This window comes from Ricinus communis, chromosome 8, assembly GCF_019578655.1.
Source record: "Ricinus communis isolate WT05 ecotype wild-type chromosome 8, ASM1957865v1, whole genome shotgun sequence".
Taxonomy (NCBI): domain Eukaryota; kingdom Viridiplantae; phylum Streptophyta; class Magnoliopsida; order Malpighiales; family Euphorbiaceae; genus Ricinus; species Ricinus communis.
Genome location: NC_063263.1, coordinates 27134620 through 27206708, shown reverse-complemented (window position 1 = coordinate 27206708; position 72089 = coordinate 27134620). Strand labels below are relative to the sequence as shown.

The window sequence follows — 72089 nt, the reverse complement described above, 5'->3', positions numbered from 1 at the left end:
TCTTCTTCTTTGATGTCTAATGCACCCAAAACGGCCATGTTGGTGCCCGTGTTGGGAACACGGCCAGTGTTGAAACGAACACGGCCATGTTCAGCTTCCTGATGCTCGTACTTAGCTTGTTCCGGCTGCTTTGACGTCCAATTATGCTCCAATTCTTCCGTTTATCATTCTTCGACTTCTTTTGAACCTAATGCACATAAACATACGCATAGGGTGAGTGTTGGGACCAATTCACATCCAACTGTCCATAAATTCAATCTTAAAAACCCCATTTAGATGTGTGTGTTTTACGCACATCAATATCTAAAAACTATATGAGAGAGTAGGATTATAAGGTTAACGCACAACCACCCCACAGTTGAAGAACACATTGTCCTCAATGTAAAATGTTATGGATACCCCGCATGGAATGCTCAGCTAAGAGAACAAAGGCAATACAATCCAAGTGCATGACATGTATGAGAAATAAAGTAAATAAATGCAGAAAAATAAAAAGATCTAGGGGACTGCCCTGATCATCCATCGAGGCTGATGTAGTGGAAATTCAATGCCTCCTCGGTAGAATATGAAAACAATAAAATGAAGAAATAATCGAACTGACAATAATGATTAAATAAAATATGAAAACTTAAAACCAATAAAATGTTTCAAAATGAATGGGTAAAATATTAAAAGTGAAAGATAGAATTTGGGGTGCCTCCCAAATGTGCTTCTTTTTTATGTGATGAGTCTTCTTAGCTGGACTAATGGTGAAAAGCAAACGGGCGTGATCGACGACCATCCATCCTTCTTTCAAGCAAATGGCTTCAAGTATCCGCTTAGAAGGATAATCATCAATTTCCTCTTCTTGACTGCCAAGCAAGATGCCAGTATGATGGGCAAAACTCGCTCCTCGTATAATTGCACGTAGTCATGATTCTCTAGGGGCTCTTCCAATTTGAAAGCTGAAGTTTCACCAATTGGAAGGATTGACGGTTGGGCAATTTCTTCAGGAATTTCAATGTGTGCGAGTCAACGGGCGAGTAAACTCATAAGGCGTAAGGAAGCTGACTGGCGGGATCCCCTCGTGGGTTGCACCGCCGATTGACCTTGATCTTTTGAGAAGGGTTCAAGTGAGAGCATGCTTGTCGGGACCCGAAAGATGGTGAACTATGCCTGAGCGGGGCGAAGCTAGAGGAAACTGTGGTGGAGGCCCGCAGCAATACTGACGTGCAAATCATTCGTCTGACTTGGGTATAGGGGCGAAAGACTAGTCAAACCATCTAGTAGCTGGTTCCTTCTGAAGTTTCCCTCAGGATAGCTGGAGGTCGGGATGAGTTCTATCGGGTAAAGCCAATGATTAGAGGCGTCGAGGGCACACTATTCTCAAACTTTAAATAGGTAGGATGGCATGGCTGCTTGATTGAGCTGGGCCACGGAATCGAGAGCTCCAAGTGGGTCATTTTTGGTAAGCAGAACTAGCGATGTGGGATGAACTGGAAGACGGGTTACGGTGCCCAACTGCACGCTAACCTAGAACCCACAAAGGGTGTTGGTCGATTAAGATAGCAGGACGGTGGTCATGGAAGTCGAAATCCGCTAAGGAGTGTGTAACAACGCACATGCCGAATCAACTAGCCCCGAAAATGGATGGCGCTTAAGTGCGCGACCTATGCCCGGCCGTCGGGGCAAGAGCCAGGCCCCGATGAGTAGGAGGGCGCGACGGTCAGAAACCTGTATGCAAGCCCGAGCGGCCGCAAATCTTGGTGGTAGTAGCAAATATTCAAATGAGAACTTTGAAGGCCGAAGAGGGGAAAGGGTCCATGTGAACAACACTTGCACATGTGTTAGTCGATCCTAAGAGACGAGGAAGCCCGTCCGACAGGGCGTCCGCGCACGAGCTTTGAAAGGGAATCGAGTTAAAATTCCCAAATCGGGACATGGCGGCTGACGGCAATGTTAGGGAGTCCGGAGATGTCAGCGGGGGCCTTAGGAAGAGTTATCTTTTCTGTTTAACAGCCCGCCCATACTGGAAACGACTCAGTTAGAGGTAGGGTCTAGTGGTTGGAAGAGCACTGCACGTCGCGTGGTGTCCGGTGCCCTGTCGTACTCATAACCGCATCAGGTCTCCAAGGTGAACAACCTCTGGTCAATGGAACAATGTAGGCAAGGGAAGTCAGCAAAATAGATCTGTAACCTCGGGAAAAGGATTAGCTCGAGGGTACGGTCCCGGTCCCGATCCCCAAACCCGCTTGTCGTCTGTTTCAGATCGCCGAGCCGCCTCGCAATGAGGGCGAGTCATCGCTGTCGGGGGATGATCGGGAACGGCCCCTTCGGGGGCCTTCCCCGGGGGTCAAACAGTCGACTCAAAACTGGTACAGACAAGGGGAATCCGACTATTTAATTAAAATAAAGCATTGCGATGGTCCCTGCGGATGCTCACATAATGTGATTTTTGCCAGTGCTTTGAATGTCAAAGTGAAGAAATTCAACCAAGCGCGAGTAAACGGCGGGAGTAACTATAACTCTCTTAAGGTAGCCAAATGCCTCGTTGATGTGCGTAAAATACACACATCTAAACGAGGTTTCTAAGAATGATTTTATGGACATTTGGATGTGAATTGGTCCCAACACTCACCCTATGCGTCTGTTTATGTGCATTAGGTCCAAAAGAAGTCAAAGAATGATAAAGGGAAGAATTGGAGCATAATTGGACGTCAAAGCTGCTGAAACAAGCTAAGTATGCGCATGAGGAAGCTGAACATGGCCGTGTTGATTTTAACACTATCCGTGTTCCCAACACGGTCACCAACACGGCCGTGTTCGGTACATCAAACATCAAAGAAAAGGAAGTTCTTAAGGAGCATGACCATAGAGAGTAACACGGGCATAAACACCAGCCCGTGTTGGGAACACGGGCATCAACACGGCCGTGTTGGCCACAATAGGAGGAATTAATTAAAAGAAAGAAGAGAGGAAATAAGGAGGAGAGCGAGGGAGAACGTCCCAAACCCTAATATTTCTCTCTCTAAGGTTTTTTGAGCTGGAACCAAGGGAAAAGAAGACTTGGATCAAGGTTTCAATCGGATTTCCTTCAAAGATTGAAGATTGGGCAAGGTTCGTTGATAGGTTTTCAAATCGAGCAAGATGAACAAGAATCGATTCAATTCGAGCAAGAGGAATTGGGGCTGTTTACTCTCATCCAAGGGTGTAATCGGGTTTCTCTACCTTTACTCATTGTTGTAATTGAATTCTTGTGGATTTTGATAATGAAGATGATTAGCTAGATTGATTAAATCCTTTGGGATTTCTTTACTATGTTGGCTTAGTATTACATTGTTGGATTGTTTGGGTTAGTTTTGTATTCTTCTTGCTTTCAGTATTAATAAGATAATGCATTATTCATGAGACGTTGTGAATTGTGTGTTTAGATTGCTTTGTGTGATTGAGAAGTCCATTTGGCAATTGGAATTTTGAATAGCAAGAACTGGTTAGAGGCGGATTAAAGCTTAATGCTAATTTAAGAATCAATTGTTAAGAAGAGATTCCAACTTTAGGTTGTTAGGTTTAGGAATTCGGTTAAGAATTCATCCACGGGTAGCATAATTAGACTCACGAATCCTTTATCTTTTGTTTGATTGCCAATTAATTTAGGTTCCCTTTGGGTTTGCTTTCCTGTCTTGGTTATTTTATTTATCAATTACTCCTGCATCTCCTTTAGAACTTAGCTTATAGCTATTAGTTAGTTTAGAAAGTATACATCACTCATTTTAGGTTAATATAACAAAGAATAAAGGAGTAACTCTGGGCTTTCACTTTCCCAAGGAATACGACCTTGATACTCGTCATTAGTGCTAGACTGCATCGATAGGTACACTGCCTTAGATTGTAGCTAATACAAGTAGCACACATCACTCATCATCTAATTAGTGACGCAAATGAATGGATTAACGAGATTCCCATTGTCCCTGTCTACTATCCAGCGAAACCACAGCCAAGGGAACGAGCTTGGCAGAATCAGCAGCGAAAGAAGACACTGTTGAGCTTGACTCTAGTCTGACTTTTGTAAAATGACTTGAGAGGTGTAGGATAAGTAGGAGCCTTAACCAGCAACGGTGAAATACCACTACTTTTAACGTTATTTTACTTATTCCGTGAATCGGAGGCGGGGCTACGCCCCTCTTTTTGGACCCAAGGTCGCTTCGGCGGCCGATCCGGGCGGAAGACATTGTCAGGTGGGGAGTTTGGCTGGGGCGGCACATCTGTTAAAAGATAATGCAGGTGTCCTAAAATGAGCTCAACGAGAACATAAATCTCGTGTGGAAAAAAAGGGTAAAAGCTGGTTTGATTCTGATTTCTAGTACGAATAGAAACCATGAAAGCGTGGCCTATCAATCCTTTAGACCATCGGAACTTGAAGCTAGAGGTGTCAGAAAAGTTACCATAGGGATAACTGGCTTGTGGCAGCCAAGCGTTCATAGCGACGTTGCTTTTTGATCCTTCGATGTCGGCTCTTCCTATCATTGTGAAGCAGAATTCACTAAGTGTTGGGATTGTTCACCTACCAATAGGGAACGTGAGCTGGGTTTAGACCATCGTAAGACAGGTTAGTTTTACCCTACTGATGATTATGTCGCAATGGTAATTCAACCTAGTACGAGAGGAACTGTTGATTCGCACAATTGGTCATCGCGCTTGGTTGAAAAGCCAATGGCGCGAAGCTACAGTGCGCAGGACTATGACTGAACGCCTCTAAGTCAGAATCTGGGCCAGAAGCGACGCATTGTCCGCCGCTCGTTTGCCGACCAGCAATAGGGGCACTCCGGCCCCCAAAGGCATGTGTCGTTCGCTAAGCTCTCGCGGCGAATAAGCCGTGGGGGCCGCCTTGAACTACAATTTCCACTAGGCAGTAGACTGAATCCTTTGCAGATGACTTAAATACGCGATAGGGTATTGTAAGTGGCAGAGTGGCCTTGCTGCCACGATCCCCTGAGATTCAGCCCTTCGTCACTCCAATTCGTCCCTCCCCTCCTCCCCACACGCAAAATCAAAACCAATTTATTCTTAAAAAAATGGCCCTGAGGTTCCACGGTCCAAGGTCCAAGAATTCCCCAAGCCCCAAGTCCCAAAATCCTAAGTAATTCCACAAACTCAGCAGACTGGAGAAAACATCTAAGTTCTATTCTAGCCAGTGCAGCATGCAAGTCCCCCACACTATGCAGCACGGGGGCCAAGTCCTAAGTTCTATTCTAGCCAATGCTGCATGCAAGTCCCCCACACTATGGATGCTTAAAAGTTCAATTAATTATTTCAAAGTTGTTGAGTAAATTAGATAGAAATATTTTGGGAGTCCAAGCCAGATTTCTGATCCTTCTCTATTTCTGTTTTGTCATACCAAAATTATTTATTTAGAGTTTTTCTTTATTGAGTTAAAGAGAAAATAGGTTGGTATCACTTAGAATGGGATGGGATGGAAGCGATGATTATTTCCCCGGATGATCGACGCTGAACAAAATGAGCATTTTCGTTTCTCTTTTTCTTTATTAAAAGAGAATTTAAGCCAGGAAACTGATCCATCTCTCATTCTAATTAAATTGTGTTTAATTCATTTGTATTTGCTATCAGTGGATTTATCATTGGTTTTTGATAAATTAATGGATTAACTAGTTCCTCTTCGAAACTTTCCTTCGCTCGCATTGCGTCGTTGAAAAATCCTGACGTGCCCGTGCTGTGTTGCCGAAAAATCCTGACGGGCCCGTAGGCGAGGAATCCTTGCATGCCGCCGGTGAGTAGCATTGCACCCCGCCACCACCATCAAGTAGCCACCAAGATCTACGAGCCGTTGGCATAAAATCCTCGCCTGCCAGCCCCCCATTGCCGAGGCTGCGCGCCCATCGGGCCCGTTGGCGAGAATCCTCACAGGCCAAGCAGCCACTACTAGTGAGCCAGCGCGCCCGTCGGGCCATTTGGCGAGCAATCCTCGCATGCCAGCCCCCCATTGTCGAGGCAACGCGCCCATCAGCGTTGGCGAATCCCCAGCCGTACCACCGCCGTGATCCAGGCCTAGCCGATTGGCGAGGAATCCTCACAGGCGCGGGTCCATTGGCAGTGCATCCTTGCTGCCTAGCGCGCGCGTTGGCCAACATCCTCGCAGCCTAGCGCGCACGTTGGCAGGGCATCCTCCCAGGCGTGGGCTCGTTGGCAGCGCATGGGCACCAACACGGCTGTGTTGGGTGCATCAAACATCAAAGAAAAGAAGTTTTTAGGGAGCACGACCATAGAGAGTAACACGGGTATAAACACCAGACACGGGTATCAACACGGCCGTGTTGGCGGCGATAGGAGGAATTAATTAAAAGAAAGAAGAGAGGAAAGAAAGAGAAGAGGGGGGACAACGTCCCAAACCCTAATATTTCTCTCTTTAAGGGTTTTCTTAGCTAGAACCCATGGAAAAGGAGACTTGGATAAAGGTTTCAATCGGATTCCCTTCAAAGATTGAAGATTGGGCGAGGTTCGTTGATTGGTTTTCAAATCGAGTAGAGGAACAAGAATCGATTCAATTCGAGCAAGAGGAATTGGGGTTGTTTACTCTCATCCAAGGGTGTAATCGGGTTTCTCTACCTCTACTCATTATTGTAATTGAATTCTTGTAGGTTTCGATAATGAACATGATTAGCTAGATTGATTAAATCCAGTGGGATTTCTTTACTATGTTGGCTTAATATTATATTGTTGGACTGTTTGAGTTAGTTTTATATTCTTATTGCTTTCATTATTAATAAGATAATGCATTATTCATGAGACATTATGAATTGTGTGTTTAGATTGCTTTGTGTGATTGAGAAGTCCATTTGGCAATTGGAATTTTGAATTGCAAGAACTGGTTAATAATCACTTAGAGAAAAGGATAATTAACTAGCCAGATTAAGAATTAACAAAGCTTAATAGAGGCGGATTAAAGCTTAATGCTAATTTAAGAATCAATCGTTAGGAAGAGATTCCAACTTTAGATTATTAGGTTTAGGAATTTGGTTATCTCGAGAGAGAAACCGAATTCGGTTAAGAATTCATCCATGGGTAGCATAATTAGACTCACCAACTAGTTTAGGTTCCCTTTGGGTTTGCTTTCTTCTCTTGGTTATTTCATTTATCAATTACTCTTGCATCTCCCTTAGAACTTAACTTGTAGCTATTAGTTAGTTTAGAAATTATTCATCACTCATTTTAGTTTAATATAATAAAGAACAAATGAGTAGCTCTAGGCTTTCACTTTTCCGAGGAATATGACCTTGATACTCGCCATTAGTGCTAGACTGCATCGATAGGTACACTGCCTTAGATTGTAGCTGCATAGATAGCAACCATCAAGTTTTTGACGCCGTTGCGGGGAACCGTTTGAAAACTAGTGTGAAATTTGCTATTTGTTAATTTAGCCATTTTTTATTGTTATTTTATGGTTTTTATTTTTATTTATTTATTTATTTTATTTTATTTTATTTGTACATATTCATTTAGTTTAAGTTTATGATTCAGGTATTGAATGAATAAATTCAAAATCTTTGTATGATGCATTGGAGAATGGGATTAAGAACCAAGAGAGTGCTAAAAATTGGGACACCCTTGCATCCTTAGAAGCTCGAGTGGAATTGTTTTGCAAGGCTACCGATCAACTCTCCACTCCTATCCTTTCATCTCAAGTTTTTTGTGAATTTTGTTGTGGTTTACATTTGAGTAATGATTGTCCATTGTGCAGTGATTTTACTCAATGTTCTTATAACTGTGAACAGGTGAATTATACAGGAAGTTGGCCAAATGACTCGTATGGAAGCACCTATAATCAAGAGTGGAGCACTCATTCACCTTTTGGATGGAGCTTAGATGGCTAAGAACCACCAGGATCTCAGTAACCATATCAGCAGCCTAATCTTGCACCTTCAACTCAAGATGAAGAGTTAGTGTTAGAGGAGCTAATGATGAGGTTCTTTACAAGTGTTGAGGATAAATTCCAACAAACAGAGAGGGTACTTGAAGGTCAACTAGCCTCGATTGAGAACATAGAGCATCAAATAGGCTTGATCTTCAAGTTACCAGCTGAAGAGCAATTTGGAACTCCATCAAACGCTACTGAATCCGAGGAACATTTGAGCACCGTCACTTTGCGTTCAAGTGAGAATTTTTCTGGTTTATCTATTATGTTTGACGATTATGCTTATGTGCAGGATGACTCCTTGAACATGGAGATAGAACCAGAAAAGGAAGAGCCGAACATGATTCCTCTGAAAGACTATCAACAGGAATGTACAGTTGATGATGCTAAGTTGCAATTACAGGAATTTTTGGTAGATTTTCCACAAGTCCCTTCGATGATGGAAGATGAGCACGAGTTATCCAATGAAGAAGTTTTGGAGGAGCTCGAGTTTCTTCTAGCAAGTGAACCAAGCCAAGGACTAGAGAAAACCATCGACGTTCCTCAAGAAATTGCCCAAACGTCGATCCTTCTAATTAGTAAAACTCTAGCTTTCAAATTAGAAGAGCCCCTAGAGCATCATGACTACGTTCAATTATACGAGGAGCGAGTTTTGCCCATCATACTGGCAGCTTGCTTGATAGTCGGGAAGAGGAAATTGACGATTATCTCTCTAAGCGGATACTTGAAGCCATTTGCTTGGAAGAAGGATGGATGGACATCAATCCCTGTTGTTTGCTTTTCACCATGAGTCCAGCTAAGAAGACTCATCACATAAAAAAGAAGCGCTTTTGGAAGGCACCCCAAATTCTATTTTTCAATTTGAATACTCTACCCTTTCATTGTGAACTTAGTTGATTAGATTTTACAGTTTGTTTTTGTTAAGTTTTATTTATGTTAGGTGTATGAGTTGAGGACTTATTGGTTGTGCAGGTGAGAAAGAGTGAGAAAGTGTTAAAAATCGCAAGTTTTGCATTTTTTGGAGCTCAACACGGGTGTGTTCAAGACCGTGTTCATTAACACGGACCGTGTTCCATTGGCGCAATATCAAATTAAAGATAAACACGTTCACAGAAGCCAACACGGGCATTTATGCCCGACCGTGTCCCTAACATGTCCCCGTGTTCCCTAAACATGGCGTGTTCTCAGAAGTTGGTAAGTCAGCATGTTCAAATTCACTTAACACGGCCGATATCCGACTGTTCGAACACTACCACAGGAACACGTGTTCCATACACTGCCTATATATACCACTTCATTTCAAAAGCGCCAAAAATTTTGCTCTCCCTTTAGTTTTAGTAATTCTCTCCTCCCTTACTCTCTCACTTCTTTATTCTCATCTTGAAGGCTTTGGATATTGTGTTTGTCAAGTAAGTACCCTCCAACTTCATTTTCCATTTTTCTTAATATTAGTTCGAATTTGGTTTTCTGAGCTGAAACCAAGGGAAAAGGAGACTTGGATCAAGGTTTCAAGCGGATTCCCTTCAAAGATTGAAGATTGGGTGAGGTTTGTTGATTTGTTTTCAATCCAGTAAGAGGAACAAGAATCGATTCAATTGGAGGAAAAGGATTTGGGCCTGTTTACTCTCATCCAAGGGTGTAATAAGGTTTTCTCTACCTATACTCATTGTTGTAATTGAATTCTTGTGTATTTTGATAATGAACATGATTAGCTAGATTGATTAAATCCATTGGGATTTCTTTACTATGTTGGCTTAGTATTATTTTGTTGGATTGTTTGGGTTAGTTTTGTATTCTTCTTGCTTGCAGTATTAATAAGATAATGCATTGTCCATGTGAACAATTTGTTGTACCATGAATACTCCTATTGTATGCAAACTCAACATGTGGCAAACATTCTTCCCAATTCTTCAAATTTCTTTGAATTATTGCCCTCAATAGTTGTGAGAGAGTCCTATTAACCACCTCCGTTTGTCCATCCGTTTGTGGATGACAAGTTGTTGAGAATAGAAGCTTTGTTCCCATCTTGCTCCAAAGTGTCTTCCAAAAGTGGCTAAGGAACTTGACATCTCTATCACTGACAATTGTCCTTGGAACCCCATGCAATCTTACAATTTCTTTGAAGAACAACCCCGCAATATGACTTGCATCATCTGTCTTGTGGCATGGAATGAAATGTGCCATTTTGCTAAACCTATCAACAACAACAAAAATAGAATCTTTCCCTCCCCTTGACCTAGGTAATCCTAGAACAAAGTCCATAGAAATGTCTACCCAAGGTTCATTAGGTATGGGAAGTGGAGTATACAACCCATGAGGCATCACTTTAGATTTAGCTTGTTTACAAGTGATGCATCTCTCACATATTTTTTGAACATCTCTTTTCATTTGTGGCCAAAAGAAATGATTTTCTAAAACATCTAAAGTTTTTCTCACACCAAAGTGCCCCATCAAACCCCCACCATGTGCCTCCCTCACAAGCAACTCTCTTAAAGAAGATTGAGGCACGCATAACTTATTTTCTTTAAAAGAAAACCATCATGTCTATAGAACTTGTCAAACCCCCCTCTCTCACATGCCCCATATACATTAGCAAAATCATGGTCTGAATTATATAATTCCTTAATGAACTAAAAACCCAATAATTTTGCATCAAGTGTAGAAATTAGAGCATACCTTCTAGATAGAGCATCTAAGAACAACATTCTCTTTACCTTGTTTGTACTTGATGATGTATGGAAAGGATTCAATAAATTCCACCCATTTAGCATGCCTACGACTTAGCTTCCCTTGTCCTTTCGAGATATTTCAAAGACTCATGGTCGGTGTGTATAATGAATTCCTTATACCAAAGATAGTGCTGCCATGTCTCTAAAACTCTTACCAAAGCATAAAACTCTTTGTCATAAGTTGGGTAGTTTAGACTTGCTCCACTTAGCTTCTCACTAAAGAACGCAATTGGTCTTCCTTCTTGCATCAAGACTCCACCAATACCTATTTCACTTGCATCACACTCAACCTCAAAGGTTTTAGCAAAGTCGTGCAAAGCAAGTAAAGGTGCTGAACTAAGTTTTTCTTTTAGCAAGTTAAAAGCATCATCTTGTTCTTTTCCCACTTGAAACCCACATTCTTTTTAATGCATTCAGTTAAAGGTGCGAATTGTAGAGAAATCCTTAATGAATCTCCTATAAAAGCTAGCAAGACCATGAAAACTCCTAACATCATGCACACTAGTAGGTTTTGTCCACTCTCTAATTACTTTTACTTTTCTTGATCAACATGAATTCCCTTGTCATTAACAATATATCCAAGAAAAGTAATTTCATTAGTGCGAAGTGCATTTCTTAAGATTAGCATATAATGTCTCTTGCCTTAACACATCAAAAACCGGGCTTTACATTACATGCTCATCTAAAGATTTGCTATACACAAGAATATCATCAAAATAAACCACTACAAACTTTCCAAATGAAAGCGCTTAAAACATGATTCATCAATCGCATAAAAGTACTTGGAGCATTAGTTAAACCAAACGGCATGACTAACCACTCATATAATCCATGTTTTGTTTTGAAAGCGGTTTTCCATTCATCACCCTCACGCATTCTTATTTGATGATATCCAGATTTTAAATCCACTTTAGAAAACACACAAGCACCGTGCAATTCATCCAACATGTCATCTAGCCTAGGTATAGGATGGCGATACTTTACCGTTATTTTGTTGACGGCACGACAATCAACACACACCTCCATGAACCATCTTTCTTAGGCACTAAAATTACAGGAACCGCACAAGGACTCATACTTTCTCTTACGTACCCCTTATCCATAAGCTCACTCACTTGCTTTTGGATTTCTTTTGTCTCCTCGGGGTTGCATCTATATGCTGGCCTATTAGGTATGCTTGCACCCGGAATGAAATCAATTTGATGTTCAATTCCTCGAATTGGTGGTAATCCTTTAGGCACATCTTCGGGAAAAAGCTCTTCATATTCCTGCAAAAGCTCAAGAACAACACAAGGCAAATCCTTATTAAGATCATTAGAAATCATCAAAACTTCCTTGTACATGAGTACAAGTAAGGGCTGCCTCAAGGTTAGTGTTCTCCTCACATCACTTGGCTTTGCATACACATTCATCTTTCTTTCACTCTCATCTCCCTTGTTTTCTCTCACCTTGTGTTTCCCATTACACTCACTTTTACCACTTACCTCACCTTTTTCTTTTTCACTATTTCTTGCTCCCTCCCCTGATATTCCCCATATGAAGATTCAAGCTCTTCATATTGTTGTTTAATTCTCACTTGATCATCAAAAATGGCCTTGGGAGGTAATGGTCCAAGATTGAACTTTTGTCCATCAATAGTCAAGGAATATCGATTCTTGAACCCATCATAAATCACACGCCTATCATATTGCCAAGGTCTTCCCAATAAAACATATCCGGCATACATGGGAACTACATCACAAAGCACCTCATCCTTATATCTCCCAATGGAAAAAGAAATTAGCACTTGCTTATTTACCTTCACAACACCACTATCATTCAACCATTGCAACTTGTAAGGCCTTGGGTGTTTGGTAGTTGGTAATTTCAATTTCTCCACAAGCAAAGTACTAGCAACATTAGTACAACTTCCACTATCAACAATCATGTTACACAACTTATTAGCAATTAAACAATGAGTATGAAACAAATTCTCATGCTGCTCTCGATGTTCATCGTGTTTACATTGCAAACTAAGTGTGCGTTGTACTACAAACACATCCCCTTTAGCATACTCAACATCACTAACATCCTCTGATATGGACATGGCCAAGCTTAAAGATGGACTTGATGGAGAGGACAACAAGAAAACCAAAGATAAAGCTAAGGATCCATTGAGCATGCTACAAGGCCCAATTACAAGGTCAAGGTCCAAGAAGCTACAAGAAGCCTTAATTGGCTATATGCAAGATCGGGCTAGTCAAGGAAGCCCAATTGGTCATGCTAGGATAGGCCCAAGTAAAGACACATCTGAATGGGCTTTATTTAATGTTTTGCAAGTCCAAATACATGAAGACTAATGTGGGCTAATATTTGGGTCAAATCTCTTCTTTAAGTTCGAACAATGTTATTGCCTATTTTTCTTATGTGGCGGTAGGGTTAATAGTTTTACTAGGGTTTATTATGTTAGGTGGCTATAAAAACGCCCCCTTAAGTTGTGTTTTGGGAAAGAATTCGAATTTTGATAAAATTATAGTAGTTGTTTCCTTTGCATATTTGCTTGAATTCTTGAATTCTTGTTGAATGCATAAACCACTTATCAAGGAATTGATCTATCCTTGTGGCGTGTTAAGGTTTAGGGTTTAAAGAACTTAGTTTTCTTTAGGTTCCGATCTTGATCAACCATACCTTGCAATCCCGATTTAAGCGGTTCTTGGGTTTTGAAACTCAATTTGTTCTTGGGTTTCTAAGATAGTAATTCACGGGTTCATAATCATTAGGGTTCGTGGTTCTAATCCTTGGAGGTTCTTAACATTTGCATCGTGAGCTTTGGCTCTTAAATCAAAGTTATTTATCCTTTTTCTTTGAGTTATTGTTTGTTTTCCTTGAGTTCTTGATATTGTTCTTGAAGTATTCTTGGTATTCTTGAGATCTACATTGTTTAGTTCTTGATTCTTGTAGTTTTTGATTCCGATTCAAAAAAAAAAAACAAAACAAGAAAAGAAAAATATCGGATCCGAATTAGCAAAAAAAAAAAACAAAAGAAAGGAATAGATCCGATTGGTTTGATTGTCTTTGTTAGTGGAAGAAACGTATTTGGTATTGAAATCATTGTTCTTGGGGTGATTACATAGATATTAGGGTTGTTAAAAGGTTTAGGGAGATTTTCACAATCCTACATAAATTCCAAAGGTTTGGGAAGATTCAAAGGGACATTAAATTCCAATGACTGAGCCCTATACATACCATCTTATTTGAATTGATTCAGCTCTAAATTCGTTTTTGTCCTTCATTTATTCTCCTCTTTGTGTGTCTTTTGAGTTTGGGCAGATTTGACACATTTAAAGCATAAAGAGGTAACCTTCTTTCTTGATCAACCTTCTTTGTGATTTTTGCTTCCTAAACTGGTTCCTTCTTTTCCTATTTCAAGTCGAATCGTATCTTTCTTGTTTCTTACATCTAGATTGTTTCTTCATATGTCATTTGCATCCGTTTGACGTTTTCGCTTGTTTGCGATCCTAATTTTATTGAAAGCGTGACTAATTGTTTAATTTTCTTGACTTTTGCGTTTTTGCCTCAACTAAGCTTTTTAGATCATAATTCTTGGTGCATTACAAGCATAGTGAAATAACTTGATGTGTGGTTATTGATTCACATAAGAATCCTTGAAAACAAGCCGAGTGGTGTGAGTTTTCGGCCTTGTGTGATCATTCTTGATTGTGCGAAACACGAGTGACCATCCCCATTAATTGAGAGTAAACACGTGAGGGAGTGTTGGTGAGGTCCTTAATTTCCTTCGATTTATTTTTTTTCTTTATTGCATACTAACTCTTATTGCGGCATGTCAAGTGGTTCTAGTGGAGGTAATAATATGCCAACTACCTAGAGTACCCATAGCACAAATGCATGAAAATGAGAGGGTGCAACGAAGCATAAGAAATATGAATGAGCAAATGGAGAGGTTGCAACTTGACATGGCAGCCCAACGAAGGGAAATGGCAACCAATCAACAAGCCATTATGGACCAAATTAATGCACTTGCCCGAGGTCTGGGAAATAGGCTTGATGAAGGAGGGAATGTGCAAGGTAATCATGGGCAGCCAATTGGGGTGAATGAGGATGACTTTGATGAGCAGCCAATTGGGGTGAATGAGGATGACTTTGATGAGGGTTTTGAGGAGTATGATAATGCAGCCTATGGTGGGGTTGGTAGAGGCCTGGGTAGAGGAGCTAGGAGATACCAAAATCTTGGTAGAGGTAGAGGACACTTTGGTGGTGAGTTTGGTGGTTATGGGAACTATGATGATGTTGATAGGAACTTAGGTAGTATCAAACTTAGTATTCCTACCTTCTTAGGAAAAACTGATCCGGAGGCATATTTGGAGTGGGAAAAGCGAGTTGACCTTATCTTTGATTGCCATAACTTTTCAGAGGAGAAAAAGGTGAAATTGGTGGTTACCCAATTTAGTGACTATGCTATAGTTTGGTGGGATCAGTTGGTGGTTAGTAGGAGGAGGAACATGGAAGAGCCTATTGGTAGTTGGATTGCACTCAAAACTATCATGAGAAGGCGTTTTGTACCCAGACATTACCATAGGGAGTTACATCAAAGACTCCAATCTTTGAGGCAAGGTACAAGGAGTGTTGAGGATTTTTATAAGGAGATGGAAATGCTCATGACTAGGGCTGATTTGGATGAGGATAGAGAAGCTACCATGGCACGATTCATTGGTGGGCTTAATAAGGAGATTGCTGATAGGGTAGAGTTGCAACATTATGTGGAGCTTGAGGAGTTAGTTCACCTTGCAATTAAGGTGGAAAAGCAACTAAAACCTAGAGGGACAGCAAGGTTTGAATATAAGGGCACTTCGAGTGGGAGGCCACATTAGTCTAATTCTTGGAAAGGAGGTAAGAAAGTGATGATAAGGTTATTCCCAATGACAACAAAGGGAAAAGCATTTCAGGCAATAAAGACACATCTAAACCCGAAATTAACAAAGAAAAGAATAGAGACATCAAGTGTTTCAAATGCTTGGGGCGTGGCCATATTGCTTCACAATGTCCAAACAAGCGGGCAATGGTGGCTAGAGACCATGGGGAGATTGAAACAGCAAGTGAAGAGAGTGATAATGATGATGAGATATCACAATTGGAAGACGGCAGCGATGATTGCATTGAGGGTCCTATGGGAGGTGAGCTCTTGGTGGCTAGGCGCGCACTAAGTGTTCAAATGAAGGAAGAGGATACCTTGGAGCAGCAAAGAGACAACATTTTCCACACAAGATGCCATGTACAAGGTAAGACTTGTCTTGTTATTATTGATGGTGGTAGTTGTACAAATGTTGCTAGCACTTTAATGGTTGAAAAATTGGGTCTAAATCTAATTCCACATCCTAGACCTTATAAATTGTTATGGTTAAATAATTGTGGTGAGATCAAAGTGAATAAGCAAGTTGTTGTACCTTTCACAATTGGTAGATATTCGGATGAGGCGCTATGTGATGTAGTGCCAATGCATGCTCGGCCATATCTTGTTAGGTAGGCCATGGGAATTTGATACGAGGGCCTTCCATGATGGCTTTCTAAATAGGTACTCATTTGTGAAGGATGGGAGAAAAGTTACTTTGACACCTCTTTCTCCTAAGGAAGTGTATGATGACCAATGTAAGTTGGAAAGAGAGAGGCGTGAGGCTGAAAATAACAAAAGGAACATGAAAACCCAAAGGGTGAGATTCAAACCTAAAGAGAAAACAAAGGCAAAGGGTAGTTTTTGGCTAGGGAAAGTGAAGTTAGGCATGCATTTCATTCAAGTCGGATGTTATTTGTTGTTACTTATAAAGATGTATATTTGAACACTACCGAACTTGATCTTTCCTTGCCGAGTGTGTTTGCTAATCTTTTGCAGGAATTTGCCGATGTCTTTCCAGGAAATGCCAAGTGGATTACCTCCTCAAAGAGGGATAGAACATCAAATAGACTTCATACCCGGGGCTTCCATACCAAATAGACCAGCCTATAGAAGTAATCCAGAGGAGACAAAGGAGCTTCAAAGGCAAGTGGAAGAACTGATGTCAAAGGGGTATGTGCGTGAGAGCTTAAGTCCTTGTGCGGTTCCAGTGATTTTGGTTCCAAAGAAGGATGGCACATGGAGAATGTGTGGACCGCCGCAATCAATAAAATAACGGTGAAAGTATCGCCATCCCATTCCTAGGTTAGATGATATGCTTGATGAGTTGCATGGTGCATGTTTGTTTACTAAGATTGATTTGCGTTCTGGTTATTATCAAATTTGCATGAAAACTGGTGATGAGTGGAAAACGGCTTTTAAGACTAAGTATGGTCTATATGAGTGGTTAGTTATGCCGTTTGGGCTTACAAATGCACCTAGTACTTTTATGAGGTTGATGAACCATGTCTTGCATGAGTGTCTTGGTGATCATGTCATGCATGTGCGTAGGGTTCTAGACATTCTTAGGGTAGAAAAATTGTATGCCAATTTGAAAAAGTGTGCTTTTTGCATGGATAAAGTTAATTTCCTTGGTTTTGTTATTAGTTCAAAGGGGCTCGAGGTTGATGTGGAGAAAGTGAAAGCAATTAGGGAGTGGCCAACACCTAAAAATATTAGCCAAGTTAGGAGTTTTCATGGCTTGGCTAGTTTCTATAGGAGGTTCATTAAGGACTTTAGTAGTATAGCTCGCACCTTTGAATGAAATTGTCAAGAAAAATGTTGGGTTTACTTGGGGTGATGCACAAGAACATGCTTTTAATATGCTTAAAGATAAGTTGTGTCGCTCCTTTGTTGGTTTTACCTAACTTTGACAAAACCTTTGAGATTGAGTGTGATGCTAGTGGCATTGGGATTGGGGCTGTTTTGATGCAAGAAGGCGGACCTATATGCTATTTTAGTGAAAAACTAAATGGAGCAGCCCTTCGGTACCCAACCTATGACAAAGAACTCTATGCTTTGGTTCGGGCCTTGCAAACATGGCAACACTATTTATGGCCCAAAGAATTTGTCATCCACACGGATCATGAGAGTTTGAAGCATCTCAAGGGGCAAGACAAACCGAACTCAAGACATGCTAAGTGGATGGAGTTCATTGAGACATTCCCATATGTGATCAAATATAAGAAAGGTAAGGAGAATGTGGTTGCTTTGATGCACTATCTCGAAGGTATGCTTTACTTACTACTCTTGATTCTAAATTGCCGGGCTTCCGAGTTCATAAAAGAGTTGTATGTGAGTGATAATGATTTCAGCGGCATGTTTACAACTTGTGCTAATGGGGCTGTTTCTGCTGATTTTTATGTGTTTGAGGGATTTCTTTCAAGAAAAATCGCCTTTGTATTCCTAATTGTTCTTTAAGTGGGTCACATTGGTTAGGGAAGCACATGGGGGCGGTTTAATGGGTCATTTTGGGGTGCAAAAGACTTATGATATTCTGATTGAGCATTTTTATTGGCCATGCATGAAACGTGATGTGCATAGAATTTGTGGTCAATGCATTGTGTGTTTGAAAGCTAAGTCCAAACTGCAACCCCATGGGTTATATACACCTTTACCTATTCTTGATGTTCCTTGGATGATTTGTCTATGGACTTTGTGCTTGGTTTGCCGAGATCTAGGAAAGGTAGAGATAGTATATTTGTTGTTGTGGATAGGTTTAGTAAAATGGCTCACTTTATCCCTTGCCATAAAAGTGATGATGTCATCCATATTGCTGATTTGTTTCTTAGAGAAGTTGTGCGTTTGCATGGAGTACCTAAGACCATTGTTAGTGATAGAGATGTTAAATTTCTAAGTCACTTTTGGCGTGTGCTATGGGGTAAGTTAGGAACTAAATTGCTTTATTCTACTACTTGCCATCCACAGACAGGATGGACAAACCGAAGTTGTGAATAGGACTTTGATTCAATTGCTTCGTGCTTTGATTTCTAGGAATTTAAAATCTTGGGAGGATTTGTTGCCATATGTTGAATTTGCATATAATAGAGCTGTTCATAGCACTACACACACTTCACCATTTGAAATTGTATATGGTTTTAATCCTTTAACTCCTATTGATTTGATTCCTTTGCCTCTTAACAAGCTTGTTAGTGTTGAAGGTTCTTCTAAGGCGGATTTGGTTAAAAAGCTACACAAACAAGTTAAAGAGAGAATTGAGAAGCAAAATGCAAAAGTGGTCAGAGAGGGTTAATAAAGGACGAATTCCAATGGTATTCCAACCCTGGAGATTGGGTTTGGGTGCATTTCGCAAAGAAAGGTTCCCAAATCAAAGAAAGTCTAAACTAAGTCCGAGGGGTGATGGTCCATTTCAAGTCCTTGAGAGGATCAATGACAATGCCTACAAGATTGATTTGAAAGGTGAGTATAATGTGAGTGGTACATTTAATGTAGCTGATTTGAGTCCTTTTGATGTAGGTGATGAACTTGATTCGAGGACGAATCATCCTAAAGAAGGAGGGAATGATATAAACATGGCCAAGCTTAAAGATGGACTTGATGGAGAGGACAACAAGAAAACCAAAGATAAAGCTAAGGATCCATTGAGCATGCTACAAGGCCCAATTACAAGGTCAAGGTCCAAGAAGCTACAAGAAGCCTTAATTGGCTATATGCAAGATCGGGCTAGTCAAGGAAGCCCAATTGGTCATGCTAGGATAGGCCCAAGTAAAGACACATCTGAATGGGCTTTATTTAATGTTTTGCAAGTCCAAATACATGAAGACTAATGTGGGCTAATATTTGAATAAATCTCTTCTTTAAGTTCGAACAATGTTATTGCCTATTTTTCTTATGTGGCAGCTAGGGTTAATAGTTTTACTAGGGTTTATTATGTTAGGTGGCTATAAAAACGCCCCTTAAGTTGTGTTTTGGGAAAGAATTCGAATTTTGATAAAATTATAGTAGTTGTTTCCTTTGCATATTTGCTTGAATTCTTGAATTCTTGTTGAATGCATAAACCACTTATCAAGGAATTGATCTATCCTTGTGGCGTGTTAAGGGTTAGGGTTTAAAGAACTTAGTTTTCTTTAGGTTCTGATCTTGATCAACCATACCTTGCAATCTGATTTAAGCGGTTCTTGGGTTTTGAAACTCAATTTGTTCTTGGGTTTCTAAGATAGTAATTCACGGGTTCATAATCATTAGGGTTCGTGGTTCTAATCCTTGGAGGTTCTTAACATCCTCTAAAGTTGGCATGTCATCATTCTCATCATCATTTTCATTTTCACTTTCAGATTCAACAATTCCATCTCTAACAATCATGGTCCTCTTATTAGGGCAATCACGTGCATAATGACCATGTCCAAGACACTTAAAACACTTCAAGCTTCTAGATTGATTAGCTTGATTCTCAACTTTGTTTTTGCTGCCTATTTCATTTTTATTCTTATTCTCATCCACTTTAGGCTTAGCAAATTTATCATCCTTTTTACTCCAATTCGATTTCCAATTAGAAGAACTAGAACTCGAATTAAGTTTAGAATCAAACTTACTTGCACCTTTTCGCTTGAGTTGCCTTTCAATTTTCATGGCCACATTCACCATGTCCTCAAGCTCCACATAATGTTGCAACTCCACAAGATTAGCAATATTCTTGTTTAGACCATTCAAGAATCTTGCCATGGTAGCCTCTCTATCCTCCTCCATATTTGCTTTAATCATAGCCATTTCCATTTCTTTGTGGTACTCCTCCACACTCATGGTTCCTTGCCTTAGAGTTTGCAATCGTTTATGCAAATCTCTATAGTAATAGTTAGGAATGAACCTCTTCCTCATGATGCGTTTCATCTCCATCCATGACCCTACGGGTCTTTCTCCATTTCGTCTCCTTTCCCTACACAATTGATGCCACCAAACACTAGCGTAATCACAAAACTCAACGGCAGCAAGTTTTACGTTTTTCTCCTCCGAATAGTTATGGCATTCGAAGATCATCTCCACCTTTTGCTCCCATTCCAAGTAGACATCAGGATCATTCTTTCCTTGAAAGGAAGGAATTTTCATTTTGATGCTGCCTAGGTTGCGATCTACACCATCTTGCCTTAATCTCCTATTGTGTCTCCTAGGATGGTCATCTCCACCAAAAGTGGTTGCTTGGTCATCCTCCAAATCATCATCGGCATCATAATCCTCTTGTTCAAAGGCTAGTTGCCTTTCTCTTCTAGGCTCGTTTTGAATTCTTGTAATAGTTTCACCTTGCCTTCTCACACTTTCAACAACATCATCCATTCGCCTATACATTCTTTCAAACTCTTTTTGCATTGCTTGCAAAGTTTGCTCAATGGATGCTCCAACACTACTTGAAACTTGTTCTTTTGACATTGTGCGAAAAACTTGAAAAACAAGTTAGTATAGCCTCACAAAAAAAACTCGCTCGCGTGTGTCTCTCAATTAAAATGTCACACCGCTCGTGTTTCACTCAAAGTTTTGGCTTTTCTCGATGCTAGTCTCACCACTATTGCCTTTTACCTCTCTTGCTTTTGCTTTAGGTTCTTAGATGAACTAATCACCTAAACAAACCAAATCAGATTATGGCAATTCAATGGAGTGAAAAGAAGAAAAAAAAAGGTTGGTCTAGATTAAGTTGTTAGGTCAGGCCAAATTTAAAGTCGCTAGACACAAGAAAGCAATAAAATAAAATAATAGAATATGATTTCTATGCCGCCCAAACTTTCTCTTTTTTTTTGATCTTGTGATTCTTTTTTTTTTTAATGATAATAACACAATTGAAAAGAAATTATGAACAACACAATTTTTTTTTTAGCAAAGGACAACGAAGTTTTACTTTATGCGCACAAAGGTGTAAACTTTGAAAAGAATGAGTACTTAGAAGGAAAATATTGAAACAAGAAGAATTTGGCACAAAAAAAATAAAGAAGATGAGAAACTTTAATAACACACAAAACACAAAGATAAGCAAACCTCAACTTGAAGCAAGCTCTGATACCAAATGATAGGAAATCATCATCTTAGCAACCACACACCCCAATAACTAATGAGTTATGATACATATGGAATGCAAGAAAACACCCTCCAATCAAGATGATTCCAAAACCCAATGATCTCCTCAAGTGAAGTTAGGAAAAAAAAACTAGTGGGGTATATTCAAGAGGGGTATATTTATAAATATTAAAAAATAACCCCGTAAGAAGAGGCATATTTGTGAGTGTGAGAAAACAATCCCGGAAGTGGTATATTTCTATATATAAAAAAATAACTCTATAAAAATGGTATATTTGTAAAAAATTAGAAAACAACCCTATAAGAGTGGTATTGTGAGCATTAGAAAACATCCCCGGTAAAGGGGTACCTTTATAAAAATGAGAAAATAACCCCGTAAGAGGGGTATCTTTGTGAGTGTGAGAAAACAACCCCGTAGAAAGGATATAGTTGTGAGTGTGAGAAAACAACCCCATAAAAGGTGTATATTTGTCAATGTAAGAAAACAATCGTGTAAGTGAGGTGTATTTGTGAGTATGAGAAAACAACCCCGTAAGACAGTTATATGTTTGAATATGAGAAAACAACCCCCTAAAAAAATGGATATTTTTTAATATGAGAAGACAAGCCTATAATAGAGGTAAATTTATAAATATTAGATAACAAATCTATAGAGCGGTATATTTAAGAGTATGAGATAACAACACCATAACATGGGTATATTTGTCAATATACGAAAAGAAGCCCGTAAGAGAGGTATTTTTATGAGTATCATAAAACAAACCCACTAAGAGGAGTAAATTTGTAAATATTAGAAAACAACCCCACAAGAGGGGTATATTTATGGGTATAAGAAAATAACCCTATAGAAGGCGTATATTTGTCTAAATGAGAAAACAACCCCGTATAATGGCTATATTTTGTGAATATGAGAAAACAACCCTGTAAGATAGGTATATTTATGAGTATGAGAAAACAACCCGTAATTGGAGTATATTTATGAATACGAGAAAACAATCCCGTAAAAGAGGTTTATTTGTGAGTATAAGAAAATAACCTCATAAAAGGTGTATTTTTATGAATATGAGTGAACAACTCCGTAAAAAGGGTATGAATATGTGAAAATAACCCCGTAAGAGGTATCTTTATGAGTATCATAAAACAACCCACTAAGAGGAGTAAATTTGTAAATATTAGAAAACAACCCCACAAGAGGGATATATTTGTCAGTATAAGAAAATAACCCTGTAGAAGGTGTATATTTGTCTAATTGAGAAAACAACCCTGTAAGATAGGTATATTTATGAGTATAAGAAAACAACCCCGTACTTGGAGTATATTTATGAATACGAGAAAACAACCCTGTAAGAGAGGTTTATTTGTGAGTACAAGAAAATAACCCCGTAAAATGTGTATTTCTATGAATATGAGTGAAAAACCCTGTAAAAATGGTATATTTATGAATATGTGAAAACAACCCCGTAAGAGAGGTATCTTTATGAGTATCATAAAACAACCCACTAAGAGGAGTAAATTTGTAAATATTAGAAAATAACTGATATGGAATCAGTCCAACAAGAGGTCCATCACACAGCTCAAGTGCAAGATAATGATGCTACGGTCCATGCCTTGCTAGTGCATGAAAATGCTAAGCAAAGATCAGAACATTTCATGGGATTCTCATCAAAACAAACCTTTATCACTTGCCTTAATTGGATGGTTGAATAAAAGCTTGAGAAGGGGAATATTTGCTGCTCATTATGTTCAGTTTTTGTTGTTCATAAAGGTGGACGTTTTGGAGTTATTCCTTACTCTATTCACGCTCATTATGTTCAGTTTTCTTTGTTCATAAAGGTGGACGTTTTGGAGTTATTCTTTGTTTAATTTGCTGTTAGAATTTCAGTTTTAAGTGTGTAATAAAACCTTTGTAATCAGCCTTTAATAGTCAGTTACAAAGATTTTCTTTATTTAGCACTTTTATTTCATTGCTTAATTAGGGATGTTACAAGGGAATGTGAATCCTTGTAATGGGTCGCTTTTAGGAGGAAGTTGAAGAGTTTATCTATGTCATGTAACTCTTCTAGTGGTTGAGTATAAATAGAACTCATGGCCAAGTGTTATAGGCATTGAGAGTTGAAAACAAATCTGATTTCTTTGTGAAATTATTCTAAGTGTTTTACTTTGTGTTTACACGCCCTTTTGCTCTTACTACTTAGTGTTCGAGAGTAGAAGTTTGAGAGTGCTTTACTTAGTGTCGTGTTTTTTATTTGTTCCCTACCATTCAAAGTACTCAAACTCATTCCAAAAACGATCCTATTCCTTTCCACATCAATTGGTATCGGAGCTTAGGCTTTGGAGAGTGTGAGTTTGCAAAAAAAAAATGATTACGCTACGAAAACAGTCTCAAGGTTTTGATTCAGATCTCCCTTGTTCCTGAAGATTTTTGAGTGTTTCTTGAGTTTAAATTGCTTTCTCTTTGAGAGTTTTGTGATTGTAAAGTTACAAAATTTTTGAAGTCCGTTTGATATTTTTTTTGGTTGATTAAAATTGCACGCTATTGTAATGGAAACAAATCAGTCTAATTCGAAATGTTGGTCGCTATCATGAAGCAACTTCGTGAGCTACAAGGAGACTTGAGGAAACATGAAGCTAGGATGGATGCCATTCATGAACTATCCTTAAAGATGGGAGAACGTGTTGGAGACTTGGAGAACACAAAGAAGCTCCGGTGGGAATCCTACCTATCGAAATTTTCAAGAAGAAGATAGGAGTTTCAAATTGGAACTTCCTGAATTTGATGGCTCAAGTGATCCGGAAAACTTCTTAGATTGGGTTCGAAGAATGGAAAGTGTCTTTGATTATAAAGACTTTGATGATAGGAGGAGGTGTAAGATGGTCGTCCTTAGATTAACAAAGCTTCTTCGGGCTTTGGTATGACAATCTAAAAGCTAAGAGACGAAGAGAAGAGAAAGAAAAGATCGAGTCATGGGAGAAACTCAAGAAGAAAATGGAGAGGCGTTGGGTACCACGTGAGTATGAGCAAGATCAATATGTCAAGCTAACTCGACTAACTCAAGGCGATCTCGGTGTTGATGAGTATGTTCGTGAATTTGAGAGGCTAGGCTTGATGTGTGACTTGCAAGAGAAGGAGCCCTCAAGATTGCTCGTTTCACTAAAGGGTCATCCAAACCCATCTCTCACAAGGTAGATCTTATGAGCTTTTCTACTTTTGATGAAGTTGTGATGAGCTAGGAAGGTGGAAGCACAAGTGAAACAGGAGAAGCCTAAGGCGAACACAAGTGGCGTCAAGACTCCATATAAACCATACATACCTTTTAGGAAGAGTGAGTCTTCTTCTAGCTCTTCTAAACAACTTTCTTCTACTAATCCTTCAAAGTTTCAAAGTGGAAAATCTAGTTTTAAGCAAGAAGGATTCAAAAGGACTTATTACAAGTGCCAAGAACGTGGGCATATTGCTAGTGAATGCCCAAAAGGAATATTCTCACAATTCACCCGAGTGAGGAGGATTCTTACGGTATGAATCCGAAAGTAACAATGAAGATGTTGAGGAGTATGATGCGAGGAGAATGACAACCCTCTTTGTGGAGTTGTTAGGAGAGTCTTACATTCCGAACCTCTCAAAGACATGCAAGAACGAGAGAACCTTTTCCATACAAGGTGCAAGGTTCTTGATAAGACATGTGATGTGATTGTTGATGGAGGATCATGCACGGATGTGGCATCCACAGAACTTGTCAAGTGGCTTAAGCTTCCTCTTGAAATCATGCTAAGCCTTACAAATTGAATTGGTTGAATAATGAAACTGGTTTGAAGGTCAAGAAACAAGCTTTAGTTTCATTTACAATTGGCAATTATCATGATGAACGTTGGTGTGATGTATTGCCTATGAGTGCATGTCATATTTTGCTTGGTAGACCATGGCAATTTGATAGAAATGCTGTACATGATGGTGTTTCTAATATATATACGGTTACTACCACGGGTGGAAAAAAGATTAGATTGTTGCCTTTGCCTCCTAAGGTTGAACCTATGGTGGAAAGGAGACCTAATTTTCTGATTTCGAGGAAAGAGTTCGAAAAAGAGTGTACCCTAAGTACGGGGTAGTTTTCTAATATTTATAACTAAACCACTCTTACGGGATTGTTTTCTCATATTAACAAATATAACACTTTTGTACGAGATTGTCTTTTCATACTGATAAATGTACTCCTCTTACAGGGTTGTTTACCCATATTCATAAATATGCCCTTTTTACGGATTGCTTTCTCATATTCACAATTATACCCTGGTACGGGGTTATTTTCTCATATTCATAAATGTATCCTTTTGATAGGGTTTTTATCTAAAACTCACAATTATATGCCTCTTACAGTGTTATTTTCTGGTATCTACAAATATACCCCTCTTACGTGGTTGTTTTCTCATATTAAAAAATATATCCCTTTACGGGTTTGTTTTCTAATACTCACAAATATAGCCTCATACAGGGTTATTTTCTAATATTTACAACTATACGACTTATGGGGTTGTTTTCTTATATTAAGAAATATAGCCCTTTACGTGATTATTTTCTCTTACTAATAAATATTACGGGGTTGTTTTCTCATATATGTAAATATATCCCTTTAAGGGGTTGCTTTCTATAATACTCATAAATATACCCCTCTTACGTGGTTATTTTTTCATATTAAAAATATATCCCTTTATGGTGTTATTTTCTAATATTCACAAATATACCCGTCTTATGGGATTGTTTTCTTAGACTCATAAATATTCCACTTTTACGATGTTCTTTTCTCGTAGTCATAAATATACCCTTATACGAGGTTGTTTTCTAATATTTACAACTATACCACTCTTACGGGATTGTATTCTTATATTACCAAATAGACTCTTTTTACGAGATTATTTTCTTATACTGATAAATATACCCCTCTTACGGGGTTATTTTCTCATATTCATAAATGAACCCTTTTGATAGGGTTTTTATCTCGGACTCACAATTATACGCCTCTTACAGTGTTGTTTTCTCATATTAAAAAATATACCCCTTAACGGGGTTATTTTCTGATATTCACAAATATACCCGTCTTACGGGGTTGTTTTCTTATACTAATAAATATTTCACTTTTACGATGTTCTTTTCTCATAGTCACAAATACACCCCTCGTACGGGGTTGTTTTGTAATATTTACAACTATACCACTCTTACAGGATTGTTTTCTTATATTAATAAATATACCCCTTTTACGGGGTTGTTCTATAATACTCACAAATATACTCCTCTTACGAGGTTGTTTTTTCATACTAAAAAATATACCCCTTTTACAAGGTTGTTTTATAATACTTACAAATATACTTCTCTTACGGGTTTGTTTTCTCATACTCATAAATATACCCTTTTTACGAGGTTGTTTTCTCATACTCACATATGTACTCTTCATAAGGGGTTTCTTTTCTAATATGTACAACTATATGACTCTTATGGTATTGTTTTTTCATATTTACAAATATACGCCTTTTACGGGATCGTTTTCTCATACTGGTAAATATACCCCTCTTACGGGGTTGTGTTAAGAACCTCCAAGGATTAGAACCACGAACCCTAATGATTATGAACCCGTGAATTACTCTATCTTAGAAACCCAAGAACAAATTAAGTTTCAAAACCCAAGACATGAAGATCATATATGATTTATGTTGAATTCAAGCCCAAACGTAAGGCCCAAGTCCAAGGTTGAATATTCAAAGTCAGAATCCAAGTCAAAATAGGAGTTTTCTTTTAACAAGTCCAAGTCAAAATAGGAGTTTGCTACTCTTTTACTTTAAGATTTGTTTGTTTAGGAGTCTTGGCTGCATATCCTAGTCATTCTAGGATTAGGATAATTTAAACTCTATAAATAGGGCTATGTAATTCTGCAAAAGCATATATATATCTTTGGTTGAATAGAAAACCTTGTTTTTGCTTATGGAGTTTCTTTAAATGTTCTTGAGATTAAAACTTATTGTTTAGGTTTTGATTTCACTTCTACCTTAATTTAATTCTATTAACTTGTTAGTTTCTAGGATTAATTAAGTTCATCCCATTAAAGCTATTGATCTTATTTCTTTATAAATAAGGGTGATAGTTTCGCAAATATCTTTTGGCAAACCTTATAAGTATCGATCTTGGCGTGTATCCTTCTCTTCCTTAGAAGGTTTACATCAGGATTGTTTTATAATATCTATGAATATACCCTTCTTATGGGATTCCTTTCTCATATTCATAAATATATCCCTCATATGAGGTTGTTTTCTCATATTGATAAAGATACCATTTTTACGTGGTTGTTTTCTCATACTTACAAATATACCCCTCTTACAGGGTTGTTTTCTAACTTTTACAAATATATCACTGATACGGTGTTATTTCTCATATTAAAAAACATACCCCTTTTACAGGATTGTCTTATACTCATAAATATACCCCTCTAGCGGGATTGTTTTCTCATACTCACAAATATACACCACTTACGATATTGTTTTCTCATACTCATAAATATACCCCTTTTACAAAGTTGCTTTCTCATATTCACAAATATACTCCTCATACGTGATTATTTTCTCATATTCATAAATATACCCTTTCCACGGGGTTGTTTTCGCATACTCACAAGTATACCCATCTTATTGGGTTATTTTCTAATATTTACAAATATAGCCGTGTTACGTTGTTGTTTCTCATATTAAAAAATATAACCCTTTATGGGGTTGCTTTCTCATACTCACAGATATACCCCTGTTACGGGGTTGTTTTCTCATACTCATAAATATACCCCTTTAACGAGGTTGCTTTCTCGTAAAAAATATACCCTTGTTACGGGGTTATTTTCTCATATTTATGAATATACCCCTCTTATGGGGTTCTCTTCTAATATTAAAAAATATACCCCTCTTACAGGGTTGTTTTCTTATACTCACAAATATACCCCCTTTATGAGGTTGTTTTCTTATACTCACAAATATACGCCTATTACAAGTTTATATTTTAATATATATAAATGTATCCCTCTTTTGGGGTTGTTTTGTCAGATTAAAAGATATACCCCTTCTATGGAATTGTTTTCTCATCCTCAAAAATATATCCCTCTTACGGGGTTGTTTTCTCATATTCATAAATATACCCCTTTTCCTGGATTGCTTTCTCATACTCATAAACATGCTCCTCATACGTGTTTGTTTTCTCATATTCATAAATATACTCTAGCAATTAAACAATGAGTATGAAATAAATTCTCACGCTGCTCTCCATGTTCATCGTGTTTACATTGCAAACTAAGTGTGCGTTGTACTACTAACACATCCCCTTTAGCATACTCAATATCACTAACATCCTCTAAAGTTGGCATGTCATCATTCTCATCATCATTTTCATTTTCACTTTCAAATTCAACAATTCCATCTCTCACAATCATGGTCCTCTTATTAGGGCAATCACGTGCATAATGACCATGTCCAAGACACTTAAAACACTTCAAGCTTCTAGATTGATTAGCTTGATTCCCAACTTTGTTTTTGCTGCCTATTTCATTTTTATTCTTATTCTCATCCACTTTAGGCTTAGCAAATTTATCATCCTTTTTACTCCAATTTGATTTCCAATTAGAAGAACTAGAACTCGAATTAAGTTTAGAATCAAACTTACTTGCACCTTTTCGCTTGAGTTGCCTTTCAATTTTCATGGCCACATTTACCATGTCCTCAAGCTCCACATAATGTTGCAACTCCACAAGATCAGCAATATTCTTGTTTAGACCATTCAAGAATCTTGCCATGGTGGCCTCTCTATCCTCCTCCATATTTGCTTTAATCATAGCCATTTCCATTTCTTTGTGGTACTCCTCCACACTCATGGTTCCTTGCCTTAGAGTTTGCAATTGTTGATGCAAATCTCAATAGTAATAGTTAGGAATGAACCTCTTCCTCATGATGCGTTTCATCTCCATCCATGACCCTACGAGTCTTTCTCCATTTCGTCTCCTTTCCCTATATAATTGATGCCACCAAACACTAGCGTAATCACAAAACTCAACGGCAGCAAGTTTTACCTTTTTCTCCCCCGAATAGTTATGGCATTCGAAGATCATCTCCACCTTTTGCTCCCATTCCAAGTAGACATCAGGATCATTCTTTCCTTGAAAGGAAGGAATTTTCATTTTGATGCTGCCTAGGTTGCGATCTACACCATCTTGCCTTGATCTCCTATTGTGTCTCCTAGGATGGTCATCTCCACCAAAAGTGGTTGCTTGGTCATCCTCCAAATCATCTTCGACATCATAATCCTCTTGTTCAAAGGCTAGTTGCCTTTCTCTTTTAGGCTCGTTTTGAATTCTTGTAATAGTTTCACCTTGCCTTCTCACACTTTCAACAACATCATCCATTCGCCTATACATTCTTTCAAACTCTTTTTGCATTGCTTGCAAAGTTTGCTCAATGGATGCTCCAACACTACTTGAAACTTGTTCTTTTGACATTGCGCGAAAAACCTTAAAAACAAGTTAGTATAGCCTCATAAAAACACTCGCTCGCGTGTGTCTCTCAATTAAAATGTCACACCGCTCGTGTTTCACTCAAAGTTTTGGCTTTTCTCGATGCTAGTCTCACCACTATTGCCTTTTACCTCTCTTGCTTTTGCTTTAGGTTCTTAGATGAACTAATCACCTAAACAAACCAAATCAGATTATGGCAATTCAATGGAGTGAAAAGAGAAAAAAGGTTAGTCTAGATTAAGTTGTTAGGTAAGGCCAAATTTAAAGTAGCTAGACACAAGAAAGCAATAAAATAAAATAATAGAATAGGAAATCTATGCCGTCCAAACTTTTTTTTTTATCTTCTGATTCTCTTTTATTTTATTTTTTTAATGATAATAACACAAAGATAAGCAAACCTCAACTTGAAGCAAGCTCTGATACCAAATGATAAGAAATCATCATCTTAGCAACCACACACCCCAATAACTAATGAGTTATGATACATATGGAATGCAAGAAAACACCCTCCAATCAAGATGATTCCAAAACCCAAGGATCTCCTCAAGTGAAGATAGGAAAAACTAGTTCCAACAATGAAACTAGCACTTGAATTCAACTCCAAACGCCACAAACCAGGTATGATTTGATAATTTATGAATCAAACACAAGATTTTGGTTAGAGAATGCCACAAACTAAAAGTAGTTTGATAAGTTCAAAGTTCATGCAAGAACTTAAGCAAAAACACTCACAAAGAGCAAACAAAGATTATCATTCAAAATTCTATGTTTACAAATGGATTTGGCTTTGATATTTATAGCCAAAACAAGACAAAGAAACCTAAATGGATGTCTTTTGAGCTTCCCCACGTTTTTCCCTTTAATTCCCCTTAAAACTTATTAAAAGTGGCTGTTTTTACATTGATGTCACTCATTTTTGTAACTCCCAAATGACAACTAATTATGTGCATCCATTTTGTAACTCCAAATTATGACTAATTATGTGCATCTATTTTGTAACTCTAAAAGACAACTAATCACACTATAACTTAAGAAAAACCTAATAAAATGAAAATAAGAAAAGGCTTCAAATGAATCTTATTGGACCTATGAGTTCAGCCCAAACTTATTGCACTAAATTGATGATTTTGGATCCTTTTTGCAATCCTAAATCTTGGACTGAGCCTTGTTGTGTTTGAACACTCCAAATGTCTTTAATTAAGCCCAACAAAGCTTCTTGCATCCTTTTGGACTTGGATCTTGTCATTGGACCTCCTTGAAAGCTTAAAGGATCATTTGTAATTCGTGTCTTTATTGCATCACATTTACCCCCCATATAACGGGTCCAGGACCTCCCAGAAAACACTTTAAATTTCCAATAATTTATTTTTAACGGGAGTCGGGTCCCAAGACTTCATTATTTTTCCTGACTCCGCCACACATCACAATTCACGACGAAAGGTAGATAGTCCAACAATTAATTATTTTAACTTATAATATTTTTCTAATGCTCAAAACAAATCAATAAACACATAACTTTATCAAAGAATTCTAAAATCAACGGGCTAGAGAATTACCGAGACGCTTGATTGCTCGGTCGACTCGCCTCTAGCCACCAGAGTCCGATCGATGATCTAAACGCACCAATAGACTCGAAACGATGCATTGATGATGATCCCTGCTTCCGATCTTTCGATCCGACCCCCGATCATCCGAAGAGATTTAAGGACGATTTCGACCGTCGATTTTCAAATGGAGTCTGATCGCCACGAAACCGATGCCATTGGAAAGCTTGAGCTGAGGAGAGTCCGGATATGCCCTCCGATCATCCATCCCTCATCAGAAAGGCTAGAAAATGCCGGCTGCCCCAACTCTTTTCACCTTGGCGGATCTTCCAATTCTGGCAACCTCAAGGGGAGATGATGGGCAAAGAAGAAAGCTCGCGAGTTGCTGGTCATTTTGAGACTAGAACCACCCGAATTAGTCGCCGGAAACACCTTCTACAACGGTGAGAAGTCGCTGCCCTCCAGATGCATTGGCGCCCGCAGCCACCGGCACCGCCACCATCGCTCTTGCCGACGCGAGCAAAGACTTCCGGCCGTGACCCAGACGGACACAATTCCCGCTGCCATGGAAGCCGACCCCCAGCTCCCCTCTCCCTCGACATCTCCTCCTTCTTCCATCTTTTCTTCTTGATGAGGACCTACAAACTAATCATCAATTGGCCAAGGATGACATGAACCAGAAAGTCGAGGATCCATTAACCATGTACGAAGGTCCAATCACACGTGCTATAACTAAAAAGATGAAAGAGGCCTTAATCTCCTTCATAGATCAGATTTGGTGTAAACAAAATATGCATGACTTGAACAAGCCAATTTCATGGAAGCAAGAAGACTTAAAGCTGTTCAACATACTTCAAGCAAGCCAAAGTCCATGTTGATGAATAAAAGCCCAATGGAACAAGTTTGGAGGTTAAAATTTCAATGGGCCAAGAATATTTCTGTTTTGTTAAAATTAGGTTTTAATCTTATTAAGTATGCATAACAAAGGATAAAGGATAAGGAAACATAAGCTTTAATGGTTAAAAAAAAAACGTGCTCCTTTATTAAGGCAAAATAGTGGGCTATTTTTTAGGAGTTATGGAGTTGTCATTTAATGTAGGAGTTACACATGTGTTAGCTAATGACCTTCTTTGTTCTCAGCCTTTGCCTATATAAAGAAGGCTTGAATCCTTTGTAAAGACACCATTGATATATACAAAAGTTATTCTTGTATGAACTATAGAACTTATCAAGCTATTCTGCTTGTGGCGTTCAAAATCCAAAATCTTTGTTTTTTTCATTCTTTACTTATCAAACTTTCTTATTTGTGGCGTGTTGAGAAAATCAAAGTGCTGTTCTAACTATTTTATCACCATTCAATTGATAAAGTGATTGGAATAGTTAATTTGACTTCAATCTTGAAAGATCTAGGGCTGTTTCAAACTATTGGATGGTGTTAATTTGCAATCCAAATATATCATAGCTCTTTAGCTATTGGGGTGTATGGTTGCTAAATTGGTGAATTCCTATCACTTCTTTTCTTTTCTTTCATTCATTATCGACATTAAGTCCCTCAACTTTTCTTCTTCACCATTTAGTTCCTCAACTTTTCTTAATTACTAACAATTTCGTCTTGCAAAATTTCCAATTAACCCTTAAACTTTTCTTTAGCTTTTCAATTAAGCCCCTAACTATATAATTTGGGCCAAATTAGAATTATTGAAAATATATAATTACTTATTTACCCTTGTTTTTAAATGTAAAATTATCAAAAAGCCCTCGCCGACATATTTAATTACAAAAATACAAAACATACAAATTTTCATTAAAACCCCATATTAATAAAATTATATTTTTAATCCTTATTCCAAAATAAATTTCCAATTTAATCCTAACACAATTAATTTAATTAATCAATCGCTAAATATTTTTCAATTAAAATTTAACACCATTAGCTAATTAAAATGTCCTTTTCCCCAATAATTCTTTTATAAAATATCCTTTAATAATTCTTCCATAACTCTCAGATATAGAATTTTAATTTATATATATTCATTTGGGGAAAATTAAATGACTAAAAATATAATTTATTTCTCAAAGAATTTACTTAATTAATTTCTTAAAATCAAACTAATTGGATATAGAAAATAACTCCCTTATTTGTCTAGCATTAAAATTCCATTTAAATCATTCCAATTTAAACCAAATAAAAATAAGTAAAATTAATTTAAATAAAAACTCATTTATTAATTATTACTAATATTATTATTATTAAACAAAAATTCCGAGTATTATAAGAAAGGAATCCCGTAAAAGGGGTATATTTTTTAATATGAGAAACAACACTATAAGAGGGGTATATTTATAAATATTAAAAAATAATCCCGTAAGAGCAGTATATTTATGAGTATGAGAAAGCAACCCTGTAAAAGGGGTATTTTATGAACATGATAGAACAACCCCGTAAGAGGGGTATATTTATGAGAATGAGAAAACAACCATAATATGGTATATATGTGAGTCTGAGAAAACAACCCCATAAGAGGGATATATTTGTGAGTATAAGACAACCCTATAAAAGGGGTATATTTTTAAATATAAGAAACAACACTGTAACAGAGGTATATTTATAAATATTAGAAAACAACATTGTAAGAGGGGTATATTTATGAGTATGAGAAAACATCCTCGTGAATAGGGTATCTCTATGAATATGAGAAAACAACCCCGCATGAGAGAATATTTGTGAGTATGAGAAAGTAACACTGTGAGAGGGTATACTTATAAATATTAGAAACAACTTGGTAAGAGGGATATATTTGTGAGTATGAGAAAACAACCCAAGGCCTTACAAGTTGCAATGGTTGAATGATAGTGGTGTTGTGAAGGTAAATAAGCAAGTGCTAATTTCTTTTTCCATTGGGAGATATAAGGATGAGGTGCTTTGTGATGTGGTTCCCATGTATGCCGGACATGTTTTATTGGGAAGACCTTGGCAATATGATAGGCGTGTGATTTATGATGGGTTCAAGAATCGATATTCCTTGACTATTGATAAACAAAAGTTCAATCTTGGACCATTACCTCCCAAGGCCATTTTTGATGATCAAGTGAGAATTAAACAACAATATGAAGAGCTTGAATCTTCATATGGGGAATATCAGGGGAGGGAGCAAGAAATAGTGAAAAAAGAAAAAGGTGAGGTAAGTGGTAAAAGTGAGTGTAATGGGAAACACGAGGTGAGAGAAAACAAGGGAGATGAGAGTGAAAGAAAGATGAATGTGTATGCAAAGCCAAGTGATGTTAGGAGAACACTAACCTTGAAGCAGCCCTTACTTGTACTCATGTACAAGGAAGTTTTGATGATTTCTAATGATCTTAATAAGGATTTGCCTTGTGTTGTTCTTGAGCTTTTGCAGAAATATGAAGAGCTATTTCCCGAAGATGTGCCTAAAGGATTACCACCAATTTGAGGAATTGAACATCAAATTGATTTCATTCCGGGTGCAAGCATACCTAATAGGCCAGCATATAGATGCAACCCCGAGGAGACAAAAGAAATGCAAAGGCAAGTGAGTGAGCTTATGGATAAGGGGTACGTAAGAGAAAGCATGAGTCCTTGTGCAGTTCTTGTAATTTTAGTGCCTAAGAAAGATGGTTCATGGAGGATGTGTGTTGATTGTCGCGTCAACAAAATAATTCAGAAGTATCGTCATCCTATACCTAGGCTAGATGACATGTTGGATGAATTGCACGGTGCTTGTGTGTTTTCTAAAGTGGATTTAAAATCTGGATATCATCAAATAAGAATGCGTGAGGGTGATGAATGGAAAACCGCTTTCAAAACAAAACATGGATTATATGAGTGGTTAGTCATACCGGTTGGTTTAACTAATGCTCTAAGTACTTTTATGCGATTGATGAATCATGTTTTACGCGCTTTCATTGGAAAGTTTGTAGTGGTTTATTTTGATGATATTCTTGTGTATAGCAAATCTTTAGATGAGCATGTAATACACTTAAAGCTGGTTTTTGATGTGTTAAGGCAAGCGACATTATATGCTAATCTTAAGAAATGCACTTTTTGCACTAATGAAATTACTTTTCTTGGATATATTGTTAATGACAAGGGAATTCATGTTGATCAAGAAAAAGTAAAAGTAATTAGAGAGTGGACAAAACCTACTAGTGTGCATGATGTTAGGAGTTTTCATGGTCTTGCTAGCTTTTATAGGAGATTCATTAAGGATTTCTCTACAATTACTGCACCTTTAACTGAATGCATTAAAAAGAATGTGGGTTTCAAGTGGGGAAAAGAACAAGATGATGCTTTTAACTTGCTAAAAGAAAACCTTAGTTCAGCACATTTACTTGTTTTGCCTGACTTTGCTAAAACCTTTGAGGTTGAGTGTGATGCAAGTGAAATAGGTATTAGTGGAGTCTTAATGCAAGAAGGAAGACCAATTACGTTCTTTAGTGAGAAGCAAAGTGGAGCAAGTCTAAACTACCCAGCTTATGACAAAGAGTTTTATGCTTTGGTAAAAGTTTTAGAGACATGGCAGCACTATCTTTGGTATAAGGAATTCATTATACACACCGACCATGAATCTTTGAAATATCTCAAAGGACAAGGGAAGCTAAGCCGTAGGCATGCTAAATGGGTGGAATTTATTGAATCCTTTCCATACATCATCAAGTACAAAAAAGGTAAAGAGAATGTTGTTGCTGATGCTCTATCTAGAAGGTATGCTCTAATTTCTACACTTGATGCAAAATTATTGGGTTTTGAGTTCATTAAGGAATTATATAATCTGGACCATGATTTTGCTAATGTATGAGAGAGGGGGGTTTGACAAGTTCTATAGACATGATGGTTTTCTTTTTAAAGAAAATAAGTTATGCGTGCCTCAATCTTCTTTAAGAGAGTTGCTTGTAAGGGAGGCACATGGTGGGGGTTTGATGGGGCACTTTGGTGTGAGAAAGACTTTAGATGTTTTAGAAAATCATTTTTTTTGGCCACAAATGAAAAGAGATGTTTAAAAAATATATGAGAGATGCATCACTTGTAAACAAGCTAAATCTAAGGTGATGCCTCATGGGTTGTATACTCCACTTCCCATACCTAATAAACCTTGGGTAGACATTTCTATGGACTTTGTTCTAGGATTACCTAGGTCAAGGGGAGGGAAAGATTCTATTTTTGTTGTTGACAGGTTTAGCAAAATGGCACATTTCATTCCATGCCACAAGACAGATGATGCAGCTCATATTGCGGGGTTGTTCTTCAAAGAAATTGTAAGATTGCATGGGGTTCCAAGGACAATTGTCAGTGATAGAGATGTCAAGTTCCTTAGCCACTTTTGGAAGACACTTTGGAGCAAGATGGGAACAAAGCTTCTATTCTCAACAACTTGTCATCCACAAACGGATGGACAAACGGAGGTGGTTAATAGGACTCTCTCACAACTATTGAGGGCAATAATTCAAAGAAATTTGAAGAATTGGGAAGAATGTTTGCCACATGTTGAGTTTGCATACAAAAGGAGTATTCATGGTACAACAAATTGTTCACCTTTTGAGATTGTATATGGGTTCAATCCATTAACTCCAACGGATTTATTACCATTACCCATTGATAAGGCTAATTTTGAAGGCAAGCAAAAAGCTGAATTTGTTAAAAGCTTACATGAGAATGTGCGTACTCAAATAGAGAAAAGAAATCAACAATATCAAAAGCAACACAACAAGAGGAGAAAGAAAGTTATATTTGAACCGGGTGACTGGGTTTGGGTACATTTGAGAAAGGAAAGATTTCCAAGCCAAAGGAAGTCTAAATTAATGCCAAGAGGGGATGGGCCATTCCAAGTCCTTGAAAGAATTAATGACAATGCCTATAAGATAGATTTGCCAAGTGAGTATGGCAATGTGAGTGCTTCTTTTAATGTTGCTGATCTTTCTTTATTTGACGTAGGTGATGAAGTTGACAATGAGGCTGATTCGAGGATGAATCCTTACAAGGAGAAAGGGAATGATGCAATAAAGACAAGAATTACAAATGATCCTTTAAGCTTTCAAGGAGGTCCAATGACAAGATCCAAGTCCAAAAGGATGCAAGAAGCTTTGTTGGGCTTAATTAAAGACATTTGGAGTGTTCAAACACAACAAGGCTCACCCAAGATTTAGGATTGCAAAAGGATCCAAAATCATCAATTTAGTGCAATAAGTTTGGGCTGAACTCATAGGTCCAATAAGATTCATTTGAAGCCTTTTTTTATTTTCATTTTATTAGGTTTTTCTTAAGTTATGGTGTGATTAGTTTTCTTTTAGAGTTACAAAATAGATGCACATAATTAGTCATAATTTGGAGTTACAAAATGGATGCACATAATTAGTTGTCATTTGGGAGTTACAAAAATGAGTGACATCAATGTAAAAACAGCCACTTTTAATAAGTTTTAAGGGGAATTAAAGGGAAAAACGTGGGGAAGCTCAAAAGACATCCATAGCTATTCGAGTTTCGAAGAAGCAGGAAGACCCCCATGGCGAGGTGCCTCTTTGGTCTTAGCTTAAAGAAACTCTCTTGCCTTCGAGTAAGGATATTCTCCTTGAGTTTACAAAGCATGAGGATTGTAATATGAACAGCCTCTACGGCCATCCCTGGTATCGAGCCTGGCGGGTTTAGAAGAAGAAACTCATCTACAAACATGGAAACAACTTCAAATCCTATTGTCCAAACCTCTTCTCTCTCATTACCTACTTCATGTAAACAGACATTACGTGATAAGATCGATAATTTAGTTGAAATATCCCATATTCCGTAAACCGCTCAAATTCAAAATTCTCTTGTCCCAATTCTCAACCCTTATGTCAGTTTCCTCCGACGCAACCAGCCTTTTTCTAGACAACCGAGACATATTATTTCTGCACTATCCGTCAACATAAAAGAATATGTATGTACCATCTTCTTCTCGGGCAGGTTCTTCTTCAGAACCACCTGAACAAGACGTGACTTTAGAAATTCCATCTCACTTCATTCAACAATGGAAACAACAAAAATATACCCATCTCCATTTTGGTGCCATCGGACTTGTACTTTCCTATCATGGAAGACAAGGACTTCACCAACGCGACTTTCGTTAGATACTCATTCAAACTATGAACATGCGTGGATTGGTCACTACCTTAATGCAGGAAGCGTAGTACTTACGTTTTTCCTAATTTTAATATGTCTCTAGAAGATCCTCATCTCGGTCAAGCCCTGAAAGTACAGTACAAATCACAGCGCAGATCAAGTTACGACACAATCTCACCATTTTCACCACCGGGCCTAGTCTACAGTTACAAGACCATGCCATTAACCTACAGACTCGGCCTCTCTAACGGTGATGCGGTTTTCATCTTGGCCGATAGTGGTCTCACTCCTACAATAGTTCGTGACTCCCGGACAACCGCCCGTGAAGAGTTGGAAAAGTTAATCCCTTCCGTGTGGATTACAAACTATGAAAAGCTCGCACTAAAGCTCTCGACTGCATACAAAACAGGGATCCTATTTTTATCAAGCAACTTGACAAGATCGCTAAAGTCTCCTATTTGTCCTCCACAAATGACATCCTCTTCAACTCCTCATTCTATTTCCATGATCCAACCAAAGGAGGAGAACTTACGAGAAAAAGATTCCCATTCATAGTTTCGGATCGATGGGTGGGAAGTCTATGTCTCTAAGATCAATGGACACTTTATCCGGGATTGTGATCTTTCAAAGTGTGATCCCGGACAAGCTTGTCAAGAAGATCTTGATGATCTTGAAACCGAATCTAAAAGAAACAAAACTTGGAGAAGGAAACATGCTTGTATCGACCCACGCCAAGATGATAAGGATGATGATCAACCCGATCCCTTCCATGCTCCTTCTCAACCCAAGAAAGCTAGTCCTTGACCTGACTCTCCCGAAAAGAATGCACCCATGATCAAGATGACTATTTACAAAGATGCTTCCAGATCTTGAAGGAAGAAGGACTCTCGACCGTGCCTCCTCCACCACTGCTTGTTCTTGCTCCTTTGAACCAAGAAAGTTCCGTAGGTAGCCGCTTCCTTGCTTCATGATGAATTCAAGATTTTCCACCTTTGGAAAGAAAGGAAAATGAGCAATCAAAGATACCTGCATCGCCCTTTTATTGCAAAAGATACAGACAACCCTGCAGTACCTTAGCTCCTCTCTCACCGCAGAAGAAGTCTTAAATTGGCAAACCAATAATGCCGCTGTTCAACCGATTCAAGAAGATTGATAATAGACTTTCACAAGTCTATGAAAAACAAGTTCTATTGAAGCTCATGTTACTTCTTTCGGATAAGAAGCCTTGCAACTACATACAAAGCTTTCATCCAGTCATTTTAAACTTGAGCAAGAAATGCAACAGATATTAGCATCTCACCATCACATTCTATTCTGCAAAAGGATAGAGAAATCTAAGGTCAAGGAGCACAATGTATCAGAGAAATAGAGAGAGATCTTTATCTCATCCTTTTATGTCTTCGTTATACCCTTCAAACAATATGCCACAGCTCAGATCCTGCCCAGAGCATCCAAGCCAAAGAAAAAGGTATCTTCTAAAACTTCATCTTCTTTCTCCCAACCTACAAAAGACAAAGGACCTTCAAAGCCTACAAAAGACAAAGGACCTTCAAAGCCACAGTTTGCCATTCAAGATACAACTCCTTCTTCAACCCGCCTCATCGAGTCAGATGTTTCGGATTCAGATCATTACAGTTCGAACTTCAACGATCTAGTTCTTACTCTTCCCGACCAAGAAACTAGATCCTCCGATCCACAAATTTGAATCCCAGTTGTAGGTTCTCATGTGTTAATGAACACACAACAAGAACCGTATTACATTGCTAAGAGCCGGACTTTGCAGAAGAAACGGAAGATCGAGAATCTCTCGCTCCAGAACTTCTCTCCCTCCAAAACCAAACCTCTCCGGTCCTTGGTTTTCTCTAGATACAGTGCCACCATCTCAATGGAGGAATAAAATCTTAGAATTCAATGCTTGGCTTGACCTCCGGATGATAAATCCTCACCCAATCTCCAAGCAAATTCTAATCAATTCACATCAAGATTTACCGGCACCTTAAGAGAATGGTTTTCCCATTTATCCGAGTATCAAAGGATACAATTTGTTCAACTTGGTTCATTGCTCAAGCTCAGCGCATATTCACCAACAATTTTTGGGTGATTACAATTTAATCTTCGGACAACGGAAACAAGAATATTTTGATCAGAATGCCGCTCCATGAAGAGAAAAGATCTAGAAACCCACTATGTTCATATGTCCAAACTCTATTATGAACTCACGGGCCCAATGTTGATGATCTCAAATATACTTTTGTCATCTCCGCTAAGAAATGCAAAATCAATTCAACGATGATGACAGAGACTCATAGAGATATCACTCATATTTCTCTCGGGAATCTGCAATTCACTCTAGCCACTCGACAAGATGTGAACAGCAGAAATATTCAAAAAATTGCAAAGGAGAAGCGTTGCTAAAGAACTTATGCAACAGGGACTATCTTCGGATCAAATGCAAAGAGAAACACTGTGATCGCAGATCAAAAAGAAAAGACATTTTTCTTCTTATTCCAAGGAATCCTCCCATTACAAGCGGAAAAGGGAAGAAAGATACCGGTTCGGAAAGAAGTCAACAAACAAGCGTGAATCGACGGTGTTACATCTGTGGCCAAAGAGGACACTATGCAAAGAAATGTCCTAACAAGCCGAAACAAACTGCTGTTTTCTTCATCAATTGAAAGATTCATGTCCGGAAGATCTATCCGACCATGATCTTGAATCACTTTTTCGGGAAGAAGAAATGGCTTCTTCCCAAACACTTTTGCCTTTCCTTGCTCGGGATTCCAGCTCGGGATGAAGATTCTTCCGATGAAGAAACTCCAATCTTAACTATAGGACCTACACTCCAAGTTAAAATTGAACCTCCAGACAAATTCCATGATTCGGATTCCGAAAATTTTCACTGGTTATCTCCTTTACCATCACCGGGGAAACCATCCTTGCAGATATAGCCCATCGCATTCCCCGATGAACCACATCCCTACATAATACCTACACCAAGACAAATTCAAATTTTCTTCCTCAACACTATCTATTCCTAGTTTTCCGGAAAACATAGGAAGTCCATCTTCCGTGAATCTCCGAAATCACCACAAAGACAACCGGGCCCATCCTACACCCCCGGTTTCTATTCACATCCTTCCCGGCAAATATGATAGGCCCGTTCTACATCGCACTATTGGACACCGGTTCTCATTGTACCATGTTGAATCCAGATGCTCACCAGCCTGCCTTGGAGAAAGAAAATTTATCATTTCACGGCAATGACGCAAGAAAAGATTCCAAACTACGATGGTCTCAAAAATAAAGTTGGAATACAGCTCTTCCCGGACCGCATCGTATGGATCTATGTCATCGGATCTTACTTATTTGGTAGAGATCTTCTTGTCGGATTCGACACCTATCATGTCATGGAGAAACTTCAAATTTTACAATGTGGACTTAAGTATAAGCGCCAGTTTCAACCTTATACTCAAAGTCCCAATCAATTCTCCATAACAGAGGTCCCATCCGATTTTGCACATTTAAAGGAATTATTTGTGCCATGCCGCTCGACTCCCACTTGAGTTTCCATCATCCCTCTCCTCCTGCATGTAAATCCAAATTTCTTCATTACCCTTCCTTTCAAGCTAAATGAAGACATAAATCCAACCAAAGCCGGTCATCCTGGAATGTCTCCTTCCGACTTAGCTTTGGCAAGACAAGAATGTCAAGAACGCTTCAACAAGGTTTAATTGAACCAACCCGGGCCTCCTGGGCGTCAAGCATTCTATGTGGAAAACGAATGTGGAAAAGTTAAGGGAAAGAAAAGGCTTCAGGATTGACTATAAGCCTTTAAATCATTTTCCTGTCAGGATGATAAGTTTCCAATTCAAAATCTCTTCCCTACTAGTTCGCTCTTCAAGGAGCGACTTTCTTCTCAAAGTTTGACTTAAAGTCGTGGTTCGGCAGTTAGGCATTCACCCTAATGACAGATACAAGATCGCCGCATTCCGCACGAAATATCAAGGACCGCTGCCCTTTGGCCTTAAAACGGCTCCTTCTATTTTCAAAGGGCAATGATCCGGATTTTTGAGCCACTTCGGATACTCTGTATCATCTACATAGATGATATTCTCCTCTTTCTAAATCCTGTCAAGGAACATGAAGAACTCCTTCAGCTGTTTTCATGACTTTGGTTCATTCCTATGGTATAATGCTCTCGGAAGGAAATCATACATTGGGCAATCCGAAATGGATTTTCTTGGCCTGAAATTAAAGAATGGGCAATATGAAGCGTGCCCTCATTCGGCCCAAGAACCGAGGCATTTTCCTGACGAGAATTTATCAAAAAGCAAGTTCAACAATTTCCGGGCATAATCAACTACATTCGAGACTTTATTCCAAAGGCCGCGGCCCATACAAAGGTTCTAACTGCACAAATCAAGAAAGATGCTAGCCCATGGGCCCAAGCCCATACCGGGCGTTAAACTACTAAAACACTGGCCCAAAAGACTCCGCCACTCTCTATCCCTCGCCGATGATGCATGCTGATTCGCAAACTGGCGCTAGTGACCTTGCTTGGGGTGCTCTCCTTTCGCAGGAACAAAACAAGAAGGAATCATTATGCAAGTATGTATCAGATGCTTTAAAGATGCTGAGCTTCACCATCATTCCAACATAAAAGAAATTCGCTAAGTATGCAATTCAAAAATGTGAGTTCTTTCTTGCTTCAAGACATTTCATTGTCGGAATGGACAACTCCAATTTTCCTCGTATCCTGGAGTTCAAAGGTCGCCAAATTCCCCGATAAAATGTTTCTCCGCCTGAAAGATATGATTTTGAAGTTCAACACATCCAGGCAACAAGAACCTCATTCCCCGATTTCTTATCTCGCCTCTCCAAGCCCTTCACAAATCCCCCTCTAGTCCTTCTTTCTTTATCTTTATGGCTCGGCTTTAGCCATCGAACCACACACCCGGATCAACCACCAACCCGCTCATTCCCGAATTCGAACTTTGGGTTTACAGACGATCTTAGCCTTTTATAAAGATGTGATTCCTCATCCGGAAGACTTCTCCGCTTCATTTCCATGGAAACTTTTTCCTACCATAATGTAGACATTTCCCTCAACATCCGAGTACCTTTGGTATCTTACATGTCTATATCATCTTCCCATAGAGCTTCCACTACTACGGACCTTATGGTTTTTGCATAGGGAAGAAAATAAGTCACATCCCCGCCGTTATTTGAAAATCATTATGCATGGCAACATCGTCCTGAAGGTTAGTTCATCAAGCAGCCTCCTACATGACATGATGCAGGCTTTAACCTACCACACCATCCTCTTTCTTCACCAACAACACAATAAAGAAGACACTGCCTCAACAACCATCACTCCCTGGAAAACCTTCCATGGCCGCTTTGAAGAAATGCCTTTCACTATGAAACATGCTCTACTTCATAAGGGGAATGAACTCAATCACTCAACTAATGAAGCATTCCCAAGAATCAGATGCATGGGAGACCCTCGGATCAAAGACGCACTGATTTCTCCTACTTCTTCAACACCTTCAACTTCATCCACCATCCAAATGAAGCCACATCATCAATGGAGTTAAACCCAAACTTTCCTAGAACCATGGTCGCAACCAAGAACCTCCTCCATCGTGATTCTCAATTATTGTCTCAAGAGATATCTCAAAAATCCTCGATACCATTCACATCCCATCACGACGCCGCCATAATTATGGCATGTTGAGTCGACGACCACGAAGACTACCGAGCATGGACCCACCAATAAGCGTGATTTGGTGAAGAGCGATAAGCACTCCACAAAAAGCAAAGATGCTCCACTAAGAAGATGCTCTATATTATTGTACTTAAAGTAGATATTTTGGCTTTTTGTCACATGCATGTTTTGGCTTCTGTCACATGTTTTCGTCTTTATGAAAAGGAATATATTCCTCTTTACGCATGCATTAAGATAGTACCTGCCAGTGGCAAGATATTGTGGTTTGTAAGTTTATCTTGACATCTCCCTTCCCTCCTATATAAAGGAAGGATCGCTCTCTTGTAATCCAAGTTGTGCAAGGAATAAACACTTATATTTCTCTTATCTTCATGGCTTTCTAATTTCTCTCTGCTCTTCTCATCCTATGGCAATGAATTAGTCAAGCACACGACCGCTTCATATAATCCAAAAGGGCTAACTCGACTAACTCGGCTATTCGAGTTTCGAAGAAGCAGGAAGACCCCCATGGCGAGGTGCCTCTTTGGTCTTAGCTTAAAGAAACTCTCTTGCCTTGAGTAAGGATATTCTCCTTGAGTTTACAGCATGAGGATTGTAACATGAAGCATCATCATCAATAGGTTGTAAATTAAGAGCTCTAAAAGTTATAAGTACATTACTAACCTCACCCAATTGCACATCATCACAATCTTCCAACTCAGGCATGTCTAGGTAATCCTCCTCACCTGGTTCCGATTCTTCATCACTCTCAAAGACCACATCACCACCTCAAATTGTCATGGTTCGCTTGTTTGGACATTGGGAAGACATATGTCCATACCCCAAACACTTGAAGCATTGCACTTTCTTTGATTTGAGGTCACTGTGCATCGTTGGTTTAGTGTTAATATCAAATTTAGGGGCTGGCTTGATGTCCTTTGATGCCTCACGACCCTTGTTAGGGGGCTGGTTGCTCCCTTTCCATGTGTTACTCCATTTTGAGCTAGGGGTAGCACTTCTGCTCTTGGTTTTTAATTGCTTTTCCACCTTTATGGCCATGTGCAACATGTCCTCCATCTTTACATAATGCTGCAATTCAATTATGTTAGCAATATCACGATTCAAACCATGCAGAAATCTTGCCATTGTGGCTTCTCTATCCTCATCTATATTGGCTCTAATTATAGCTATCTCCATAGATTGCCAATACTCCTCAACACTCTTACTACCTTGTACTAAATTTTATAACTTGTTGTACAAATCCCTTTGGTAGTGCGATGGCACAAACCTTTTACGCATAATGCGTTTAACCTCATCCCATGAACCAACTTCGTGTTCCCCATAACGCCTACGACCACTCACCAATTGATCCCACCAAATGGAAGCATAATCACAAAATTCAACAACAACAAGTTTAACCTTTTTAGACTCACTATAGTTATGACATTCAAGAACCCTTTCAACCTTCTTTTCCCACTTCAAATAAACTTCAGGGTCACTCTTACCATGAAAAGATGGTATTTTCATCTTAATGCTACCCAAATTAGTGTCAATTTTGGGTTGGAGATTATGTCTAGACCCTTTAGACTCACTTTCTTGGTCATTATCAGAACCATCCCCTTTAGACGTTTTAGGCATATCATTCAATAACCTAGTTAATTTGTCATTTTGATTTTGAAATTATGTTCTACTACATCTCTCAATGTATAAGCTAAATTTTTCAAAGTCAATGATGGTTCAGATGACATGGTTAAACCAGAAGACTAGGAAAGAAAACAAAAAAAAAAGGACGTGATCAAGTGGTATACTCTAGAGACTGCTTATAGTCAAAGGCAAAACAAGAAAAGATCACTCCCTCACGTGTTTCACTCACAAAGAATTGAATTCCTTATAGAAATTAAATCAAATTGTTCTAGTAACCACAAGAACAATTTTTTCACAACCTCTTAATGTTTATTAATTCTGAAGTTTAATAGTACACTCGTGAATCAATAAAATGAATTATAAGCGTGTGAACAAAACAAGCTTACAACTAATCGAACAAGACTCAATTAACCCAAAAGAAAAGCTTTTTAAGAGAAAACAAACAAAATTATCCAAATAAGAATTATAAGAATGAAGAACAGCTCCAATCAATTAAAAGGAATTGCAGAATGAATCAATCAAGAGTCAAAATGATATGGACATGGCCAAGCTTAAAGATGGACTTGATGGAGAGGACAACAAGAAAACCAAAGATAAAGCTAAGGATCCATTGAGCATGCTACAAGGCCCAATTACAAGGTCAAGGTCCAAGAAGCTACAAGAAGCCTTAATTGGCTATATGCAAGATCGGGCAATAAGGAAGCCCAATTGGTCATGCTAGGATAGGCCCAAGTAAAGACACATCTGAATGGGCTTTATTTAATGTTTTGCAAGTCCAAATACATGAAGACTAATGTGGGCTAATATTTGGGCTGAAATCTCTTCTTTAAGTTCAGAACAATGTTATTGCCTATTTTTCTTATGTGGCAGCTAGGGTTAATAGTTTTACTAGGGTTTTGGAAGTTCGAATTTTGATAAAATTATAGTAGTTGTTTCCTTTGCATATTTGCTTGAATTCTTGATGAATGCATAAACCACTTATCAAGGAATTGATCTATCCTTGTGGCGTGTTAAGGGTTAGGGTTTAAAGAACTTAGTTTTCTTTAGGTTCTGATCTTGATCAACCATACCTTGCAATCTGATTTAAGCGGTTCTTGGGTTTTGAAACTCAATTTGTTCTTGGGTTTCTAAGATAGTAATTCATGGGTTCATAATCATTAGGGTTCGTGGTTCTAATCCTTGGAGGTTCTTAACATTTGGTATCAGAGCGTTTTTATAGCCACCTAACATAATAAACCCTAGTAAAACTATTAACCCTAGCTGCCACATAAGAAAAATAGGCAATAACATTGTTCTGAACTTAAAGAAGAGATTTCAGCCCAAATATTAGCCCACATTAGTCTTCATGTATTTGGACTTGCAAAACATTAAATAAAGCCCATTCAGATGTGTCTTTACTTGGGCCTATCCTAGCATGACCAATTGGGCTTCCTTGACTAGCCCGATCTTGCATATAGCCAATTAAGGCTTCTTGTAGCTTCTTGGACCTTGACCTTGTAATTGGGCCTTGTAGCATGCTCAATGGATCCTTAGCTTTATCTTTGGTTTTCTTGTTGTCCTCTCCATCAAGTCCATCTTTAAGCTTGGCCATGTCCATATCATTCCCTCCTTCTTTAGGATGATTCGTCCTCGAATCAAGTTGATCACCTTGCACTCTCTCATTTTCATGATTTTGTCGCGGGTATTGCTTGGTAGTTGGCACATTATTACCTCCACTAGAACCACTTGACATGCTGCAATAAAAGTTAGTATGCAATAATAATAAAAAAAATAAATCGAAGGAAATTAAGGACCTCACCAACACTCCCTCACGTGTTTACTCTCAATTAATGGCGATGGTCACTCGTGGTTTCGCGACAATCAAGAATGATCACACAAGGCTGAAAACTCACACCACTCGGCCTTGTTTTCAAGGATTCTTATGTGAATCAATAACCACACATCAAGTTATTTCACTATGCTTGCAATGCACCAAGAATTATGATCTAAAAAGCTTAGTTGAGGCAAAAGCATGAAGTCAAGAAAAAAAACAATTAGTCACGCTTTCAATAAAATTAGGATCGCAAACAAGCGAAAACTTCAAACGGATGCAAATGACATATGAAGAAACAATCTAGATGTAAGAAACAAGAAAGATGCAGTTCGACTTGAAATAGGAAAAGAAAGAACAGGATTTAGGAAGCAAAAATCACAAAGAAGGTTGATCAAGAAAGAAGGTTACCTCTTTATGCTTTAAATGTGTCAAATCCGCCCCAAACTCAAAAGACACACAAAGAGGAGAATAAATGAAGGACAAAAACGAATTTAGAGCTGAATCAATTCAAATAAGATGGTATATATAGGGCTCAGGTCATTGGAATTTAATGTCCCTTTGAATCTTCCCAAACAGCCACCAAATCCTTATTTATGTAGGATTGTGAAAATCTCCCTAAACCTTTTAACAACCCTAATATCTATGTAATCACCCTAAGAACAATGATTTCAACACCAAATACGTTATTTCCACTAACAAAGACAATCAAACCAATCAGACCTATTCCTTTTTTTTTTTTGCTAATTCGGATCTGATATTTTTCTTTTCTTGTTTCGTTTTTTTTTTTTTTTTTGAATCAGAATCAAAAACTACAAGAATCAAGAACTAAACAATGTAGATCTCAAGAATACCAAGAATACTTCAAGAACTCAAGGAAAACAAACAATAACTTAAAGAAAAGGGATAAATAACCTGATTTAAGAGCCAAAGCTCTGATACCAAATGTTAAGAACCTCCAAGGATTAGAACCACGAACCCTAATGATTATGAACCCGTGAATTACTATCTTAGAAACCCAAGAACAAATTGAGTTTCAAAACCCAAGAACCGCTTAAATCAGATTGCAAGGTATTAACCCTTAACACGCCACAAGGATAGATCAATTCCTTGATAAGTGGTTTATGCATTCAACAAGAATTCAAGAATTCAAGCAAATATGCAAAGGAAACAACTACTATAATTTTATCAAAATTCGAATTCTTTCCAAAACACAACTTAAGGGGCGTTTTTATAGCCACCTAACATAATAAACCCTAGTAAAACTATTAACCCTAAATTTGCCACATAAGAAAAATAGGCAATAACATTGTTCGAACTTAAAGAAGAGATTTCAGCCCAAATATTAGCCCACATTAGTCTTCATGTATTTGGACTTGCAAAACATTAAATAAAGCCCATTCAGATGTGTCTTTACTTGGGCCTATCCTAGCATGACCAATTGGGCTTCCTTGACTAGCCCGATCTTGCATATAGCCAATTAAGGCTTCTTGTAGCTTCTTGGACCTTGACCTTGTAATTGGGCCTTGTAGCATGCTCAATGGATCCTTAGCTTTATCTTTGGTTTTCTTGTTGTCCTCTCCATCAAGTCCATCTTTAAGCTTGGCCATGTCCATATCATTCCCTCCTTCTTTAGGATGATTCGTCCTCGAATCAAGTTGATCACCTTGCACTCTCTCATTTTCATGATTTTGTGCCGCGGGTATTGCCGGTAGTTGGCACATTATTACCTCCACTAGAACCACTTGACATGCTGCAATAAAAGTTAGTATGCAATAATAATAAAAAAAAATAAATCGAAGGAAATTAAGGACCTCACCAACACTCCCTCACGTGTTTACTCTCAATTAATGGCGATGGTCACTCGTGTTTCGCACAATCAAGAATGATCACACAAGGCTGAAAACTCACACCACTCAGCTTGTTTTCAAGGATTCTTATGTGAATCAATAACCACACATCAAGTTATTTCACTATGCTTGCAATGCACCAAGAATTATGATCTAAAAAGCTTAGTTGAGGCAAAACGCAAAGTCAAGAAAAAAAAAACAATTAGTCACGCTTTCAATAAAATTAGGACTGCAAACAAGCGAAAACTTCAAACGGATGCAAATGACATATGAAGAAACAATCTAGATGTAAGAAACAAGAAAGATGCGATTCGACTTGAAATAGGAAAAGAAAGAACAGGATTTAGGAAGCAAAAATCACAAAGAAGGTTGATCAAGAAAGAAGGTTACCTCTTTATGCTTTAAATGTGTCAAATCTGCCCAAACTCAAAAGACACACAAAGAGGAGAATAAATGAAGGACAAAAACGAATTTAGAGCTGAATCAATTCAAATAAGATGGTATATATAGGGCTCAGGTCATTGGAATTTAATGTCCCTTTGAATCTTCCCAAACAGCCACCAAATCCTTATCTATGTAATCACCCTAAGAACAATGATTTCAACACCAAATACGTTATTTCCACTAACAAAGACAATCAAACCAATCAGACCTATTCCTTTTTTTTTTTTGCTAATTCGGATCTGATATTTTTCTTTTCTTGTTTCGTTTTTTTTTTTTTTTTTGAATCAGAATCAAAAACTACAAGAATCAAGAACTAAACAATGTAGATCTCAAGAATACCAAGAATACTTCAAGAACTCAAGGAAAACAAACAATAACTTAAAGAAAAGGGATAAATAACCTGATTTAAGAGCCAAAGCTCTGATACCAAATGTTAAGAACCTCCAAGGATTAGAACCACGAACCCTAATGATTATGAACCCGTGAATTACTATCTTAGAAACCCAAGAACAAATTGAGTTTCAAAACCCAAGAACCGCTTAAATCAGATTGCAAGGTATTAACCCTTAACACGCCACAAGGATAGATCAATTCCTTGATAAGTGGTTTATGCATTCAACAAGAATTCAAGAATTCAAGCAAATATGCAAAGGAAACAACTACTATAATTTTATCAAAATTCGAATTCTTTTCCAAAACACAACTTAAGGGGCGTTTTTATAGCCACCTAACATAATAAACCCTAGTAAAACTATTAACCCTAGCTGCCACATAAGAAAAATAGGCAATAACATTGTTCTGAACTTAAAGAAGAGATTTCAGCCCAAATATTAGCCCACATTAGTCTTCATGTATTTGGACTTGCAAAACATTAAATAAAGCCCATTCAGATGTGTCTTTACTTGGGCCTATCCTAGCATGACCAATTGGGCTTCCTTGACTAGCCCGATCTTGCATATAGCCAATTAAGGCTTCTTGTAGCTTCTTGGACCTTGACCTTGTAATTGGGCCTTGTAGCATGCTCAATGGATCCTTAGCTTTATCTTTGGTTTTCTTGTTGTCCTCTCCATCAAGTCCATCTTTAAGCTTGGCCATGTCCATATCATTCCCTCCTTCTTTAGGATGATTCGTCCTCGAATCAAGTTGATCACCTTGCACTCTCTCATTTTCATGATTTTGTGCATGGGTATTGCTTGGGTAGTTGGCACATTATTACCTCCACTAGAACCACTTGACATGCTGCAATAAAAGTTAGTATGCAATAATAATAAAAAAAAATAAATCGAAGGAAATTAAGGACCTCACCAACACTCCCTCACGTGTTTACTCTCAATTAATGGCGATGGTCACTCGTGTTTCGCACAATCAAGAATGATCACACAAGGCTGAAAACTCACACCACTCAGCTTGTTTTCAAGGATTCTTATGTGAATCAATAACCACACATCAAGTTATTTCACTATGCTTGCAATGCACCAAGAATTATGATCTAAAAAGCTTAGTTGAGGCAAAACGCAATGTCAAGAAAAAAAAACAATTAGTCACGCTTTCAATAAAATTAGGACTGCAAACAAGCGAAAACTTCAAACGGATGCAAATGACATATGAAGAAACAATCTAGATGTAAGAAACAAGAAAGATGCAGTTCAGCTTGAAATAGGAAAAGAAAGAACAGATTTAGGAAGCAAAAATCACAAAGAAGGTTGATCAAGAAAGAAGGTTACCTCTTTATGCTTTAAATGTGTCAAATCTGCCCAAACTCAAAAGACACACAAAGAGGAGAATAAATGAAGGACAAAAACGAATTTAGAGCTGAATCAATTCAAATAAGATGGTATATATAGGGCTCAGGTCATTGGAATTTAATGTCCCTTTGAATCTTCCCAAACAGCCACCAAATCCTTATTTATGTAGGATTGTGAAAATCTCCCTAAACCTTTTAACAACCCTAATATCTATGTAATCACCCTAAGAACAATGATTTCAACACCAAATACGTTATTTCCACTAACAAAGACAATCAAACCAATCAGACCTATTCCTTTTTTTTTTTGCTAATTCGGATCCGATATTTTTCTTTTCTTGTTTCGTTTTTTTTTTTTTTTTTGAATCGGAATCAAAAACTACAAGAATCAAGAACTAAACAATGTAGATCTCAAGAATACCAAGAATACTTCCAAGAACTCAAGGAAAACAAACAATAACTTAAAGAAAAGGGATAAATAACTTTGATTTAAGAGCCAAAGCTCCGATACCGAATGTTAAGAACCTCCAAGGATTAGAACCACGAACCCTAATGATTATGAACCCGTGAATTACTATCTTAGAAACCCAAGAACAAATTGAGTTTCAAAACCCAAGAACCGCTTAAATCGGATTGCAAGGTATGGTTGATCAAGATCGGAACCTAAAGAAAACTAAGTTCTTTAAACCCTAACCCTTAACACGCCCACAAGGATAGATCAATTCCTTGATAAGTGGTTTATGCATTCAACAAGAATTCAAGAATTCAAGCAAATATGCAAAGGAAACAACTACTATAATTTTATCAAAATTCGAATTCTTTTCCAAAACACAACTTAAGGGGCGTTTTTATAGCCACCTAACATAATAAACCCTAGTAAAACTATTAACCCTAGCTGCCAGATAAGAAAAATAGGCAATAACATTGTTCTGAACTTAAAGAAGAGATTTCAGCCCAAATATTAGCCCACATTAGTCTTCATGTATTTGGACTTGCAAAACATTAAATAAAGCCCATTCAGATGTGTCTTTACTTGGGCCCGATCTTGCATATAGCCAATTAAGGCTTCTTGTAGCTTCTTGGACCTTGACCTTGTAATTGGGCCTTGTAGCATGCTCAATGGATCCTTAGCTTTATCTTTGGTTTTCTTGTTGTCCTCTCCATCAAGTCCATCTTTAAGCTTGGCCATGTCCATATCACAATTCTTTAAGAACTACCCAACATAAATGGTTAGGGTTAGTTTTCCGTTCCTTCCTTTTTTTTTGAAATCTGCCTTGGTTTAAGAGGAAGCACCCTTACCAATAAGTTCGAATTTGTCGCCCCAAAATCTAACTTGAAAGTTTGCAATTGATTATGCAACTAACAAACTTAGCAATAGAACTAGATGAAGAATGTTCAAACAACTCAAGAAACTAATAAAAAGTTAATTGATTGATCAAACATGTAGATGTGAAACTAAATCAAACAAGTTAATATAATCTCAAGAAATTCACCTTAAGGAATAAGAGTTAACAACTCAAATAAAACTTCATTCAGAAATGTATATTGATCTTATGTGCTTTAGCCGAAATACATAGCTCTATTTATAGAGTCTTGAAATGATTCTAACCCTAAAAGGACTAAGAGATAAGCAATAAAGAATCAAACCCTAAAAGACTTCTAATTTGTGGCTGCCTCCTTCTCTAAGCATAAGTGGTGGCTGCCCTAGGGTTAGGTGAGACCTCCAATGCTTCTAGAAACCCTAATATGCAGCCCAATGCTTCTAAAAACCCTAATGTGCGGCCCAATGCTTCTAGAAACCCTAAGAAAACCTGTTGACTTTGATCCTTGATCTTTGACCTTGACCTTGTTCCATGACCAGAAGTTTAAGCTTTATTAATAGCAATTAATGTCACTATCTTCAAAGCGTTGTTATCTTCATTAAAAGCACCATCATTAGCCATCTTTAAAACATGCTCCAAGTAAGAATTTAAGGCTTGCTTGAACTTTATACTCCTCGCTCGTGTCATTGGTCCTCTATAGGCTAGTGGATCCATGCTAGTTGACTTAGATGCATCCTTGGTTGCATTAAACTCTAAATCAAGGATCCATGAGTGTGGAGGAGTATCACAAAGAAATGGAGAAGGCTATGATTAGAGCAAATGTGGTGGAAGATTGTGAAGCTACCATGGCAGGGTTGTTGAGAGGGCTAAAAAAAACATTGCTGATGTTGTTGATTTGCAACATTATGTGGAGATTGAAGATATGGTGAATTTGGCCATGAAAGTGGAAAGGCAATTGAAAAGAAAGAGGTATGATTCTAAACCAAATATGGGTTCTTCTTCTTCTTGGAAAAATTCTTGGGGGAGAAAGGATGATAAACCTTTTACTAAGTCAAAAGTGGAAGAAACTAAACCTAAAATTGACTAGGGTAATAAGGGAAAGGGTGAGAATCAACCAACCCAAACTAGGGGAATCAATTGTTTTAAGTGTTTAGGTCATGGGCACATTGTTAGGGAATGTCTAAATAAGAAAGCTATGATTCTAAGGGATGGTGATATTGAGTCGGAGAGTGAGGGGGATAGTGATGATATGCATGAACTTTGAACTTATCAAACTAGTTTTAGTTTGTGGCGTTCTCTAACCAAAATTTTGTGTTTGATTCATAACTTATCAAATCATACTTGGTTTATGGCGTTTGGAGTTGAATTCAAGTGCTAGTTTCATTGTTAGAACTAGTTTTTCCTAACTTCACTTGAGGAGATGCTTGGGTTTTGGAATCATCTTGATTGAAGGGTGTTTTCTTGCATTCCATATGGATCATAACTCATTAGTTATTGGGGTGTGTGGTTGCTAAGATGATGATTTCCTATCAAATGTGGTGGTCGATGCATTGTCAAGAAGGTATCCCTTGATCTCTAAACTTGATGCAAAATTATTAGGATTTGAATACATAAAAGATCTTTATTCTAATGATCCTGATTTTACTAATGTTTATGGGGTATGTGAGAAAGGGGGTTTTGATAAGTTCTATAAGTTTGATGGTTTTCTTTTTCGGGAAAACAAATTGTGTGTGCCACCAAGTTCTTTGAGAGAGTTACTTGTGAGAGAGGCACATAGTGGAGGTTTAGTGGGACATTTTGGGATTAAGAAAACTTTTGATATGTTGGGTGACCATTTCTTTTAGCCACACATGAAAAGGGATGTTGAGAGAATTTGTGAGAAATGCATTACTTGCAAACAAGCCAAATCCAAAGCAATGCTTCATGGTTTGTATACACCTCTTCCTATACCAAATGAACCTTGGGTAGACATTTCTATGGACTTTGTTTTAGGATTACCTAGGTCCAAGGGAGGGAAAGATTCTATTTTTGTTGTTGTGGACAGGTTTAGCAAAATGGCACATTTCATTCCATGTCACAAGACGGATGATGCAACCCATATTGCCAATCTATTCTTCAAGGAGATTGTAAGGCTACATGGAGTGCCAAGGACCATTGTGAGTGATAGGGATGTCAAATTGCTAAGTCATTTTTGGAAGACTCTTTGGGGAAAGATGGGGACAAAGCTTTTGTATTCTACAACTTGTCATCCGCAAACGGATGGACAAACAAAGGTGGTCAATAGGACACTTGCAACACTTTTGAGGGTTGTCATCCAAAGAAATTTAAAGAATTGGGAAGAATGTTTGCCACATGTGGAATTTGCTAACAATAGGAGTGTGCATGGTTCAACAAATTGCTCACCCTTTGAAGTTGTGTATGGATTCAATCCATTGACTCCATTAGATTTGCTACCATTGCCGTTGGACAAAGCTAATTTAGAGGGGAAACAAAAAGCTGAATTCATTAAGACTTTGCATGAGAAGGTGCGTGCAAACATTGAGAAGAAGACACTCCAATATGAAAAGCAACACAACAAAGGGAGGAAGCAAGTCATTTTTGAGCCCGGAGATTGGGTGTGGATGCACTTGAGGAAGGAAAGATTTCCTAACCAAAGGAAATCAAAGCTTATGTGTTAAGAACCTCCAAGGATTAGAACCACGAACCCTAATGATTATGAACCCGTGAATTACTATCTTAGAAACCCAAGAACAAATTGAGTTTCAAAACCCAAGAACCGCTTAAATCAGATTGCAAGGTATGGTTGATCAAGATCAGAACCTAAAGAAAACTAAGTTCTTTAAACCCTAACCCTTAACACGCCACAAGGATAGATCAATTCCTTGATAAGTGGTTTATGCATTCAACAAGAATTCAAGAATTCAAGCAAATATGCAAAGGAAACAACTACTATAATTTTATCAAAATTCGAATTCTTTCCCAAAACACAACTTAAGGGGCGTTTTTATAGCCACCTAACATAATAAACCCTAGTAAAACTATTAACCCTAGCTGCCACATAAGAAAAATAGGCAATAACATTGTTCTGAACTTAAAGAAGAGATTTCAGCCCAAATATTAGCCCACATTAGTCTTCATGTATTTGGACTTGCAAAACATTAAATAAAGCCCATTCATATGTGTCTTTACTTGGGCCTATCCTAGCATGACCAATTGGGCTTCCTTGACTAGCCCGATCTTGCATATAGCCAATTAAGGCTTCTTGTAGCTTCTTGGACCTTGACCTTGTAATTGGGCCTTGTAGCATGCTCAATGGATCCTTAGCTTTATCTTTGGTTTTCTTGTTGTCCTCTCCATCAAGTCCATCTTTAAGCTTGGCCATGTCCATATCATTCCCTCCTTCTTTAGGATGATTCGTCCTCGAATCAAGTTCATCACCTACATCAAAAGGACTCAAATCAGCTACATTAAATGTACCACTCACATTATACTCACCTTTCAAATCAATCTTGTAGGCATTGTCATTGATCCTCTCAAGGACTTGAAATGGACCATCACCCCTCGGACTTAGTTTAGACTTTCTTTGATTTGGGAACCTTTCTTTGCGAAATGCACCCAAACCCAATCTCCAGGGTTGGAATACCATTGGAATTCGTCCTTTATTAACCCTCTCGGCCACTTTTGCATTTTGCTTCTCAATTCTCTCTTTAACTTGTTTGTGTAGCTTTTTAACCAAATCTGCCTTAGAAGAACCTTCAACACTAACAAGCTTGTTAAGAGGCAAAGGAATCAAATCAATAGGAGTTAAAGGATTAAAACCATATACAATTTCAAATGGTGAAGTGTGTGTAGTGCTATGAGCGGCTCTATTATATGCAAATTCAACATATGGCAACAAATCCTCCCAAGATTTTAAATTCCTAGAAATCAAAGCACGAAGCAATTGAATCAAAGTCCTATTCACAACTTCAGTTTGTCCATCATGCATGGATGGCAAGTAGTAGAATAAAGCAATTTAGTTCCTAACTTACCCCATAGCACACGCCAAAAGTGACTTAGAAATTTAACATCTCTATCACTAACAATGGTCTTAGGTACTCCATGCAAACGCACAACTTCTCTAAGAAACAAATCAGCAATATGGATGACATCATCACTTTTATGGCAAGGGATAAAGTGAGCCATTTTACTAAACCTATCCACAACAACAAATATACTATCTCTACCTTTCCTAGATCTCGGCAAACCAAGCACAAAGTCCATAGACAAATCTGTCCAAGGAACATCGGGAATAGGTAAAGGTGTATATAACCCATGGGGTTGCAGTTTGGACTTAGCTTTCAAACACACAATGCATTGACCACAAATTCTATGCACATCACGTTTCATGCATGGCCAATAAAAATGCTCAATCAGAATATCATAAGTCTTTTGCACCCCAAAATGACCCATTAAACCGCCCCCATGTGCTTCCCTAACCAATACAGCCCCGAAAGAACAATTAGGAATACAAAGGCGATTTTTCTTGAAAGAAATCCCTCAAACACATAAAAATCAGTGAAACAGCCCCATTAGCACAAGTTGCAAACATGCCTTTGAAATCATTATCACTCACATACAACTCTTTTATGAACTCGAAGCCCGGCGAATTTAGAATCAAGAGTAGTAAGTAAAGCATACCTTCGAGATAGTGCATCAAAGCAACCACATTCTCCTTACCTTTCTTGTATTTGATCACATATGGGAATGTCTCAATGAACTCCATCCACTTAGCATGTCTTCGGTTCAGTTTGTCTTGCCCCTTGAGATGCTTCCAAACTCTCATGATCCGTGTGGATGACAAATTCTTTGGGCCATAAATAGTGTTGCCATGTTTGCATGGCCCGAACCAAAGCATAGAGTTCTTTGTCATAGGTTGGGTACCAGAAATTTGCTCCATTTAGTTTTTCACTAAAATAGCATATAGGTCTGCCTTCTTGCATCAAAACAGCCCCAATCCCAATGCCACTAGCATCACACTCAATCTCAAAGGTTTTGTCAAAGTTAGGTAAAACCAACAAAGGAGGCGACACAACTTATCTTTAAGCATATTAAAAGCATGTTCTTGTGCATCACCCCAAGTAAACCCAACATTTTTCTTGACAATTTCATTCAAAGGTGCAGCTATACTACTAAAGTCCTAAATGAACCTCCTATAGAAACTAGCCAAGCCATGAAAACTCCTAACTTGGCTAATATTTTTAGGTGTTGGCCACTCCCTAATTGCTTTCACTTTCTCCACATCAACCTCGGAGCCCCTTTGAACTAATAACAAAACCAAGGAAATTAACTTTATCCATGCAAAAGCACACTTTTCAAATTGGCATACAATTTTTCTACCCTAAGAATGTCTAGAACCCTACGCACATGCATGACATGATCATCAATGGACTTGGAATAAACTAAGATATCATCAAAATACACAACCACAAATTTACCAAGACACTCACGCAAGACATGGTTCATCAACCTCATAAAAGTACTAGGTGCATTTGTAAGCCCAAACGGCATAACTAACCACTCATATAGACCATACTTAGTCTTAAAAGCCGTTTTCCACTCATCACCAGTTTTCATGCAAATTTGATAATAACCGGGCGCAAATCAATCTTAGTAAACAAACATGCACCATGCAACTCATCAAGCATATCATCTAACCTAGGAATGGGATGACGATACTTTACCGTTATTTTATTGATTGCACGGCAGTCCACACACATTCTCCATGTGCCATCCTTCTTTGGAACCAAAATCACTGGAACCGCACAAGGACTTAAGCTCTCACGCACATACCCCTTTGACATCAGTTCTTCCACTTGCCTTTGAAGCTCCTTTGTCTCCTCCGGATTACTTCTATAGGCTGGTCTATTTGGTATGGAAGCCCCGGGTATGAAGTCTATTTGATGTTCTATCCCTCTTTGAGGAGGTAATCCACTTGGCATTTCCTCGGGAAAGACATCGGCAAATTCTGCAAAAGATTAGCAAACACACTCGGCAAGGAAAGATCAAGTTCGGTAGTGTTCAAATATACATCTTTATAAGTAACAACAAATAACATCCGACTTGAATGAAATGCATGCCTAACTTCACTTTCCCTAGCCAAAAACTACCCTTTGCCTTTGTTTTCTCTTTAGGGTGAATCTCACCCTTTGGGTTTTCATGTTCCTTTTGTTATTTTTATTCCTCACGCCTCTCTCTTTCCAACTTACATTGGTCATCATACACTTCCTTAGGAGAAAGAGGTGTCAAAGTAACTTTTCTCCCATCCTTCACAAATGAGTACCTATTTAGAAAGCCATCATGGAAGACCCTCGTATCAAATTCCCATGGCCTACCTAACAAGATATGGCCAGCATGCATTGGCACTACATCACATAGCGCCTCATCCGAATATCTACCAATTGTGAAAGGTACAACAACTTGCTTATTCACTTTGATCTCACCACAATTATTTAACCATAACAATTTATAAGGTCTAGGATGTGGAATTAGATTTAAACCCAATTTTTCAACCATTAAAGTGCTAGCAACATTTGTACAACTACCACCATCAATAATAACAAGACAAGTCTTACCTTGTACATGGCATCTTGTGTGGAAAATGTTGTCTCTTTCACGCTCCAAGGTATCATCTTCCTTCATTTGAACACTTAGTGCGGCGCTAGCCACCAAGAGCTCACCTCCCATAGGACCCTCAATGCAATCATCGCCGTCTTCCAATTGTGATATCTCATCATCATTATCACTCTCTTCACTTGCTGTTTCAATCTCCCCATGGTCTCTAGCCACCATTGCCCGCTTGTTTGGACATTGTGAAGCAATATGGCCACGCCCCCAAGCATTTGAAACACTTGATGTCTCTATTCTTTTCTTTGTTAATTTCGGGTTTAGATGTGTCTTTATTGCCTGAAATGCTTTTCCCTTTGTTGTCATTGGGAATAACCTTATCATCACCTTTCTTACCTCCTTTCCAAGAATTAGACCAATGTGGCCTCCCACTCCGAAGTGCCCTTATATTCAAACCTTGCTGTCCCTCTAGGTTTTAGTTGCTTTTCCACCTTAATTGCAAGGTGAACTAACTCCTCAAGCTCCACATAATGTTGCAACTCTACCCTATCGGCCAATCTCCTTATTAAGCCCACCAATGAATCGTGCCATGGTAGCTTCTCTATCCTCATCCAAATCAGCCCTAGTCATGAGCATTTCCATCTCCTTATAAAAATCCTCAACACTCCTTGTACCTTGCCTCAAAGATTGGAGTCTTTGATGTAACTCCCTATGGTAATGTGGGTACAAAACGCCTTCTCATGATAGTTTTGAGTGCAATCCAACTACCAATAGGCTCTTCCATGTTCCTCCTCCTACTAACCACCAACTGATCCCACCAAACTATAGCATAGTCACTAAATTGGGTAACCACCAATTTCACCTTTTTCTCCTCCCCGAAAGTTATGGCAATCAAAGATAAGGTCAACTCGCTTTTCCCACTCCAAATATGCCTCCGGATCAGTTTTTCCCAAGAAGGTAGGAATACTAAGTTTGATACTACCTAAGTTCCTATCAACATCATCATAGTTCCCATAGCCACCAAACTCACCCTCTACCTCTACCAAGATTTTGGTATCTCCTAGCTCCTCTACCCAGGCCTCTACCAACCCCACCATAGGCTGCATTATCATACTCCTCAAAACCCTCATCAAAGTCATCCTCATTCACCCCAATTGGCTGCCCATGATTACCTTGCACATTCCCTCCTTCATCAAGCCTATTTCCCAGACCTCGGGCAAGTGCATTAATTTGGTCCATAATGGCTTGTTGATTGGTTGCCATTTCCCTTCGTTGGGCTGCCATGTCAAGTTGCAACCTCTCCATTTGCTCATTCATATTTCTTATGCTTCGTTGCACCCTCTCATTTTCATGCATTTGTGCTATGGGTATACCATGAGTAGTTGGCATATTATTACCTCCACTAGAACCACTTGACATGCTGCAATAAGAGTTAGTATGCAATAAAGAAAAAAAATAAATCGAAGGAAATTAAGGACCTCACCAACACTCCCTCACGTGTTTACTCTCAATTAATGGGGATGGTCACTCGTGTTTCGCACAATCAAGAATGATCACACAAGGCCGAAAACTCACACCACTCGACTTGTTTTCAAGGATTCTTATGTGAATCAATAACCACACATCAAGTTATTTCACTATGCTTGTAATGCACCAAGAATTATGATCTAAAAAGCTTAGTTGAGGCAAAAGCATAAAAGTCAAGAAAATTAAACAATTAGTCACGCTTTCAATAAAATTAGGATCGCAAACAAGCGAAAACTTCAAACGGATGCAAATGACATATGAAGAAACAATCTAGATGTAAGAAACAAGAAAGATCTGATTCGACTTGAAATAGGAAAAGAAGGAGCAGTTTAGGAAGCAAAAATCACAAAGAAGGTTGATCAAGAGAAGAAGGTTACCTCTTTATGCTTTAAATGTGTCAAATCTGCCCAAACTCAAAAACACACAAAGAGGAGAATAAATGAAGGACAAAAATGAATTTAGAGCTGAATCAATTCAAATAAGATGGTATGTATAGGGCTCAGTCATTGGAATTTAATGTCCCTTTGAATCTTCCCAAACGTACCACCAAATCCTTATTTATGTAGGATTGTGAAAATCTCCCTAAACCTTTTAACAACCCTAATATCTATGTAATCACCCCAAGAACAATGATTTCAATACCAAATACGTATCTTCCACTAACAAAGACAATCAAACCAATCGGATCTATTCCTTTCTTTTGTTTTTTTTTTTTGCTAATTCGGATCCGATATTTTTCTTTTCTTGTTTTGTTTTTTTTTTTTTTTTTTGAATCGGAATCAAAACTACAAGAATCAAGAACTAAACAATGTAGATCTCAAGAATACCAAGAATACTTCAAGAACAATATCAAGAACTCAAGGAAAACAAACAATAACTCAAAGAAAAGGGATAAATAACTGATTTAAGAGCCAAAGCTCCGATACCAAATGTTAAGAACCTCCAAGGATTAGAACCACGAACCCTAATGATTATGAACCCGTGAATTACTATCTTAGAAACCCAAGAACAAATTGAGTTTCAAAACCCAAGAACCGCTTAAATCGGATTGCAAGATATGGTTGATCAAGATCGGAACCTAAAGAAAACTAAGTTCTTTAAACCCTAACCCTTAACACGCCCACAAGGATAGATCAATTCCTTGATAAGTGGTTTATGCATTCAACAAGAATTCAAGAATTCAAGCAAATATGCAAAGGAAACAACTACTATAATTTTATCAAAATTCGAATTCTTTCCCAAAACACAACTTAAGGGGCGTTTTTATAGCCACCTAACATAATAAACCCTAGTAAAACTATTAACCCTAGGCACGCCACATAAGAAAAATAGGCAATAACATTGTTCTGAACTTAAAGAAGAGATTTCAGCCCAAATATTAGCCCACATTAGTCTTCATGTATTTGGACTTGCAAAACATTAAATAAAGCCCATTCAGATGTGTCTTTACTTGGGCCTATCCTAGCATGACCAATTGGGCTTCCTTGACTAGCCCGATCTTGCATATAGCCAATTAAGGCTTCTTGTAGCTTCTTGGACCTTGACCTTGTAATTGGGCCTTGTAGCATGCTCAATGGATCCTTAGCTTTATCTTTGGTTTTCTTGTTGTCCTCTCCATCAAGTCCATCTTTAAGCTTGGCCATGTCCATATCATTATGCCAAGAGGAGATGGTCCTTTTAGAGTGCTTCAACGCATCAACAACAATGCCTACAAGCTAGAACTTCCAAGTGAGTATGGCAATGTTAGTGCTACTTTCAATGTTAGTGACTTGTCTTTGTTTGATGTAGGTGATATGATAGAAGGGCTAGTTATGATGGATTAAAAAATATGTATACTTTGACTATGGATGGAAAAAGGTTTAACCTTGGACCATTAACTCCAAAACAGATTTTTGAAGACCAAATGCGCATCAAGCAACAATATGAAGAAATGGGTTCTTCATTGGAAAATTCTTTGGGAAGCGAAACCTTTGAGAGTAAAGAAAAAGGTGAGATGAGTGATCTTAAAATTCCAATTCTCTTGACTAAAATAGGAAACACATGGTGAAAGAAAACAAGAAAGGTTCAAATGAAAGAAAAATGAGTGTTTATGCAAAAATGAGTGATGTGAAGGAAGCTATGCTTTTGAGGCAACACATGCTTGTACTTGTGTACAAGGAGATTTTGCATATTTCTAACGAAATAACCAATTGTTTGCCTAGTGTTGTTATTGATCTTTTGCAGGTTTATGAAGATTTATTTCCGGAAGAAATTCCAAATGGTTTGCCACCTAAAAGAGGCATTGAGTACCAAATTGATTTCATACCCGGAGCAAGCATTCCAAATAGACCAACATATAGATGTAATTCGGGGGAGACCAAGGAAATCGAAAAGCAAGTGAGTGAGCTTATGGAGAAGGGTTATGTTCGTGAAAGCATGAGTCCATGTGCCGTAACCGTCTTGTTAGTGCCTAAGAAAGATGGAACTTGGAGGATGTGTGTTGATTGTCGTGCCATCATCAAAATCATGGTGAAGTATAGACATCCCATTCCTAGGCTAGATGACATATTGGATGAATTGCATGGTTCATATTTGTTTTCAAAAATTGATTTGATATCTGGTTATCATCAAATTAGAATGAGAGAAGATGATGAATGGAAAACAACTTTTAAAACTAAACATGGTTTATATGAGTGGTTAGTAATGCCTTTTGGTTCAACTAATGCACCAAGCACTTTCATGAGATTGATGAATCATGTTTTAAGAGCATTCATAGGCAAATTTGCTGTTGTCTATTTTGATAATATCTTGGTTTATAGCAAGAATTTAGATGAGCATGTACAACATTTGACTTGTGTTTTTGATGTGCTTAGAGAAGAGAAGTTGTATGCTAATCTAAAAAAATGTTGTTTCTGCACTAATGAAATTACTTTTCTTGGATATATTGTCAATGACAAGGGCATTCATGTTGATCAAGAAAAGGTAAAAGTAATTAGAGAATGGCCAACACCCACAAGTGTAAGTGATGTAAGAAGCTTTCATGGTTTAGCTAGCTTTTATAGAAGGTTCATTAAGAATTTTTCTACCATAGCTGCACCTTTAACTGAATGCATCAAAAAGAATGTTGGTTTTAAGTAGGGAATTAAACAAGATGAGGCTTTTAACTTGCTAAAGGACAAATTAAGTTCTGCACCCTTGTTATCTTTGCCAAATTTTACTAGACCTTTTGAGATTGAGTGTGATGCAAGTTGCATAGGTATTGGAGGATTTTTGATGCAAGAAAGCAAGCCCATAGCATTCTTAGCAAAAAGCTACGTGGAGCAAGTCTAAACTACCCTACATATGACAAGGAGTTCTATGCATTTGATAGGAAATCATCATCTTAGCAACCACACACCCCAATAACTAATGAGTTATGATACATATGGAATGCAAGAAAAACACCCTCCAATCAAGATGATTCCAAAACCCAAGGATCTCATCAAGTGAAGTTAGGAAAAAAACTAGTTCCAACAATGAAACTAGCACTTGAATTCAACTCCAAACGCCACAAACCAAGTATGATTTGATAAGTTAAGAATCAAACACAAGATTTTGGTTAGAGAACGCCACAAACTAAAAATAGTTTGATAAGTTCAAAGTTCATGCAAGAACTTAAGCAAAAACACTCACAAAGAGCAAACAAAGATTATCATTCAAAATTCTATGTTTACAAATGGATTTGGCTTTGATATTTATAGCCAAAACAAGACAAAGAAACCTAAATGGATGTCTTTTGAGCTTCCCCACGTTTCTCCCTTTAATTCCCCTTAAAACTTATTAAAAGTGGCTGTTTTTACATGCGAGTTCTTCCTTGTTTCAAGACATTTCATTGTCAGAATGGACAACTCCAATTTTCCTCGTATTCTGGAGTTCAAAGGTCGCCAAATTCCTGATAAACAGCTTCTCCGCCTGAAAGAGTGGTTCTCTCTATATGATTTTGAAGTTGTTTCCATGTTTGTAGATGAGTTTCTTCTTCTCTAAACCATGTGGCTCTGATACCAGGATGACGCCGAGAGCTGTTCATGCTATAATCCTCATGCTGTAAACTCAAGGAGAATATCCTTACTCAAGGCAAGAGAGTTTCTTTAAGCTAAGACCAAAGAGGCACCTCGCCATGGGGGTCTTTCTGCTTCTTTGAAACTCGAATAGCCGAGTTAGTCGAGTTAGCCCTTTTAGATTATAAGAAGCGGATCGTAGCAATGACTAATTCATTGCCATAGGATAGAGAAGAAGAGTAGAGAGAAATTAGAAAGCCATGAAAGATAAGAGAAATATAAGTGTTTATTCCTTGCACAACCTGATTTACAAGAGAGACGATCTTCCCTTTATATAGGAGGAAGGGAGATGTCAAGATAAACTTACAAACCACAATTTCTTGCCACCTGGCAAGAGTACTATGCTTAATGCATGCGTAAAAAGGAATATATTCCTTTTCATAAAGACGAAAACATGTGACATAAAAAGCCAAAAAACATGTGACATAAAAAGCCAAAATATCTACTTTAAGTACAATAATATAGAGCATCTTCTTAGTGGAGCATCTTGCTTTTGTGAGTGCTTATCCGCTCTTCACCAAATCACGCTTATTGGTAGGTCCATGTTCGAGTAGTCTTCATCGAGTCATCCGACTCACTTATGCCATAATTATGACGAATGCGTCGTGATGGGCCGGTGTGTCGGATGAATGGCATCGAGGAGATTTTCGAGATATCTCTTGAGACAATAATTGAGAATCCGATGGAGGAGGTTCTTCCGGTTGTGACCATGGTTCTAGGAAAGCCGGGTTTAACTCCATTGATGATGTGGCTTCATTTGGATGACCGGATGAAGTTGAAGGTGTTGAAGAAGTAGGAGAAATCAGTCGTCTTTGATCCGAGGGTCTCCTATGCATCTTGGTCTGGAAATGCCTCATTAGTTGAATGATTGAGTTCATTTCCCTTATGAAGTAGAGCATGTTTGATAGTGAAAGGCATTTCTTCAAAGCGGCCATGGAAGGTTCTCCAGGGAGTGATGGTTGTTGAGATAGTGTCTTCTTTATTGTGTTGTTGGTGGAGAAAGAGGATGGTGTGGTAGGTTAAAGCCTTTGCATGATCTGTCATATTGAGGAGGCCTGCTTGATGAACTAATCTTCTGAGACGATGTTGCCATGCATAATGATTTTCAAATAACAGAAAAAACTGCCAGGCAGGATGTGACTTATTTTCTTCCCTATGCAAGAACCATAAGGTCTGTAGTAATGGAAGCTCTATGGGAAGATGATATAGACATGTAAGATACCAGAGGTACCAGAATTGCTCAGATGTTGAGGGAAATGTCCTACATTATGGTAGGAAAGAGTCTCCATGGAAATGAAGCGGAGAAGTCTTCTGGATGAGGAACCACATCTTTATAAAAGGCTAAGATGCGTCATAAACCCAAAGTTCGAATTCGGGGAATAGACAGGGTTGGTTGATCCGGGTGTGTGGTCCGATGGCTAAACTGAGCCATAAAGATAAAGAAAGAAGGACTAGGGGGATTTGTGAAGGGCTTAGAGAGGCGAGATAAGAAATCAGGAATTAGGTTCTTGTTGCCCTGAATGTGTTGAACTTCAAAATCATATAGAGAGAACCACTCTTTCGGTAGGCCGTTTATCGGGAATTTGGCGACCTTTGAACTCCAGAATACGAGGAAAATTGGAGTTGTCCATTCGACAATGAAATGTCTTGAAACAAGGAAGAACTCGCATTTTTGAATTGCATACTTAGCGAATTTCTTTTATGTTGGAATGATAGTGAAGCTCACTGTCTTTAAACGTCTGATACATACTTGCATAATGATTCCTTCTTGTTTTGTTCTTGCGGAAGGAGAGCACCCCAAGCAAGGTCACTAGCATCAGTTTGCGAATCAACTGTGCATCATCGGCAGGGATAGAGAGTGGAGGAGTCTTTTGGGCCAATTGTTTTAGTAGTTTAATCGCCCGATTATGGGCTTGGGCCCATGGGCTAGCATCCTTCTTGATTGAGTTAGAACCTTTGTATGCATTTGCGGCCTTTGGAATAAAGTCTCGAATGTAGTTGATTATGCCCGGAAATTGTTGAACTTGCTTTTTGATAAATTCTCGTCAGGAAAATGCCTCGGTTCTTGGGCCAAATGAGGGCCTGCTTCATACTGCCCATTCTTCAATTTCGAGGCCAAGAAAATCCATTTCGGATTGCCCGATGTATGATTTCCTTTCCGAGAGCATTATACCATAGGAATGAACCAAGTGTAGCGGAAAACGTCAAGAAGCTCTTCATGTTCCTTGACAGGATTTAGAAAGAGGAGAATATCATCTATGTAGATGATACAAGTATCCAAGTGGCTCAAAAATCCGGATCATTGCCCTTTGAAAATAGAAGGAGCCGTTTTAAGGCCAAAAGGCATGACGGTCCAACGATATTGTGCGTCTGGAATGCGGAAAGCGATCTTATATCCTGTCATTAGGGTGAATGCCTAGCGCGAATCCCGACTTTAAGTCAAACTTTGAGAAGAGAGTCGCTCCTTGAAGACGAACTAGTAGGGAAGAGATTTTCGGAATTGGAAACTTATCATCCGAAGAAAATGATTTAAAGGCTTATAGTCAATCCTGAAGCCTTTTCTTTCCTTAACTTTTTCGCTCATTTTTCCACATAGAATGCTTGACATGCCTAAGGAGACTGGGTTGGTTCAATTAAACCTTGTTGAAGCAGTTCTTGACATTCTTGTCTTGCCAAAGCTAAGTCGGAAGGAGACATTCCGGGATGACCGGCTTTGGTTGGATTAATGTCTTCATTTAGCTTGAAAGGAAGGGTAATGAAGAAATTTGGATTTACATGCAGGAGAGGGATGATGGAAACTCAAGTGGGAGTCAGAGCGGCATGGCACAAATAATTCTTTTAAATGTGCAAAATTAGATGGGACCTCTGTTATGGAGAATTGATTGGGACTTTGAGTATAAGGTTGAAATCGACGCTTATACTTAAGTCCCATTGGCAAAATTTGAAGTTTCTCCATGACATGATAGGTGTCGAATCCGACAAGAAGATCTCTACCAAATAAGTAGGATCCAATGACATAGATCCATACGATGCGATCTGGGAAGAACTGTATTCCAACTTTGTTTTGAGACCATCGTAGTTTGAAATCTTTTCACTGAAATGATAAATTTTCCTTCCGTCGAAATTTGGCTGAGGCATCTGGATTCAACATGGTACAATGAGAACCAGTGTCCAATAGTGCGATGTGAGGAGCAGACTGTCATATTTGCCGGAAGGATGTGAATAGAAACCAGGGGTGTAGGATGAAGCTGGTTGTCTTTGTGGTGATTTCGGAGAAGATGGACTTCCTATGTTTTCCGGAAAACTAGGAATAGATAGTGTTGAGGAAGAAGAGTTGGATCATCTTGGTGTAGGTATTATGTAGGGATGTGGTTCATCGGGGAATGAAGTAGGCTATATCCTGCAAGGATGGTTTCAGTGATGGTAAAGGAGATAACCGGTGAAAATTTTCAGGAGTCTGAATCTCAGGGTATGTCTGGAGGTTCAATTTTGACTTGAAGTGTAGGTCCTATGGTTAAGATTGGAGTTTCTTCATCGGAAGAATTTTCATCATCTTGGAATCCCCGAACAAGGAAAGGCAAAGAGTGTTTGGGAAGAAGCCATTTCTTCTTCTGAAAAAAGTGATTCAAGATCATGGTCCGATAGATCTTCTGGACATGAATCTTTCAATTGATGAAGAAGAGCAACAGTTTGTTTCGGCTTGTCGGGACATTTCTTTGCATAGTGTCCTCTTTGGCCACGGATGTATACCGTCGATTCGCTTGTTTGTTGACTTCTTTCCGAACCGGTATCTTTCTTCCCTTTTCCGCTTGTGATGAGAGGATTCCTTGGAATAAGAAGAAAATGTTTTTTTTCTTTTTTGATCTGCAGTCACAGTGTTTCTCTTTGCATTTGATTTGAAGATAATCCCTGTTGCATAAGTTCTTTAGCAACGCTTCTCCTTTTGCAATTTTTTTGAATAGTTTCTGCTGTTCACACATTTTGTCCAGAGAGGCTAGAGTGAATTGCCAGATTTCCCCGAGAGAAATATGAGTGATATCTCTGTGAGTCTCTGTCATCATGCGTTGAATTTCGTGCATTTCTTGGTGTAGAGAGTCGACAAAAGTATATTTGAGATCATCAATTTGTTGGACCCGTGAGTTCATAATAGAGTTTGGACATATGAACATAGTGGGTTTCTAGATCTTTTCTCTTCATGGAACAGCATTTACGATCAAAATATTCTTGTTTCCGTTGTCTGAAGATTAAATTGTAATCACCCAAAAATTGTTGGTGAATATGCGCCAGAGCTTGAGCAACAGAACCAAGTTGAACAAATTGTATCCTTTGATACTCAGATAAATGGGAGAACCATTCTCGTAAGGTGCCGGTAAATCTTGATGTGAATTACATTGGGGACTGCTTGGAGATTAGGTGAGGATTTATCATCCGGAGATCAAGCCAAGCATTGAATTCTAAGATTTTATTCCTCCATTGAGATGGTGGCACTGTATCTAGAGAAAACCAAGGACCGGAGGGCTGGTTTTGGAGGGAGAGAAGTTCTGGAGCGAGGGATTCTCGATCTTCCGTCTCTTCCGTAAAGTCCGGTTCTTGTTGTGTGTTCATTAACACATGAGAACCTAGTACACCGGGATTCAGTTGTGGAAACAGAGGATCTAGTTTCTTGGTCGGAAGAATAAGAACTAGATCGTTGAAGTTCGAATCGAGACAGATCTGAATCAAAACATACGACTCGATGAGATAGGAGTTGTATCTTTGTATGGCAAACTGTGGCTTTGCAGGTCCTTTGTCTTTTGTAGGTTGTGAGAAAGAAGATGAAGTTTTAGAAGATACCCTTTTGCTGGCTTGGATGCTCTGGGCACCGGATCAAAACTGTGGCATATTGTTTGAAGGGTATAACCGAAGACATAAAAGGATGGGGTGTAGAAATAGGAAAATTGAGTGGAGAGGAGACAGGGATGTTTGGTAGGATAAAGGTCTCTCTCTATTTCTGTTGCTCCTTCAGCCTTAAGATTTCTCTATCCTTTGCAAGAATAGAGGTGATGTAGGCTGAGATGCTAGTATCTGTTGCATTTCTTGCTCAAGTTTAGACAGCCTGGATGAAAGCTTTGTATGTAGTTGCAAGGCTTCTTGTCTGAAAGAAGTAACATGAGCTTCAATAGAAATGCAACTAATTATGTGCATCCATTTTGTAACTCTAAAAGACAACTAATCACACCATAACTTAAGAAAAACCTAATAAAATGAAAATAAAAAAAAAGGCTTCAAATGAATCTTATTGGACCTATGAGTTCAGCCCAAACTTATTGCACTAAATTGATGATTTTGGATCCTTTTTGTAATCCTAAATCTTGGACTGAGCCTTGTTGTGTTTGAACATTTCAAATGTCTTTAATTAAGCCCAACAAAGCTTCTTGCATACTTTTGGACTTGGATCTTGTCATTGGACCTCCTTGAAAGCTTAAAGGATCATTTGTAATTCTTATCTTTATTGCATCATTCCCTCTCTCCTCGTAAGGATTCGTCCTCGAATCAGCCTCATTGTCTACTTCATCACCTACATCAAATAAAGAAAGATCAGCAACATTAAAAGAAGCACTCACATTGCCATACTCACTTGGCAAATCTATCTTATAGGCATTGTCATTAATTCTTTCAAGAACTTGGAATGGCCCATCCCCTCTTGGCATTAATTTAGACTTCCTTTGGCTTGGAAATCTTTCCTTTCTCAAATGTACCCAAACCCAGTCACCCGGTTCAAATACAACTTTCTTTCTCCCCTTGTTGTGTTGCTTTTGATATTGTTGATTTCTTTTCTCTATTTGAGTACGCACATTCTCATGTAAGCTTTTAACAAAGTCGACTTTTGCTTGCCTTCAAAATTAGCCTTATCAATGGGTAATGGCAATAAATCCATTGGAGTTAATGGATTGAACCCATATACAATCTCAAAAGGTGAACAATTTGTTGTACCATGAATACTCCTATTGTATGCAAACTCAACATGTGGCAAACATTCTTCCCAATTCTTCAAATTTCTTTGAATTATTGCCCTCAATAGTTGTGAGAGAGTCCTATTAACCACCTCCGTTTGTCCATCCGTTTGTGGATGACAAGTTGTTGAGAATAGAAGCTTTGTTCCCATCTTGCACCAAAGTGTCTTCCAAAAGTGGCTAAGGAACTTGACATCTCTATCACTGACAATTGTCCTTGGAACCCCGTGCAATCTTACAATTTCTTTGAAGAACAACCCCGCAATATGAGTTGCATCATCTGTCTTGTGGCATGGAATGAAATGTGCCATTTTGCTAAACCTGTCAACAACAACAAAAATAGAATCTTTCCCTCCCCTTGACCTAGGTAATCCTAGAACAAAGTCCATAGAAATGTCTACCCAAGGTTCATTAGGTATGGGAAGTGGAGTATACAACCCATGAGGCATCACTTTAGATTTAGCTTGTTTACAAGTGATGCATCTCTCACATATTTTTTTGAACATCTCTTTTCATTTGTGGCCAAAAGAAATGATTTTCTAAAACATCTAAAGTTTTTCTCACACCAAAGTGCCCCATCAAACCCCCACCATGTGCCTCCCT

At 38.3% G+C, this 72089-nt stretch overlaps 1 protein-coding gene and 2 pseudogenes across 1 annotated transcript; 2 read left to right on the top strand and 1 right to left on the bottom strand.

The window, feature by feature from the left end:
• The first annotated feature begins 5449 nt into the window (after nucleotides 1-5449).
• Nucleotides 5450-5556, top strand: LOC112535042 (annotated as a pseudogene).
• An 8960-nt stretch (nucleotides 5557-14516) lies between these two features.
• On the top strand, nucleotides 14517-15503 carry LOC125370963. The gene is made up of 2 exons (XM_048378427.1): nucleotides 14517-14723; nucleotides 14760-15503. Exons 1-2 carry the CDS (start codon nucleotides 14517-14519, stop codon nucleotides 15501-15503), a joined length of 951 nt encoding a protein of 316 aa, XP_048234384.1.
• Nucleotides 15504-40194: 24691 nt separating this feature from the next.
• LOC125370962 lies at nucleotides 40195-60256 on the bottom strand (annotated as a pseudogene).
• Nucleotides 60257-72089: the final 11833 nt, after the last annotated feature.

What these genes read in the sequence shown, in the direction of transcription:
- LOC125370963 (XM_048378427.1), top strand. Translation starts at nt 14,517, where the DNA reads ATGCATGAAAATGAGAGGGTGCAACGAAGCATAAGAAATATGAATGAG. An exon ending in ATCATGGGCAGCCAATTGGG is followed by an intron (nt 14,724 to 14,759) that starts GTGAATGAGGAT and finishes CAGCCAATTGGG; the next exon opens with GTGAATGAGGATGACTTTGA.